The sequence below is a fragment of the Tenrec ecaudatus genome, chromosome 9 (genome assembly GCF_050624435.1).
Source record: "Tenrec ecaudatus isolate mTenEca1 chromosome 9, mTenEca1.hap1, whole genome shotgun sequence".
Taxonomy (NCBI): Eukaryota; Metazoa; Chordata; class Mammalia; order Afrosoricida; family Tenrecidae; genus Tenrec; species Tenrec ecaudatus.
The window spans coordinates 145,704,873-145,776,961 of record NC_134538.1 but is presented as its reverse complement, the minus strand read 5'-3'; the positions used below and the strand labels follow the sequence as shown (position 1 = coordinate 145,776,961).

General features: G+C 39.7%; 1 pseudogene; it reads left to right on the top strand.

Moving 5' to 3' along the window:
- Nucleotides 1-46,003: 46,003 nt before the first annotated feature.
- Nucleotides 46,004-46,535, top strand: LOC142456184 (ubiquitin-conjugating enzyme E2 E1 pseudogene; annotated as a pseudogene).
- The last annotated feature ends 25,554 nt before the right edge of the window (nt 46,536-72,089 follow it).

The window sequence follows — 72,089 nt, the reverse complement described above, 5'->3', positions numbered from 1 at the left end:
TTTGATCTAATTTATATATTATCCAGCTTTCACTTGTAGATTAGGTGATTGAAAGTACCGTGACTTGTACCTGGACCACTTTAGTTCGCAAAGTGCCATCTTTGTTGCTTAACATGTTAAAGGATTCTTGTGCAGCAGGTTTTTCCAATGCGAGATCTCATTTAATTCTTTACTGCTTTTCCCCATGAGCTTTGATCACAGATCCAAGTAAAATAAAACCCTGGACCAAGTCAGCCTTTTCTTTTTATATCATGATGTTGGCTGTTAATGCAGTTGTGATTTTTATATTGTTGTTTTTGTTGTCATTGAGTCCTGCAGGGCTTAGAGAAGAGAAATTTATTTCCTCTTGCTTATTGAGTCTCACTCTCAAAATCATTTATTTGGATCATATAAATTCCTTCTGTGGGTTTCTCTCCTAATTTATGGTAACTGCTGTCAATACTTGATGATCCCTGAGTTTTTGTAAGTGTGTGACCCCAATATGACCATTTCTATTTTTTACTCCACATAAATGAATGTTAAACTCACTAAGCCATAATTATGCCTTATTTCACTGGTTAGCATAAAATAAGGGGAAAATATTATTTCTAAATAGACTCCCACACAGTTAAAGAGTTCAGGATTTTAATACTTTTTTTTCTCTGAGGATTCATCTCAATCTATAATCATCCTTTATTTCTTTTTATTTCCTATTGCAAATTGAGTATGTCAACACATTCTGTTGACAACATCAATAATATTGTTATAGAATCAGCTGTCTTTTTTAGAAATCATTTTATTGGGGTGCTTAGAGCTCTCATAACATTCTATACATCAATTGTATCGAGCATATGTTGCCATTATTAATTCCAAACATTTTCTACTTAGGTCCTTTGTATAAGTTCCTCTTTTTCCACTCCCCACATCATCCCACCCGCATAAATCCTTCATCAATTATATATTGTTATTTTTATTTTGTATCATATCTCTTCTCACTTTACTGCTATAAACAAAGTCCAGTCCCTATAATTTCAAAAAAGATCACTACATTTCAACTGGATTCATAACATTCACCTTTGCCTTTTGCTTCCAAAGTCTATTTTCAGCTCAATAGCTAAAGTAACTTAGTTAAAACAGAAATCAAATCCTATGAGCCCTTCCTAAGTACTGACCATTTGCTATGCATTTCACCATGGCAAAGGCAAAAGTTGTACCCAGACCAACAGGATCCTAGTGTTCTGCTCTCCTTACACCCTACCCATCATGTTTCTTCTCTGACCTCATTTCTGTCTGTCTACTTCCTGCTGCCTTACATTCTTATCATTGAAACCTGCTTCTGCCTTCAAAATTTAAATCAGGTGGGACATCTGTCTCTCAAGTGATTTCCACAAAATTGTCCTCATCTCTTTCAAGTCTTTGAGAAAAAGGAAGCTTTTCAGGGAAACATACCCTAGTTGCCCTAATTAAAATCGCAAACCTCTACTCATGCCTTATCTACCTTTCATTTTATCCAAAAGCATTGATCACCTTTAACATACTATAACTATAACTTAACATACTCTAAGATAAAAGAGCTGCACAGAAAATGCCAAAGGGCAGCTCAAGAAGACAAAAGTCAAATATTAAAATGAAATGTTCAAAAATCTGGAGTTAAAAGAAACAAAAAGGAGGAACAGGCTCAGCATATCTTAAACAGAAAGAACTAAAATAAAAAAATTCAAGTTTAATATTGAAAGATTCTATGGGGAAATATTGAATGATGCAGAAAGCATAAAAAGAAAATGGAAAGAATACACAGACTCATAGGAGCAAAAGTAACTAGTGGATATTCAACTATTTCGAGAGGTAGTATGTAAACAAGATCCAGTGGTATTGAAGGAGGCAGTCCAAGATGCCCTGAACTCATTAATCCCAAAGAATACTATGGGAATAGATGGATCGCCATTGAAATGAGTTTTTGTTTTAACAAACTGATAAAGCACTGGAAGAACTCACTCATCTATACCAAGAAATTTGGAAGACAGCTATTGGCCAACTAACTGAAAAAGATCCATGTTTGTATACAGTCCAAACAAGAGTGACCCAATAGAATGCTCAAATTATATAACAATATGACTAATATCTTATGTAAATAAATATTACTGAATATCATCAAACAACAGTTGCAGCAGAACATTGAATGGGATCTGCCACAAGCAGAGGGCAAGTAAAAAGGCAGACGACCCTCAATGAGAGGAATGGACACAGTGATTACTTTGATGGGCTAACACATAAGAACAATTGTGAGGCTGGCACAGGACTGGGCAGTGTCCTGTTTCACACAGGGTTCCTGTGAGTTGGAATCAACTTGAAGGCATCTAACAACCATCACAATACAACCTACTATAAAATTACACTTATCTTTTAATCAGTCTACCCGGGTGTGCAGCTGTTTTGTACTCAACTATTAACTCACTATTGCAGTCCACCCCATGACCCTCTGGGTCACACTGTCGAGTAAGCATTGAACTGCTCAGAACTGTTCGGGTCCACAGCTGCTCCATGGGAGAACGACGTCAGCTGGCCTGGGAAAGAGTTCTAGTCTCAGAAATGTGTGGGCCACCACGAGATAGCATAAATTCAAGAGTAGTGGTTTGGGTTTTGGTTATTAACTCACAGCTTAATAGTTCAAATCCACTCAGCAACACAGTGAAAGGAAGGCCTGGTGACCATAAACATAGAGCCAGGAGAACCTCATGGAGGAGTGTGCCTCTTGCACAGGCGACACTATGATCTGTGTGATCTGGATCTGACTTAACACCAATGAGTGTGTGTGTGTGTTTGTGTGTCTGCGTGTTTTGATTAATTTTTCACATGCACAATAGAAATTGCACAAAGACAGAAAATTTGCCTTTTATGGATTAAAAACTTTTTCAAAAGTACCAGGTACTTTTTTGACATTCCACATATTTTTTTCTGAATAAATAAAATGAATGGCATGTAAGAGGTGCTCTTATATTCTTTTGGCATGTATCCAGTGATTTTCTTTTTGGTGGTAGAAACTTTTCAATATATTTTTCCCATAGTATAAATGGAGATATAGAACAAAGTCAGAGAGGGAGAAAGCGTCCTGTTCAAGCTGGCATCAGTGTTTTCCTTATTTAGGTTGAGCAGTGTCCGGGGCGGTGTGGTGTCATGGAATGTGGGAGCAGTCAAATGAAGCGGGGATGGGAGGATGAGCAGGAGTGGCAAGTGGTTTGGCCGCAGAGACTTACTATGAGAAGGAGGAGTTCTTTCCAAGGAACTAACCCGTGGAATTCACTGTGTGCTTCCCAAGGCTCGGAGTAGGAAGGAGAGTACATCAGAACAGTCCTTATTTTAGAGCGTAGGATGGGGAAAGGAAGAGAGTCTGAGTGATTTGAAGCAGCTACTATAAACCGGATGGCATGGACTTTGGGGTGTTAACCTGAAGGTCAGCAGGTCAAAAGCACCAGCTACTCTGCTGGAGAAAGACATCGCTGTCTGTACCCATAACATTTACAGCCTCAGAAACCCTACACAGTAGAACCCTGGACCTTGATGCTAATCCTCTGTAGGAGCATCGAGATGCAATGTGGTCGAGTCCTGAGTCAATTTCTCCCATAAGAAATAACGGAAAAAAGATTAATCGGTTCTCGACCACCAACTTTTTAACCTTGCCTTTTTATACAGAACATTACACAGAAATGTCAAAGTAAATAACTTCAGAGCTAAATAATATAATTTAAATAAGAAACACAACATTGAAACAATTTTTAGTGACTCCAATATACCTTGAGATGGATGAGGATCTGGATCTGTGGACGTGGATGTGGAGAGGAGGCATGGAGAGAGAGGCATTGTTTGGAAGGGGAATCCCCTTCCATAAAAATCAACCGGCAGCTGCTTTTCAGGAGTTTTTCTGCTTCTCTGCCTTCTTCCCACTAGGATCTGGCTGGCTTTCTCTAAAAAAAAAAAAAAGAAAGAAAATCTGTCTAATGTGGTCTATTGTTGGCATTTCCTTAACTGTTTTCTAAAAGAGTTTCATAAGTTGTCATCAACAATATTGCTAACATAGTTAACCAGTTCCTTATCATGATGATTCTTTTAAAAACTCTTTCTTAGGACCCATATTTTTAACCTAAAAACAGTACAAAATGTCCCCCCAAAGTTATAGAAAAACGCTTGGACACAGCTGCAAAAGGTTGAAACAACATGTACTAACAACACCAACCAATGCCTAATGACTGGAACACGAACTGCTTTTGTTTTAAAAAATCACGTGTGTTGGGTAGACTGATGTTTTGTTCCAGCTCTGATGCAAAATTTTCTTGATATTTCCAGTCGAAATCCGATTACGTCGAGTCCGGATGCAGTCGAGTACTGAGTTCTACTGTATAGGGTTGACACAAGATGTCCTCAACTCTAGGGCAATAATCACTACTGTCCATGGGAAACAGTTTGGAGTGGGAGCAATGCTTAAGGAAGACTTTTCAGAAATGTCCTTGTAAGTACAGATTACCAAGTTGAGAAAATCTACATTGAATATTTAAATGATTCTTCAAATAGGCAGAAGGATCCCAGAAGGCTCAGCACCTCCCTTTTCATTGGTGCAAAACTGCAAGACCCTTGTGCAGGAACGAATGAAATTTTTAGTTTACATTCACACAATCATAAGCTTATTTTATCTATGTCAAGTGTTTTTATTTCATTCATCTTGACTATTATTTCTCCAATGGTATGTTCTATGAAATACTAGTACTTTCATAAGAAGAAGCTTTAAGAAAATGCCTTAAGGATAGTATCTGATAAATATATTTTATATCATGGTGAAAATGAAAAACCTTGTAGATATAAATAACACAACATATTTGGTGTACTATGTACTCCTACTATCCACTTATCTGGAATATTTGGTTTATTTTTGAATAGTTCTAACCAACACAGTCAATTAGTATACTATCCCAATCTCTGGAGGGCAATGTATAGGCATGCCCACCTGAGAAACCTCTAAATTATGGGTCAACAGCCCACCTTGGAGAGTCCGTCTTTGAGAATTTTTATTTGAAGCATGGCTATTGTGCTTCCATGGTTTATATGAATGTCATTCTAGCTCAGAAGACACACCCTAATAACATATCTTCTATTCTCTAAACCACGATTGCTGTTCTTGGCAAGAGCTCCCCAGGATAACCTGCAACAGACTTTCAAGCACCCTGCATGACTTGTTCTGTAAAGACTCTTCATATTTGGTAATTATCTACACAGATGTTTCAAGTTGATCCAACCACAGACAATGGGACAGAAATCTTAAGCTTCTGTTTTCAGATGTAAGATATATGAAATCCAAAAATTGTTACTAATACATTTTAGGACTACCATTCCAGTTTGCTATTACCAGATAATAATGTACTACTGTGATCCCCCACATATATCCTATTTTATGTTTTCCCAGTGAACACACATGAAAGTGTTAACTCCTGGCAGAAGAGTGGAAAGACAGCAAGATCTGTCTATCATTGTAGGAAATCTGCCTCACCGAGAGGATGGGGTAGTTCCAAGAACATGGGGGATCAGAAACGTCTCTGACTTAACTGAAAATGGTTTGATGAAGCCTAATTAACTCTACCTCTTTGGCCAAACCTCCATAAAATGAACAGCTTCGTATGCCAGTTCCATTGTCTTAGCCTCCATTCTCATCCCATTGCCCCAGAACTGCCTGGTGTCTATATTTCTCTAACACCAATCAATGAGCAATACGTTCTTTACTTTTTGTTGAACTGCCTTGTGGCTAAGGATCCTAAGTAGTCCAAACTCTTTATTTAATCATTTTATTGGGAGCTCTTACAGATATCATAACATTTCATAGCTCAATCACCTCAAGCACTGTTGTACGATTGCTACCCAATCAGTTTAAAAACATTGTCTTTCTCCTTGAACCCCTTGAAATCAGCTCCCCTTTATACCCTCCCTTCCCTACCCTCCCCCTGCGGAATCTTTATTTATTTATTTGCCATATCTTACAACACCCGATATATCCATTCACATACAATTCTGTTGTTCACTCCCCTTGAGTGGGGTTATGCTGTCACCAATGCTCTCAGGTCCCCCTTCTGCTGCCCTTATCCCCTGCATCCGCAGGGAACCATTACTCCTGTTACTTTTTCTGAAGGGTCATCTATCTTGGCTTTCATGTATCAAAAATATTAATTATACAAATGAGCATATGAAATTCTAACATGATTAATGAGGTAAAACAAATGCCCCTTCACACTGATTTGGTTGGTTATTTTTGAACTTCACATACATCTTCCTGTTGATACTGCATGATCACACATGCTGATGTGCTTTTTCCAAGTGGGATTTTTGGCTTCCCTGCTAGACGGCCACTTGTTTAATTGTAAGCTTTTAAAACCCCATATGCTATATCTTTCAGTAGCCAGTCACCATCAGCTTTCCTCACTGCATTTGCTTATGTACCCATTTTGTGTTCAGCGATCATGTCAGGAAGGTATCATATAATATCACATGATTAGAACCAGCCATTCTTGTATTGAGTTAAGATTTAAGTAGAGCCCCAAAGTCCATCTACTTCCTCATTTCATTTGCATACATATACATATATAAACAAACACATCTATATTTATATCTTTACACATATACATTTATATATATTCGTGTATATAGATTTTTTTCTTTCTTCTTTCCTCTTTTTCTTTCTTCCTGCCCCACTAACTTTTTACCCATAATTCATCTCTCAGTAATTCCTCTTAGATACAATTTGATTGATTGAACATGACCAGAAAATTAACAATTTTAGAATTCTTTCTGTCTCCTGTCCCTGTTATTAAGGGTTCCATATACCGGGACCACTTGCCTAATAACAGATACACACTTTTAGTCTTCAGCAATCATGTCCGAAAAGCACATCTCCTAAAAGTCCTCATTGCCATCCCCACCCCTCAATTACTCCTTTGGACTTTCAATGTGGCCTCCTGGTGAGTAACCCCCAACCAATTCATATGGGGTGCCAAATGCTGGCCCTTGAGTTGGGAGTCTACAATCAGGATTCCTCAGTGACTTCGTGGCTCTGCTCACCATAAATAGATGAATTTGGTGGACAATTTTTCCATTTCTTAACAAAAGTGCTGGTATTTGTATCGGGATTGCATTGAATTTATATAGTGCCTTAGGTAGAATTAACATCTTTACAATATTGAGTCTTCCAATCAATGAGCATAGGATAGTCTTCCATTTGTGAAGGTTCCTTTTAGTTTAGTCTTACTACAAGAATGTTCTGTAGTTTTCCTTGTTCCAGATCTTTGGGTTTTTCTGTTTGGTTGGTTGGTTAAGCATAACCCTAGATATTTAAATTTATGCTTGGCTATTGTGAAGGGTACTACCTTCTTGACCTCTTTTTCTATTATCTCATCAGTTGTGTACAGTAAGCCAATTGACCTCTTCTTGTTGATCTTGTATGCTGCCACTCTACCATATTCCTCGGTTGCTTCCAGTACTCCTATTGTGGAGCCTTTGGGGTTCTCGACATATAAAATCATAATTTCACTTCTTTCCCCAGATGTACACCTTTGATATCCTCCCATTACCTTATATTACTAGCTAGAACTTCCATGACCATACTGAATAAAAGTAGGGACAAGGAGCATCCTTGGCTGGTCCCTTTTTCAGTGGGAATGTTTTTTTTTTCTTTTCTCCATTGATTTTTACACTGACTGTTGATTTTTCACATAGAGCTTTTGTTATATTAAGGTAATTTCCTTTCAACCCTTCTTGAGTGTCTTAATTAGGAATAGATATGGAATGTTATCAAATGCTTTTCCTGCATTTATTGATATTATAATGTGGGTCTTGTCCTTTGTCTTGTCAATGTGGTGGATAATTTTCATGGTTTTTTGGATGTGAAACCCTCCCTGTATCCCTGGTATGAATCCCACTTGGTCATGCTTATTCTTTTTATATACTTTCGTACTCTCTTGGTCAAGATTTTGTTAAGGAATTTTGCATGAATTTTCATTAGGGATATTGGCCTGTAATTCTCTATTTTTGTGAGATCGTTGCCTGGCTTTGTTATCAGTGTCACAATAACTTCATAGAATGTGTTTGGGAATTTACTGTCATTTTCTTTGTTGTGGAATTAGTCTTTTATTTCATTAGGGTCCGTTGTTTTTTCCTGTTTCATCCCTCATCCTAAATGTTGACTTCTGCTTCTTTCTATCTTTTGTCAGGTTTACTAATGGTTTGTTGATTCTGTTAATCCTGTCTAAGAAAAAGCTTTTCACTGAGTTTTTTTTCCTTTTTTTGTTTTGTTTAGTTTTCCTACTCATTTATCTCCACTCTGATTTATCTGCCATATGTCTTTTTTCCTTCTTCACTTGTGCATGTATCACTATCCAGCATCCTCTGAAAACATCCTTTACTGTATCCTATAGATTTTGGTATGTGGTATTCTCATTCTCATTAGTTTTTAGAAACTTCCTAATTTTAGTTCTAATGTGGGCCAATAACTACTCCTTTTGAAGAAGTAAATTATTTATTCCCTAGGATTTGCTCATTTTTTATCTTTCTTATGTTGATTTCCAGCTTTATGACACAGTGGTCATAGAAGGAAATCTCGGTGACCACTGTGTGTTTGAATTTACTCAATCTTGACTTCAGTTCCAGCATATGATCTATTTTCAAATATGTGCTATATGCACTTGAAAAGAAGGTGAACTGTTTTGCAGGTGGATGGAATCTCTGAATATGCCTATCAGATCAGTTATCTAGTTGTAGAGTTTACTTGTGTAGCCTCCTTTAGAGCTTCTTTCCTGCTGATCTGTTTTTTCTAGGAGACTGGTATATTGAAGTCTCCTACTATGATTGCCTATACTGTAATTTATTTTTCAATCTTTTGTAGGGTTTGATTGATGAATTTTGAGGGTCTCTAATTGGACAAGTACATATTTATAATGCGCACTGGCTCTTGGTCTACTGATCCCTTAAGTATTAGATAGTGCCCATACTTATCTCTTGTTATGTCCTGTACCTTGAGGCAGATTTTGTCAGAGATTAGAATTGTAACACTTGCTTTTTTTGAATTGTCATTTGGTTGATATACTTTTCTCTAGCCTTTGATACTCAACCTGTTTCTTTTCCTGTGAGTTTGAGATATGTCTCTTGTAGACAACAGATTGATGGGTTATGTTTCCTAGTTCAGTCTGATAGCCTTTGTCTTTTAATGGGTGAATTCAGACCATTTACATTCAGAGTTATTATACCCATCTGTGGATTCTTTGCTGTCATCTCATACATATTGCGTTAGATATTGTCCTGTTTCCCTCTCTAGCAGTGTGTTGTGTATGTGTTGGGGGATTCATTCTTTCCTACTTTCACTGTAGGGTCAAAGATGTCTTAGGTACTTGGGTATTACTTTCAGTATGTTTACTTGTGGATAGTGTTATATTATGCAGTGGTCTCATTTTTTGTGCTCTGTGAATTTTGGTCTTCTGTCAAAAGTAAGTAGGAAGGTAATTTCTGTAGAACTTTTTAAAAAAATGTATCTCTAAATTTTTCCTGACGTGGGAAAACTCTTAGTTCGTTCTCTATTTTGGTGGAATAGAGGATTCTTGTAATACCATTAATCTCCTTCCACTTTTGGAAGATGCTACTCAATTCTGTGCTCTTCTTCATGGTTTCTGCTGATAAGTCTAAGCATATACTTATCTGATTATCCTTATGGATTACTGCATTTTTTTTCTCTAGGTGCTCTTATGATTTTCTGCTTTTCCTCAAAGTTGGATAATTTTAAATACTATTTGCCTTGGTGTGTTCTTTTTTGGTTTCAATCTATTTGGTGTCCTCTCTGTTCCCTGGATGATTGTGTGATTCCTCCATTAAGTTAGGGAAGTTTTCTTCCAGGAATTACTTTGCTATTTTGTCTGATTTCTTTGTTATGTCTAGCTCTGGTATACCAATTATTCAATTTTTTTCCCACTTCATAGTGTTGCTCATTATTTTCAGGTTTTCTTCAGCTTCTTTGATTATCTTGTTTGATTGTCTTTTATGTTTTTAAATTCTGCTTGATTAACTTTGAATTCATTGATATGATTCTTTGAATCTTATAGTCTGTTGGTAAATTCTTTTACCTTTTTTTGGCTTTTGTTCCATTGTTCCTTAACACTTATTTTTCCCTTCAGTAAGTAGACTCCACTTTCTCTATTTTTTTTATCCATCTTCTGTGTTGATTGCTTCATATCCTGAATGACTCTCAGCAACATTCTATAGATTTCTTCTTGTGGTGTTTCAAAGTCTGATTCTTTATATACATCACTAAGTTCAGATCCTCTTCAGGCTTTGTGTTTCATTTCTCGTGCTTTCTTGTAGTTCCTGCTGATGTGAGTGGTATTTTATGGGGCATTTTGGTGTTGTTGGAGCTGGTACTTTATGTGTATACAGCACTGGGAAAGGAGTTGGCCAAGTCTGTGTGTAGCAGTGACTGCTCTGCGGTGGGCTTGTTAAGCTGGGCTCATGAGATGCAGGTGGTGCTGGTGCCCCAGGTGGACATGGTGGAGTGAGCTACAGGCAGAGTAGCCTGCTGCACCTGCTGCATGATCTGCTCAGGCATGGGTGGTTGGGTGTTCCAGCCACCGGCCTGCTCAGGGGTATGACTTGTCACAGACTCCAGTCCTGAACAGTGCCAGCAGCTTGATCTACTAGGATTGGGTCAGCCAGATCCATCAATCACACAGGGCCTGCAAACTGTGTGGGCACGGGGTAGAGTTGTTTCAAACCCTGTCTAATGGCCTCTCAGGCTCTCTGGCTTTCTCCCAAGGTGCTTCAGGGTGACAGGGTGGGACATGAGTCCATGAGAAGCTTGGGCTCTGCAGACTCAGCTGGATGGATCCCCAGACCACTCATAATCCACCAGCAGGATTGCAGCTCATGCTGTAACTGCAAATCAATGGACAGGCAGCACAAGCAGCACTGGGTAGTGTGGGTGGGGTATTAGGCTGCAAGCCATGCTGAGGCTTGGCAGCATGGTGGAGGGACAAGGCCGAACACAGCTACAGGGATTATTAGGCAAAGTGCCAAGACAGAGTGATGGTGTATCACAAGACTTGAATGTGCTTCCTTGACCCCCCTACTCAACTTTCCCATCACCCAATACAGTACTTACTCTTATAGCTCCCAACGTGATCTCCCTTATCTCTCAGCCAACTTCCCAGAAAACCAGGCATCCAAATTATTGTGCTTGGTTGCTAACATAAAATTTATAAGATGGAGTCCACCCAAAGGTACATTGGAAGAAATGGTTGACAATCAATTTCTGAAAAATAGCCATGGAAAAGCCTAACAAGTGTACATGGAATCTTTATGAGGAGTGTTGGTACAATAACAATGGTTTTGTTTTATTTTTAAACATATGGTCACTTTTCATCTTACTGATTTTAATGTGATATTTCGGGCAAAATAATAGGAAGAAAAAGAGTAGTCATGTTGAGGAAGTCACAAATTTCTAACTTGATATTTGGTTGCATCCTGATTAACCCTTGGGAAAACTACAGGTATCAGATATAATACCTTATATGGATTGAATTTTGTAATTTAGAAAATACAATACTCAGGGATTCTCCGTCACGGTACTGTCAGTCTCCACCTCAATATAATTTGAAAAGTAATGTGAGAAGATGGACATGTAAGGATGCCACTGGCTGAAATAACTTTATCTCACTGCCATCAAGTCACTGCTGACTCATAGCAATCCTATAGGAGAGGGTAGAATTGCCCCTGTGTGTTTCTTCAGACTGTTACTCTTTACAGAAGTAGAAAGTCCTGAATTTCTCCCTTCCTAAATCTCCTCTGTGTTACTTTGGCAAATTATTGAGTTCTTTTGGATATCAGTTCTTCTATGTACTAAGTAAAACTCTCACTCACTGCCATCAATTGATGCACAATCATTGTGTACTCAATATGAATATGGAAATGAGTCCACTCTAAATAGAGAGTGGCTTCTCAATAATTATGTTATTTCCTACTAAAAAGATGTAAATGTGAACTTTAATCTTTCTGCTCATTAAAATGTGGAATAAATAATAATAATGAGTAGCAGTTATGGAACACTTGTCCTGTTCCAGGCACTGAGCTAAGTGTTTCCCTACAATGACCCTTTGATTCTTATAACAACTCAATTCGTCAAGGACTATTATTATTCCTCATTTAATAGTCAATGAAAATGATACTTTCAGTAATTTGTGTGAGGTCACACACCAGCAGACTAGTTTTCTAATCTCACCTATGATGTAAATCACCACTATACATTTTTTCACTTAAGCTATTTCTTTTGAATTCACATTTAATGCAATTTTAGGGAAAGCTTTCATGTAAAATATTTTTAAAAGGAGTTACTTAAAGCTTCCTGTACAGAGAAACTATAGGTTGGGGAAAAATATTGAACAATGATATATCAGATAAAAGGCTAACTTAAAAAAATTTATCGAAAATCACAACATCTTAATAATAAAAATCCCAATCAAATAATTGTCACAAGTCATGAATAGTCAATTTACTCAAAATGACTTGTGAGTGGCCAACAATTAATTATATGAAGAAATGTCAGTCATTGACAGTAAGAGAAATAAAAATTAAAACAACAATGAGATAATCTCATATGACACTCAGTAAAATTTTAAAATATACAAAATAAAATAATAAATGCTGGAGAGCCTGTAGAGATATTGAAATCCTCATATATTACTGGTGGGATTGCAAAATTGTACAACCACTATGGAAATCCATATGTTTCCTTAAACAAAGGCAAATGCAAATGTCTTATGAACCTGTATTATCTCTACTTGGACTCCACCCTAAAGAAATAAAGAACACAACATGAACCAACATGTATGCATTCATGTTAATTGCAGCAATGTCTTTAATAGCAAAAGGATGGAAACAATCAAAACCCTAATTATAGATGAATGGATAAACATGCTCTGGTACATTCATATAATGAAATATTATACAACCTTAAAAAACAATGTCTATCAAACACCTAAAAACATGGGCAAAATTAAAGAACATTATGCTCAGCAAAGTTAGTCTATCTCATAAAGGGAAATACTTTATGACACTATTCCTATTGTCAAGAAAGAAAATTAAATATATTTTTCACACCAAAAGATAAGGCTTGAAAGTTGGGGTGAGAGGTGGGAGGGAGGGAGAGGGAAGGAAGGAAGACTAGGGAGGAGGGAGAACAACTGGGAAAAGGGAAAAAAGAGCACAAAAAGAACCACATATATGAAGGAGTTTAATGGGAGCCCTGGTGGTGTAGTGGTTACATATTGGGAGGTCATTTCCAAGGTCATCAATTCGAACCTAAGAGCCATTTTGCATGAGAGAAATAGGGCTTTCTACTCCCCTAAATATTTACAGTCTTGGGAACTCAGAGGGCAGTTCTACCCCATCCTATGGGATTGCAATGAGTTGGCCTCAATTTGATGGCAGTGAGTTTGGTTTTTTGGATTTGGGTCAATGATTTGAAGAAATAGGATGTGCAGTTACATTGAATTTATTAATTTTGGTATATATTATATCCTACAAACAATAGAGAAACATATATATGTATATGTATGTATATGTATATATATATATATATATATATATATATATATATATATATAACTAAAACAATAAATAAGTGAACCCATAAATAAAAGTTTTCAAATGAGCTGGAGAGAGAAGGGTCACAGTCTTAAAAATCCTGCAGCTTGCACCCTCATCTGACCTAAAGATCTTTCTGAGAAGCTATAGGAGTCAAAGTAAAATGGAAACTTCCTTGAATTAGTTTTTTTATGCACAAGTGAGTCTCAAACAAACAAAAATGAATAAAGAAGAAAGAAAACAAATCTGCAAATATTCTAATGAACTCTTTTTATGGATGAACCAGGAAACCTCAGAGTCAATTCCAACTCTTGGTGTCCTCCTGTGACCAACGTTGAACTAAGCACCATAGGGTTTTTAGTGGTTTTTTTTAATAGATTGCCTAGACTTTTTATGATGTTCTTGTGAGTGATTTTTGAACCACCAACATTTTATTCAGTGACCCAATGTGTGAATCACTTGCACCATGCAGGAACATCCCTGATGGGACCTAGGAGAAGGATAACTCAAGGCCAGCGGAAAATTCCAAGTTCACATGACAGTGACACACATGACTGGTCTTGAGACTATCAAATGTCCACCCATCTCAGCTGTGGCTCCTTCCTTTCCACTGGTCTGCAACATAGGTCACAGCTTGGAAACACAGAATTCAATGTGCCTGGTTTTTGAGTCCATCTCAATCTTCCCAAATTATTTTCATATGAATAAATGGGAGACTTGGATAGATTTTAAGCATATACTTATTTTATCACTACTTAAGCTTACTGTATAGACTAGTGTATAAGTCAAAGTTTTCAGCATGTTTTTAAGGCCATTTTTGTGGTGAAATTGGGTGCCTTGGCTGATAGTCGGGCCGGCTTATACTCGAGTATATATGGTACCTCTGTAAAGTGTGTAGGTAGAAGCAAAAACGCTTCTTAAAGATTCAAACTTTAAATATTCCAGCGGAAACAATAAACAGAAAGTAAAGATTCTAACATATCTAACAATTGTTTACTCTAAGTGGCCCACCCATCTTCCCACCAATTGAATTTGCACAGAGGGGGTGCTCCGGTCCTCTGCAGTGAATGTGACTGCTCAGACATGAGGCTGACAGCCCCAAAGTTCCCTAAGCCCTGCTAGGCTTTGTGTCTCTCATAAGACTTCTTCACCCTTTGGACTGAAAAACGTTCTCTGCGACCCAATGCTGCTGATTCTGATGACTGATTGCATTTCTGTCCAGCAAGCTTCGAGTGACAGATATGAGTTTATCGTTTTACACTCTGGATCTTGGCTTTATTTTTCGCACCAACATTGTACTTTGGTCCTTTGCTCATCACCCCCATTGTTACATTCAAGGCTCTTCCTGAAAGGTCCCAACATGTCGAAAAGATAAGGTCCAAACATGTAAAGAGGAAAAAGAACATCTTCAGGTTTATTTGTATTAGCTCTAATCCTGCCAGGAAAATGAGAGCTACATTCCTTTCTGCGGGGAAAACTACAACAGAGCAGTTTTCCACAAGGATGCTATTTTCCCCCGAAATAATAACACATTTACCTCTCTCTCTCTCTCTCTCTCTCTCTCTCTCTCTCTCTCTCTCTCTCTCTCTCTCTCTCTCTCTCTCTCGTGTGTGTGCATGTGTGTGTGTGTGAGAGAGAGAGAGAGAGAGATTAGGGAGAGTGTCAATGGCAAATCTTGATTGGAATAGAATGTAAGATGATTTGTTACCATAAGTTAATTAATATAGATTTGAATCCCAAAGAAGTATTAATTTTAACTCAAAATAGGTTTAATTTCACTACAAGACATGCATTTCTGTGTAAGATGTGTTGGTCAAAAACACTGAATATGCCATGAACGTCCAGAAGCAAGAACATATATGTCTTGAAAGATGTACAGCCAGAATGTCCTTAAGAGGTTAGAGAGACTATATCTCACATACTTTGGACCTGCTATCAGAAGGATATAATGTTTGATCAAGTGCAGGGTCAGCAAAATGATGAAGACCTTCAAGGAGATGAATTGACAAAATAGTTTCAAAAGCAGTCAAACATAACAATTGTGAGGAGGGCACAGAATCAGTCAGCGGCTTGTTCTGTTGTACACAGTATTACCGTGAGTGGCTATACAACTCAGTCCAATAGCCCTGACAACAATACTTTCAAACATTATAGCCCACCAGATGCTAAGCAACCTTGCTGTGAAACGAAAATACAACTGTATTAATTCAGGAGGACGTTGGCCTAAGCAATCTCCACAATATCTTCCTAAGACTGGTTGTTCCATTGCATGCATCAGCAACAAAATGAGTCAGAAGCTGGTGTGTTTTTTTCCCTTTTATTTCAGCCATTTCTCCTTCACAGGGGATGGTCATTCTTCAAGTTTCTAGGAGCCATGTTTACAGTAGGTTGGCAATGCCTTTCTGGGATCTTGCCCAGATTTTTTTGGGTTTTTTTTACACACACATATATGCAGATATAAATATATATCAACTTATCACATCTACATGATACATGTCACATGTGTCACATGTGACTACTGAGTCACACATATATCATGCATATAGAAATACTTCACATAAATGCGTGCCGTAGATAGATACATAGATGCACATCGGACATATATACCACATTTATCAAATCAATATTCACAGTTATGACACCTAAATATATCACATATATGTCAGAGATTTATTTATGTAAAGAAATAAATCACATAGATACACACCTGATGGTGTCTTCTTTACTATGTTGATGGCACCACCTCTGCTTCCATCATGCTTATCTCTCAAATACACCAAAATTGGCAGCATTGCGACAGAGTGGTGAGCTATGGATAAGGATTTTTATGCATGCTTTCCAAAGTTTCTGTCATGCTATCATACATTGTGTATACATTTTCAAAAGTCTACATCTCCCTCCTTTGTAACAGCTTCATGTTTGGTATGGGCTATTTCTTTTTTAAATCATTTTATTGGGGTTTCATACAGCTTTAAAAATTTATTATTGTAATCATTTCATTATGGCTTATGCAACTCTTATTACAAACCATTCATACAACCATTGTGTCAAGCACATTTGTACATTTGTTGCCAAATCAGTCTCAAAACATTTGCTTTCTGCTTGAGACTTTGGTACCATCAGCTCCTCATTTTTCCCTTCCCTCTCTGCCCCCCCCCCCAATGAACCCTTGGTAATTTATACATTATTATTTTATCATATCTTACCCGCTCCATTCACACACTTTTCTGTTGTTCATGATCCTTGGAATTGGTTCACAGTTTCCACCGCCCCCCTCCCTCTACCCTTCTGGTATCGCCACTCTCAGTACAGGTCCTGAAGGGATCATTCACTCTGGATTCCCTGCATTTCAAGTTCCTATATGTACCAGTGAACATCCTCTGGTCTAGCCATATTTGTAAGGTAGTATTCGGATCATGATAGTGGGGGTGGGGGGGTAGAAAGCATTAAAGAACTAGAGGAAAGTTGTATGTGTTATTGTTGCTATAATGCACCCTGACTGGCTCATCTCCTCCCCACAACTCTTCTGTAAGAGAATGTCCAGATGCCTATAGATGGGCTTTGGGTCTCCACTCCACACTCCTCCTCATTCACAATATATGATTTTTTGTTCTTTGATGCCTGATACCTGATTCCATCGACACCTCGTGATCACACAGGCTATTGTGCTTCTTCCATGTGGGCTTTGTTGTGTCTGAGCTAGATGGCTGCTTGTTTACCTTCAAGCCTTTAGGACCCCAGATGCTGTATCTTTTGATCGCCGGGCACCATCAGCTTTCTTCACCACTTTTGCTTATGCACCCATTTGTCTTCAGCGATCATATCATGGAGGTAAGCACACAATGATATGATCTATTGTTCTTTGATGTATGATATCTTATCTCTTCGACACTTCATATTCACACAGGCTGGTGTACTTCTTCCATGTGGGCTTTGTTGCTTCTGAGCTAGATGGCGGCTTGTTTACTTTGAAGGCTTTAAAACCCTAGACACTATATGTTTTGATAGCCCCTGACCCAGATTTTAAGCCCCATATCTTTGGTGCATATGAATAAAGACTTCCACACTCATAAACTCAGGCTTATACAACTTCACTTTCTTAGCAGCTTCACTCTCATTGCTACTTACTATAAGTCAGCTGAGCACAGAGCATCCCCCCTGCCCCGCCCCTTCAGCATTTAGTCCTTTTCTTAATTTGGCAGATTCAGCTTGTCACCGATCACCTTCATTGTGTCTCAGCTACCTGCCCTACTGTACCTGTAATGCATTCTCTCCCGCCTTCATGGGTCCCAGATGACCATCCATTAAGGTTTTGACAAGTTTTCACACTACTTTGTGGCAGGGCCTGTCACTCTGCACATCGGGGTTCCAGGAAAGGAGACTCTAATACACACATCATGCAAGGGGTGGGTGAGGAGTGATCTTGGAATCAGCAACAATGGGAGAAGGAACGGGAGCAGGATTGAGCAGAGCAGAAACTGGATTGTGACAGAATCCTTCCAAGGCCTCAGCGGATCCATGGAAACTGTGAAACGGAAGTAGCCCTTCAGACGTGTGCCATCTAGTACAAGGGGCCGTGCTTTCACATGGGGCAGTCAACAAGGAAACCTGCCCTCAAGAAGAGCTGTCTCTTTGGGTAAGGGGGCTCTCTTTGTTGTTGCTGGTGGGTACCCTTGAGCTGGTGCTGACTCATAGTGAGAACAGGAAGTAACACCCCCCAGCCCCATGCCATCGGCACGATTCTGTTCTTAGGCTTAGTCCATCAATGCAGTCCCCCTGTCAATCCATGTTGTTGAAGGTCTTCCTCCTTTTTCCTGCTCTGCTTTTTACCAAATATGGCGCCAGGGTTGGTCTCTCCTGATGACATGTTCAAAGTACGTGAAATGAAGTCTCACCATCCTTGTCTCCTGGGAGTATTCTGGTTGTATTTCTTCCACGAGAAATGTGTCTGTTCTTTTGGCAATCCATGGTACTTTCATCACTCTTCTCCCGCATCATCATTCAAATTCACCTATTTTCTGAAGTCTTCCTTACTCAATGTTCAATGTACCATCTTTGTCATGTGCAGCCGGTTTCCCCAATGCAATGGGTAGTTTGATATCTTGGCTACTGTTTCCATCAGCGTTCATGGTGGGTCCAAGCAAGACAAAATTCTTGGTGACTTCATCCTATTCTCTATTGACCTTGATGCTCCCCACTGGTCCAGTTGTGAGGATTTTAGTTTTCTATCAATTGAGTTGTCATCTATACTGAAAGCTGTAAGCTCCTTTTCATCAGCAGTGCTTCATGTCTTTAAAGATATCTTTAGTTGATGGCAATTAGCTGTAGGACTGACATCTAAACTCTATTGTGCGACTCTGGGAAGCCTCGAGTCAAAGTTCCCCATAGAAGAGTCTCAAATTGGGCAGACATTGGCCTGCACTGGTGACCTTGTCTGGGGCATCCAGTAGAACACATGCAGTAAGTGCAGCGATGGATCCACAGGGAAGCAGCTGGTGCAGCTCCCTACAGTGGATATAAATGGACCACTTTCATGACTCTCATCCAGATGCATTTTTCTGGATCCTCTGGAGTCACTAACAGGTACCTTGAGATGTTAATCACCAACATAATAGATGCATACAGTCAAGTAAATAAAGGTTACAAACACTCACCCAAAAGAATTGATTAGGTACAAATGTTCAACATATTTTAGTCGAACAAATGTGATCAGTATTGGTACTGATGTTAAAATATCTCAAATGTCAATCCTAACACGTCTGTTTATGTTGAAACATTTGCTATGACATGCAAATGCATGTGCACGTACAATATCAAAGATGCTCTGTAGCATTGACCCCGATAGCTTTATTTCTGAAAAGAAAGGCAATTCTTCAAATATGTGGAGGGTTTTTTCTATTTACTTTTGTTCATTTTCTTCTACCAACAGATTATTTGTTTTCATTTTTGTCAAACTTGTATGAAAGTGAAAATACACATTTGGAGTATATGATCTGCATGCAAATACAGACTTCTTTCAGATTTGTGAATATTTTCCCAGCTGCTTTGTGATAAGAAGCCAATTATACACAATATATGATAGAGAGGAAGCAATTATATTCATTTTCTTTGGCACTGGTAAATTTGATAAGGTTGACACTTGGCACATTGAGCTGTGATAACAGTTAATTTTTTAAAAGCCATAAAATATAGGCCAGTTGAATTGAAGTCATTTGTTTTTAAATTGTGGGAAATTGTGTTACCTTAGAAGCTTTGGGAGAGTGAAAAAATTAATTTAGACATCTATTCTACAAGCAGAATGAGTACTAGGCTCATTCAATTAAAGCAAGATATTTCATTTCAAGAAAATAAAGCACCAGTTCCTGGAGCCCATTAGCTGCGGGTCAGCCTGTACCTTTAGAACTCATGAAGCAGGTGAAGCCTCCTTCTGTGCTTAAAGTTGTTTTTACAAACTCTTTCCAATTTTCAAATGATGCTCTTTTATGGAACTCCCCCCACCTCCCAGTCCTCCAAGGCATTCAGTATCCACACTTCACCTCTTCAGTAAACTATTCTCTCAAGGAAGACAGATACATTTCTTCTAATTTTGAGATAAATGACTTGGAATCTTAATGAACAGGAATGAAAAATGAATGTTATTAATTTATTTCTTGGACATGTCTGAATGTACACTGGGCCACTAACCACAAGAGCAAAGGTTTAAATCCACCAGTTTCTCTGTAATAGGATGAGGCTTTCTACTCTGTAAAAAGTTAGAAGCATGTGGTAGCAGTACTCCCCTGTTTCGATGGGTCGAGATGAGTCAGAATTAGCTTGATGGATGTGAGGTGTGTTTTTTTCCTTTTAGTAAGAATGGGACCAATGTTTTACAAAGCACTCTCCAAACTATATGGCTATCGAGAGCTCTTAATCTGAATATTGTAATCAGAAAACAGTTGTCAGTGAGTGGGTTCCAAAGAGTGGCAACCTTGTGTGTGTCAATGAAGAACTAGAACTGTGCTCCATAAGGTGTTCAATGACTGATTTGTCCTCCACCCCCCCCACCCCCCATCCCCACCACCATAATTGCCAGTCTTCTCTGTCAAGTTGACTGCCTTTGGGTGGAATCGAACAGCAGATCTTTGCTGATCCCTTAAACAGCTTGAACTACTCGGGGATTTCCCTGGGCATACTAGTGGCCCATAATGAGCTTTGCTTTCATTTGGATTAAATGAAATTTACCAGACCGGTGTTGAAGTGCAGGTAAGGTTCAATTCAGTCACAGGGAATAGAACGATCAAAGAGAGGGAGATGGAAACAGCAGGACAGAGTTGTGAGATAAGTGATACAAGCAACTGGGGAGTCACTGTGACTTTATGTCCTGACTTTTCTGGGCTAGTCTTGTTTACACTTGTCCTGGGCTAGTGAATACCATGTTTCGCCAAAAATAAGACATGCCCATAAAATAAGTCGTAGCAGGATTTCTAAGCATTTGCGCAATATAAGCCATCCCCCGCCTAGTGACAGGCATGGCCATGCAGCGCACAGGCGCTGAGCGGTCGCGCAGAAGGGCAGCCCATCTCCTCTGCCCCCTAGGGACAGCTGCTCTCTCGGAGGGGACCGGAGAGGTGCGGCAGCCCGTCCACAGGGTCGGCTCCCGGGTCGTCCTGTGCGTGCTGCAAGCTGAGGCACAGAGGGACACATGGACAGTGAAAGCCCGAGTCTCCTTGGTGAATGAGGAGCAGGACGCTCTGCTCTAGGCATTGTGTGTCCTCAGGGGGAAGAGGGAAAGCTGGGGCTGGGTTTAACTCAGTAATGTGGTCGATGCTCCAGAAGAAGACGACTTAACTATATTTGAATCAGTGTACATCATTGCACCATACTTAATAAAAATAAGACAGCCCCTGAAAAGAAGCCAGTGTGCCTTCTTCAGGAGAAAGAAATATAAGACAGTGTCTTATTTTTGGGGGAAACACGGTAATAGTAATGGCCCCTCTTCCTCCAAGTATACTAATTTGGACAATATAATCTATGTTCGCAGTGAATGCAGAAAAATACCACAAGGGTGAATGATGAGGTTAAATAGTTAGGTTGACTAAATTATAGGCATAGCAATAAAAAGGTCCACAACCTGTTTGTCAAAGGCATTCGATTGTGTGAATCAAACCAAATCTGTATTACTTTGAAAAGCGTGGAACATTTCCTTGTGCGCCTGTGGGGCATTTACATGGATCAAGAGGCAGCTTTGTGAACAGAACAAGAGAATAGGACATAATTTTAAATCAGGAAAGGTGTGTGTCAAGGTTGTATCCTTTCACCATATTAGTCTATCTGTATGCTGAGCAAATCATCAGAGAATCATGGCGCTGTGAAGGAGAGTGTGGCAGTAGAATGGGAGGAAGGCTTATTTACTATCTGTGATGTGCAGATGATACAACCTTTCTTGCTGAAACCCAGGCAAACTTGAAGAATTTGTTGATGAAGAACAAGGTGTAGCCTACCGTATGGATTTTTGACTCAATGTCAAGAAGACCAAAATCCTCACAAAGACCAATAGGTAACACCATGATGAATGGAGAAAAAATTGAAATGGATAGTGATTTTTGCCTTTCCTGACTCCACAATAAATGCTCATGGAAGCAGCAGTCAGCTGCACAAGAAGGCTTTCGAATACTGAAAAGCAAGCATGTTACTATAAGAACTATGGGGGGCCTCACCCAAGCCCTGCATTTTGTATTGCTTCATATGCATGTGAAAGTTGGACATTGAATAGGGAAGACACAAATAGAATCCATACATTTAAATTATAGCATTGCAGAGAATATTAAAGTACCATGGTCGGACAAAAGGAAAAACCCATGTGTCTTGGAAGAAATATGGCTAGACTTTGACTTACATGCTTTGAGCATGTTGTCAAGACCGATCAGCCCTGGAGAAGGACATCATATTTAGTAAAGTACAAGGGAAGTGAAAAAGAGGAAGGGCCTAAAGGCGGTGATTGGCCCTGTGGCTGCGACAATGGCGTCAATCATAGGAACAATTATGAAGATGGTGCAGGGCCAGGCAGTGTTTTGTGCTGTTGTGCATGAGGTTGCTATGGGCTGGAACTGACTCTGGGGCACTTGGCGACACATTTTAAGAGGTAAAACTATTTGAAGGCAGCCTGCATTGTCTATTTTAAACTAAAATACAGAAATCTAAAAGTATACCATCAGGCATTAGTAAACTAGAAGAAGCATTTATTCCCATATTACTTCCTGAGACTATCAATTCAGGCCACACCAATGAGCTCTCATTTCAAAATCTCAGCTTTCTTATAGCTACGGCTATTTCACACACAAATATTGATGCCTTGCCGCTTGGCTTCCTGCTTTATTCTTTTACATGTTGATGTAAGATAAAGATAATCTTGGAATTAAACACCCCTTTTAACCTAACAAATATTCTCAATTAAAAACAATATTTTATTAAATAAAAAATGTTTCTCATATATTGCTTTTAGGCACAATAGCGCTTCAAAGATTTGTTGAGAAAGTAGAATGAAAAAATAATGGCTTTTCTCACAAATTTCAAAAACCCTCTTCTGTGTCAGAGGGGTATTCTGTGTCCATGGGTTGTTTAAAAGCATTATCAATTGATGGAAGTAGTCATAGATTATGCTGGGAAATTTGGCTAAGACAATGGACAGACTTAAAAGAAAGGAGAAATCTAAGATGCTATCCAAATGCCTTTTGTTTTCTTTGTAAAGAAGGTCTGCAGGTAACCTGCCAGGCAGCCTGTAGGCATCCTGAGATCAGGTGCCCTTGGCCATCTTCATGGTGGTCCCATTGCTTTGATAGATTTCATTCAAGTTCTATTGTGAAAATGTTCCTATGCTGGTGACTCCCGAGAGTGCATCACTGGTTGTAGAAGATGAACAGGATAAAAAGAAAGCAGTGCTGATCACTTTATACAGATGGTTCCAGGACTGTCCTCCAAAGGGCACAGAGTTGTTTAAGAAACATACTCTGCTGCTGCTGGTCGGAAATTCAGCAGCAAGCAGAAACCACACAGCGATCTAGACAAAAAGGTCAAGATACATACTTATAGCTACAGAAATCTACAGCTTATAATTAAATGAGTGGGTAGGACTGAGGCACACTTTGTTTCCCTGGGTGTACTTGCAATACTTCATTTGTTCTCCCAGACTTAAGTTTGATTTTTATTTGTCATATATATTACATAGAATTGTGTATGTGTGCATTTTGTATGAATTCTTTGTAATGACATGAGGAAGAATGTTGTTTTGAGGTAAGAATCTCTCCCTTAAGTTGAAAAACTGAAGTGGACAGGAGGCAGGATGACGGTGTTGTACGGATGAAATGGAGTTATGGTGGCCCAGTGGTTAAGCACCCTACTCCTAATCCAAGGTGATTGGAACCCACCGACACAATCCTGGGAAATGCAGTGAAAACCTCTTTACGTAAAGATGACAGCCTTGGAAATCCCATAGGGAAAGTGACCTGACTTGACAGCAACGAGTCTCCAATACATAGATCTGAGTTTCCCCACTGTGTTAGTCTGGGTACTTTAAAGAAACAAATCCACAGAAACTCATGTATAAGAGAGAGTTAAGTACACATCAAGAAAACATTCCAACCCAGTGCTGCCCAAGTCCACAAGTCCAACATTAACCTATATGTCAGGCATCAATCCACAAAGTCCTTCTCCATCTCACAATGATGCCCACTGCAGGAGGAACGCCCAGTCAGTGGACGCGTAAGCATCTCAGCACTGGTAGGGGTCTCCACACGGCTGTTCCAGCACCCAGGGCTGCATCAGTGTAGGTCCATGTGGTTTCTACTTGGGGATGTCTTGCAGGAAATAAGCCTTGACAGCTGAAGCAGGGAATTGTCTAAGGTAGCTGCACCCTGGTCCGACCATCACAAAGCAAGAGACCCGAGAACTCAAAAGGCGAGGCTCACCGAGCCATTTATCTATCCATAATTCAATTAACCCCACATGTGTTTATCGGCCAGGTTGGCACAATAAACTTTAACTACCTCACCCACTGAACATTCCTTGAGAAGATTGAACTGTCAGTATCAGCACATCAGTTGTGCCCCTGTCAAGCTGGATTCCTCCGCGGGCGATGCTGAGCATCCGATTTACATTATAGATCATGTGTCTATATTTTGTCTTGATGGGATTATGTCCAATGTACCGAAGATAGCACATATAGGATGGATTTCCTTCATCACAAGCACAAACACAAAACATACACACCAATTCACTACCATTGAGCCCATTTAGGCAAGCCTCCAGGAGAGAGTAGAACTGCCTCCTCTCTGGGTATCTGAGGCTGTACATCATTCTAGGAGCCTTATCTTTCTCCTGAAGAGTGACTGGTGAGTCAGAACTCCTGATCTTTTACGTAGTAACCCAACACATGCCCCACTATGTCACTACAGCCAACGCTACAGACAGAGGACTACAGAAATAAAAGCAAGTCCAATGAAAAGTGTCGACCAGTCCCACAAAATCACATCATAATGAATACCAATCTATATCCACGGATTGAACAGTTCTCAGAAGTTACCAGATGTTATTCATTCTACAAAGTTCAGAGTAAAGGAAGAGCCCTCTTTCCTTGGGGACAGACACACTAAAAACACAAGCAATTCAAATTAAACATAAATATCCCTAAAATGTTAAAACAAAATAATTATTAATACCATAGAAAAATCATATATTACTTAATATTATCAATTAAATTTTTTTAAGTTAGCAGAGTACTAACACCTCAGTGGGGAAGAAAAAAACCCAACATAGCTTGCAATAGGAAGAAAAACAAATCACTAATAAATATCTGAAAATGTGAGAAGTAAAAAAATTAATTAAATGCAATGTAAGACAAGTTTTGATTTATAAAGGCAGCAAGTAGAAAAATAAAATAGAAATCCTCAATGCTTAACAGGTGGTGTTATTGGTACCCTGAAGACACTTTTATTCTTCACAGGAAGAAACATGCAATTTTCGTATAATAAAAAATTAGATATTTTTAAAGGTGCATATTTTAAAATATTAGTTATATCTCAAAAAATCTATTCTAAAGAAATAATTAGTGAGGACCACAAATAATGATTAAAAACTGGTTACTCTTCCTCATTAGGGACATGAAAACTGTACTCAACTAAATAATACACTTAAAAATGTTAAAATAATTAATTTATATTTTATGGGAACCATTTGCTGTCACAACGTATGATGTTTGTGTGGATTTGTAGTAGGGAGAATTATTAAGAAACAATAATGTTAAAGTGAAAAAGTCAAAACATATAATCATACATGAAGTATAAACCAAGCATTGACTTAAATGACGGGAAAAATGCCAACATTCTGCCAGTCTTTTCATGGAGGTTAAAGAAATGAGTGGTTTTTATTTTCTACTTTAAACATTTCCAAACTTTTCATATTTCTTCAGTAATTATATATAGCTTTTAATAACTAAAAATGTTTTAAGTTCACCAAAAATATAGGTGAAGTTAGAAAATGCAACCTCAACAACCATTATAAGATATGCCGACATTAATACTAGAAGCAATAGTTGAAGGATGATTGCAAGTTTTAGTTAGACTTATTAATAGATGTTACTGGAAGCCTATAGGCTTCTGAAAATTGTATCTAAATTTAGAAGGGAGAAAAACTAATGATATATTTTCAATGTCCTTTGGCTTTCTCTGCTAGTTCATCCCATTCCTCTTAATGAAGCCACGTCCTCTCCTTGCCACAGGTCATCCATAACTTGACATGGAGTTTTGAGCTGTGATGAGTTCTTCACCTTGAGTTATTCTATTAAACAGATTTTCATACATTTTTCCTATGTAGTTTTATGTTCCTGTAATTTCTGTTGGTTACATTTTAAATAGATCACTAATAAATAACCAGTTTGCTTGTATCTAAGAATAACTTTTAATTTAGTCTTCCTATTCTGGATTTTCTGCATTTCATCCCAAATCTGCAGGATTAATCTGACTTTGTAAAGTTTAAGGGAGCATCACTTGAGTTTCGCATTACCCAAAGGGGAGTGAAGTATATCATACTCATTATTTTGTTATTAGACGTCCTATTGTCAGGCAGCCCTACAACTGATCATGACCCTGAACATGGCAGAAGAAACCCTGTCTGCCCCGGTGTCATCCTCACAGTTGTTGCCTGGGTGGAACCCATTGTTCCAAGCCACTGTGCCCATTCAACTTCGTGAGGAGTAATCTCTCTCTCTCTCTCTCTCTCTCAATCTCTCTCTCTAGTTTACCAGAGTGTTCTTTACTGATGAAGTACATAAGAGTATTGGCTATGCCCCTTTTAAGTAGCCTTCTGGCTCTACCTCTATCAGAACAGTTTTGTCCATTCTTCTATTAGTCCATATTCATTATTCTTCACCAATGGTGGTGATCTATGTATAGATTCTGTTGTCAAAAGTAGAAAGGTCTTAAACAAAGCAAAGACTCTCATTTAAAGAGAACAGAAGTGAAAAAAAGAGGAGCCTTGACAGGGTTGTGGATTATGAGTTGCGCTGCTAACCTCAAAGTCAAAAGTTCACAACCACCAACTGCCCCACTGCTGGAAGACAAGGCTTCCTGCTCTTTTAGAGGTTAACAGCCTGGAAAACCCACAGGGGCAGTTCTATTCTGTCTGAGTGGATCCCTGTGCATCAGAATTGACTCAAGGGCAGTGTGTGAGCAAAAAAGAAGTTACTAAGATGTATTGAAAAAGTGTATCACCCCAAAATATTTTTTGATGAATAGTAGAATTTATTTATTTATTTTCATTCTAACATTTACAAATGACCAAGATCTAAATATCTTTTAACGATACCCAAGCTCTCTTTCTGGTTCTATATCCATAGGATCATTGTGATTTTATTTCATTAAGAGTTTTGAGTCAAGCTCTCCAACAGAAAGAGCCATCGCAATATGCAGTTACCTAAATGTGCTAGTCAGTTAACACATCCTACTTTCAAACAGTGACAAATCACCTACGTTGGGGCTCTCCTTTATATGGATGCACTGATACCACGCAGTCTAGTGCAGGGGTGAAGAGAGTAACTCTTGACTCCCACTGTGTTGCGTCTTCCCACGGGTTAGGTGACCTTGAGCAAGTTAAGGGACCATTCCTTTCTATAGAACAGGGGATCTTAGCTATACTTCTAGGGCTTGTTCGAGAATGGAACAAGTGCTGATGTTAGGGGCCGTTGAGCTGAGTTGGTTCTGACTCAGATAGACCCTAAGCACGACAGAAGAAACACTGCTCGTGCCTGCACCACCCTCACAACTGTTCTCATGTTTGATCCCATGAAACAAGTTGTTACATGTAAATTTTTTTAAAAACATCTAGTAAGTGCTGATGATGTTTCAGTTGATCTGAACCCTGTGATCCTGGGAAAGAACCAGAGTTGAGAAATCTCCCCATTCTTTGGCATTCTAGAAAATAATTTGTCTTCTCTCATGTGACTTAGGTAGTACTCAGGAATATCCTTTGTTTATTAAAGACGAGATGCCCATTCCCCCAAACTCTATTGTTTGCATCTTATATCAGTAACTGAGTATTGTGTCCTTTCCTAGCCCTTGTGACGTAGAGGGAGGTGCACTGAGCTGTTAACAGCAAGCTCGGCAATTTGGAAGTGCCAGAACCTCCCCTGGCGAAAGGAGAGGCTTCCCATTCCTATCAAGTGTTACAGTCTCAAGCCCACAGGAGAAATTTTCCCCTTTCCTAGAGGGTTGCCAAGATTGGACTAGACTCTATGGCATAGAGCTTGGGGCTTGGATCTAACAGAACAAGCTGTTCGCCACATCAACTTACGTAGCTCTCCTTTCCTCAGGCCCCTGGATTTTACCCACTCTTTGTAGCTTAAGCCAGCTCCTTAATTCACATTTCTAGCCCCCTAAACTGTGAGAGGGTGAGTGTCTGTTTCTTAAAGGCACCCCCCACCGCCGCCTTGGGGTGCTTCTGTTATAGCCATGCTAGGTAACCAAGACCTGCATATACACTCGTCTCCCTCCCTGTGATTTAGGATAGCATTGGAAGAGGAACACACAACTGTGAACTCACTGTACTGCAATCTGGGGTCCTTTCTGGGAGGCTGGCACTTTCTGAGTATTTGGTCACAATAGAAATGCAGATAATTGGCTTTAATTTATGGCAATTAGGAGAGTATTATATATTTCAAACTCTAATTAAGGGTGTTTATCTCAATAAATACCCCAAATTTAATTTCAATTCTTTCCAAATTTAATTCATTCCGAGCCATAGTGGAAGGCTTAAATCTAAATGTCTCTAATTCCTTATTCCAGGTGTCCTAGTTATGAATCTATTTCTGCTCTTAAAACATTGAAGAAAGCGACGTGGCAAATCCTTTGCAACCTTGCGAAGCATCAGCTCCGTGATGACTGCAGCAATGCCATCGTCCCAGGAGACCCCGTCCCTGCCACCAGGCTGCTTAATCAGACCTTTATCCCATTGCTCTCCCATTGCCTGATAATGACATTGAGATGGCATTCACTTGTAGTATAAGGGTGGGAAGTAGAAAGGTGATTGATTGCCTGCCATGGCTTAGCCTTGACCCTTGCAAGAGCAACCTTAAAAAGAAAGGTGTTCTGAATTTTTCTTTGCACAGTGAATACCCTCTACTGGGAGGAAATTGATTGCTGTCCATCATGGACATATTGACCTTTATTTGATCTATGGGATTGGATTCGGTAAGGGATTCTGTAAGGGAATCACCTGTGCCCCAAGGGGCAACCTGGCCCTACATATTATTCATCACAAGGCTCATCAAGGAAAATGTGAAGGATCTTTCAAGATTATTCTTCAGTGTTTTCATGAATCCTAAAATATAGTTGAGGAAATTTACTACTTTTAGCCATATTTTTTGAGTTTGTTAACAGGTGAGTAGATAATATTAATTATCAGGAATAATGTAAATGTATATCATCATAATATTTCAAACTTATCACGGGGTTAGCTCTGTAATGGCAGGTACCAGAGGCATCAATGCAGAGTAAGCTTAGATTCCTATCACCTTTAGCTCTGTAACCAGGCTCACACTTAGCCAATTGGCAGACTTGGGGAAAATGAGGGAATCCTCCTTTCTCCTTCTCCACTTGGGCAAAATGAGCTTAATGACCATATTTATCTAATAGGGTTGTTATGATGATTAAATGAGTAGCAAATATCAATGCTTTAGCACAACAGCATTTATTGTATGCACAAAAGTAAACGCATTAACAATGTAATTTGGCACAACTCTGCTTAGCAGCTAGGAGGATATAATTGAAATCAAGAAAAACGAGCAGATGGGCACATTTATCTGAGGCAGGGTGAGGGCAGTTCGGGTGGATGACTTGATGTCACCATGGGACAGGAAACTAACTGTACATCATCAGGTTCTGAGTGTAAGTGGCAGGGCCTAGTGAGGGTGCAGCATTTCAAGATGTATCCTACATACTTAATTAGGGGCCTCCGAGGGTATCTACTAAATACATTTTAGCCGACAGGTAGTCTGGTCTCTTTAACGATAGGATGTTTTGCTTCTACACCGCTTTATTGTTGCTCTATCACTGGCATTTTCTCTGTGGATTTAGTGCTTCAACCTCAATATAAATATTGTACACACATGGAAAGAGGGGGTGGTGGCATAGGAGTTTTGAGATTCTCCCTTCACCCCAACACAGTAAGAAGCAACAGTGGCATGGTGTGGTAAGGCATTGCACTGCTACCCCTTAAGGTGAGCTGTTCAAAACCACTAGCTGGACCCATGGGGCAAAGATGAAGTTTTCTACTCCAGTGAACACTTGGTGTGTCAGAAACCCACAGGACCAGGTCTACTCTGTCCTATAAGGTCGCTTGAATTTGGAATCAACTCGATGGTAGTGAGTTCGGTTTGGGAAGCAACAGGAGCTTGTGTGGATAACTCAGAAGCATCTACTGAAGAGGAAATTTCCTCCACAGCTTCATTCTTTTCCAGGGACAGAACGAATCCAACTTCTTACCATGCAATTTGCTAAATGGACGGTCTTATGCATTTTCACTCAATTCGTTTAGTTTATATTTTTGTTTAAAGACACTGGAAGCGCAAAACGCTCTCCTGCCCCGATTCTTTTTAAGTCGTATCCTTGAGGTTGTACTGTATTTACCCTGAAGACATAAGCATTGACTAGTATATGGATTTGAGTCAACTGCCAGAAGCAGGAGACAGAAAATGCTCTTCTTTTACCTTCTAACCACAGGAAACAATCCATGTATTAAAAGGGGCATGATTTCATTTGTGAGAGAGGAGAGGAATTCTCTCTCTCAAGCAGATAAACAGAAACGACTGCTGTCTGGATTTCCTGGAGATACTGGGAAGGTGACAAGTTGGCTATCACCCACTTTAGAAGAGCAATGCTGAGTGAGGCAGAGGACATGGTAAGTGTAATTGCTTTTGTTCTAATGCAAAGGGAAGAGCCAGGGGTGAGGTTGAACAGTAAGCTTGTACATGTTAACGATGCTAATGACATTAGTTTGCCTGCGGCTGTCCTGGCAGCTGTCCACATGGTTTGAGTCCTTTGCCGCTTGGTGAGCAAAGACATGAGATGGTCGTGATAACATGGTTTTGTCGCTCTCCTTTGCCCCAGAACCACAACTCTCATTTTCTGCAAAGTTTAGATTGAGAAGTAAAATTGTTTTGGTTAGACACAAAGGCCATGACAATAGCTAACTGTGGATTAATTCATTTAGATTCTTATATAGCTAAGCCGTCAATAGACTGTGACGGTCCTGTCTCTAAAAGAGGACATCATGCATGGTGACGTGCAGAGCCGGTCTTCATTCTGGTTTGACAACTTGATGAGAGTTTACACCTTCACGCCAGATATACTGAATCCGAATTGAAATTTTAACAAGAACCCCAAATGATGGTTTTAAAACTTTTTTATTATTAATTGGGCGAATATTTACAGAGCATATCAGGTTTCCACAAGTTGTATTTTGCATCATGTCATTGCTTGCAAGGCTCAGAAAATAACATATAACCCACCTCCTTTATGTGTTTTGTGATGCCCATCCTTTCCCCTAACTCTTCTGAACTTTGGCTATAGGTAAATGATGCCTTTTGATCTCAGAAGTTTGAATGTTCTAAGATGTGTGGACCTCCTAGTGTTACTGCTTCTCCTATAGACCTATCGGTGAAACAGAGAGCTGAAAACTGAGCCATGGGTGAGTTCATTTCCAGAACTGAAGAGAGACTCAGAGTCATCCTCTTAGAAGTTCTTCCAGTCCCGATTCAACCAGTACGCCTATCTATTTTAGGATTTTATGTTTTGTTTCACATTATCGTCCCCATTATCCCCCTTCTTTTCCTGACTGTTAATGTAATCTCTGATGTGCAGATTCTAGTAGGTATATGTAGGCAACATTTGGTTCTTCTGCTCTCCGGGTTGTGGAGATTAAGGCTCACCTGAGGTTCATTATTCCACTAGACTATTTCTATGATTGTTTCTATGTATTTGATTTTCTTCAATTTTATTTCCTACTGATGGGGAGAGATCAATAGTTGCACCTTAGATGACTATTTATGAGATGTTAAGATCAGAGTCATTACTTGCCACAAAAGGTCAAGTTTTTGTGGACTCTGTTATGCCAATTGGCCTTAGTGTCTCCTGAGACCATGGTACTAGGTCCCTAGTCCTTTGACTCATTCTTAGAGGTAATTGGTCTAAGATGTCTAAGAGATTTTCATGACTGTGTCCCTGTATGCATCATCACCTTTATGGATATTTTGGGAGGTAAGATAAATACATGTCAAATGAATATCCATTGTCAAATATACCATAAAATACATACACACACACACACACACACACACACACACAGAACCCAAGAAACAAAAACCTGACTCATGGCCATAGAGTCCATTCTGACTCAGCACAAATCTATAGCACAGATTAGAATTTCCCTTTGAGTTCCTGAGGCTGGATATCTCTCTGGGAGCAGAAAGACTCATCTTTCTTGCACATAACAGCTGTCCATCTACTATGTCACTAGGAATCCCTGTTACACACACACACACACACACACACACACACACACACACAAGGGACTATGCCCTCCAAAACAATGCTCATTTGTTTCTTTGATGGGAGGGGGGTAGTGCATTTGGAGTTCATTCAACCAGGTCAGGCTGTTATCAAAGCTTTCTATTTAGAGGGTTTGCAAAAATTGCGTAGCAGTGTGCAACAAAAAGGTCTGATTTGTGGCAGATGAGGGACTGGTTTTGCCACCACGATAATGAACCTGTTCACACAGCCATCTAAGAGCACCAGGTTTTGGCAAAAAACAGCATACCTCTCTTGCCCCACACACTTTACTCACATGACCTCACTCTGTGCAACTTTTTTTTTTCACAAATGAAGAGGGACATGAAAGGACAGAGGTTTGATGCTGTAGAAGAGGTGAAGAAAAATATGAGGAGGGTGTTACTAGCCATCCAAACAGATGAGTTTGAAACATGTTTCCAAGAATGGAGTCTCAGAATTGATAAATGATTTAAGTGTAATGGACAGTAATTTGAAGGTGATAAGGCTTTTTTTGTTTCAAAAAACCAAAACAACTTAAATACATAGCTTTGACAAAAAAAAAATCTGGTTTATTTTGTCCAACCCCTTGTGTGTGTTTGTGTGTGTGTGTGTGTCCACATTTATACCAGAATGCTTCTTAGAGGCAAGGGTGGTGATACTTCATCTCATGTACTTTGGACATGGTCTCAGGAGAGGTCAGTTCCTGGGAAAGGACATTCTACTTGATAGGTAGAGGGAAAGAGAAAAAGAGGAAGGTGTTCAATAAGATAGAATGACACCTGGCTGCAACAATGGACTCCACCACGGCAATGATTATACAGATGATGTAACCCAGGCATGTTCTGTCCTGTTCTATGAGTTGGAACCAACTCGATGGCACCAACAAGAAAACACGTTCCATGTGCAATACCTGAGCTTGATTCCCAGCCAATGCACCTGCTGGTCAACCACCGCCCGTGCAGGATTACATGTTGCTCAGAAGCTGAGCAGGTTTCAGTGGAGTTTCTATTGAGGACACGTCAGGAAGAAAGGCCTGGTGACTTACTTCCAAAAATCGGCCTATGGCTCACAAGGATACAATCTGAAACGGATCACGGTGATGCCACAGGAAATTACAAGTATTTCATCATTGTACTAGTAAGTGTTGGTTTTATTTGCTTTGGGATTGGCTCTAACATAGCAATCTTACAACATTGCTTGGTCCAGCATCATTTTCATGATTATTGCTTTGTTTAAGTTCATTGTCAATATTGCATCAATTCATATCACCGAGGGTCTCCTTTGTTTTTATTAACATGACTTTTGCAGCCATGATATCCTTATCAAGAGATTGGTCTTATCTGACAATAGGATCAAAGTAAGCAAGGCAAAGTCTTATTTTCATTTATAAAGAGCACTCTGATTGCAATAATATAGTAATAATATAATATAGATGATATGGAGTCTCTAAGTCTTTCAAAAAGCTACAGGGAAGTATTGGAGCAGTGAACTATTATTCAAATGCTTGGAGGTTTGAATCCACCAAGAGGTATCTTGAAAAACAGAACTGACAATCTGTTGCTGAAAGGCTACATCCTTGAAACTCATATGGAGTTGAACATCTGTGATGTCCCATGGTGTCACTGTGAGTTGGAATCAACCTGACAGCACAACACACACACACACTCACACTCACTCACTCACTCACACACACACACACACACACGCACACTCACTCACACACATACACACACTGATATAAAATAAAATGAAATCATGTAGGTGGATGGCTGAAAAAATGACTTAAATGATATCTTCTCAGTCAAATTTATGTCTCACAAGAAAAAGTTTTTCATTCTTAACTGGCTATGTGAGCAGCATCTAGCTTGCAATCCTGTTATTAAAGTCCATGGGGGAGAGGTTTGTATCCAGGCCAAGATCCATCTGAGATCAGACATGGTACCACTTGTTCCATCTTCTTATAAATCCACTTTAACAGTCTGGCAGTTCCCTGAAGCTACATTTTGAATGATCTCCAATAAAATCTTTCTAGCATATGAAATTAATGATGATAACATTTGGTAATTTTTGCTTTCTGTTGGATCACCTTTCCTTGAAATTAGCCCAAATATCGATCTCTTTCAGTCGGCTAGCCAGGTAGCTATCGTTCACTAAAGGATTATGATGTATAGACATAACAGTGCTCCCTGGTTACAAAGTGCTTCTGAGAAAGCGCTTCTAGCATCGCATCTGCTGAAGCCCCTTCATTGACAACCTGTCAATTTTTAAAGCCTTGTTTTTTGGCAATGTCTTCCGTGCAGCTCAACTCTTCCCATCAGTGGCAGCAGCTCTTGATCAGATGCTACCTCCAACACTGTTAATTACTGACCAATTCATTCAGACCTAGAGAGAGCTTTTGAAAAACAGCTTTGATAATGCAATCTGTTATTTCAATGGATGTCATATTTGGATTTTTTCCACTTCCTGCATTTATTTGTATTTTTAAAGTTTCATGTATCAATTTTATCTGTATAGGCAATTATTTTGGTGCATAATTTGGTGTATTTAGAGCGCAGCATTTTTAAAATTATCCAGTGACTGCTGTAATGGTTATAATTAAAAATAATGTAATATAATCTCACTTTTCATCCCTCATAATTATATTGTGAGATGCTGTCATGTCAGAACCGATTCATAGCAGCCATGTGTACAGGAGAACCAAACACTCCCCAATCCTGCACTAGCCTCACAACTGTTGGTGTGTTGAGGTCATTGTTGGAGCCACTGTTTCAGTCTGTCTCACTGGGGATCTTCCTCTTTTTCAATGAGCTTCTGCTTTACCAAACATGGTGTCCTTCTACACGGACTCTACTGATAACACGCCCGCAGTATACGAGACAAGGTTTTGCCATCCTCATGTCCAAGGCGCATTCTGATGCACTTCTATGGCAGATTAGTTTGCATTTCTGGTAGTCCAGGGTATTTTCAATATTCTTTGATAGCCTCCTAATTCACACGCATTGACTCTTCTGTGATCTGCCTTATTCAGTGTCCGACCTTCACATGGATATGAAGAGATAGAAATTACCATGGCATCAGGTGCGCTGGGCATCAGGCTTGGCGGAAGGTTGATTTATAACTTGTGATTCGCAGATGATACAACCTTGTATACTCAAACTTTCTGTATATAAACTCTAGTGCATCCATAGCAAGGAGGATTTGCTGCATTTGGTGATGCCGATCAAGGGGGTCAGCCTTCAATATGGATTGCAAAGTGAAGAAAACCAAAGTCCTCACAACTAGTCCAGTAGATAACACCAAGATAAATGAGAAAAGATAGAAGTTGTCCAGGAATTCTTGCATAAATTCACAAGCAATGCTCATGGAAGCGGCAACCAGGAAATCAAATGATGCGCTGTATTGGGACAGTCTCCTGCACAGACCTCTTTAAAATGTGGAAAAGCAAGGATGTTATTCTAAGGACTAAAGTGTGCCTTGATAATGCTAAACTCACATTCTAGATTTTAAAATTCCCTTTAGTTGTTTCCTTTTTCAGTTGATTAAATTCTGTGTTAGGTTTTTTCTACTATATATTTTCCTTATTCCACATTTCTTTTGGTTTTTAAAAATACCATTTCTTTTCTTTTACTTTTCATGTTTGGTTTTTTGTTCTTCTACACTATCTTGAAGCTTGGATAATTAATTTTCATCGCTTGTTTCCTAATGGTGCATTCTTAACTCTATAATTTCCATTTTGCACCATTTATCTACTTTGATATGCACATCTTAATTAAGATTAAATCTAAATTATGCAGATTTAAATGATGATATCTTTCTGGAGAATTGTTTCTCTGTCTTCATTAAGTTCCCTGCCTCAAAATCTGTTTTGCCTGCTATTATGCAGTTACAGCAACCTTCTTTTGGTTAGCTCTTATTTAGTGCTTTTTAAATCCTTTCACTCTCAAAATTTCTGGTTCTGTATATTTTCAATGTTTTCCTTGAAACATATTTTTGGAACTTGATGACATTATAAAAACATCTATAGAAAACTGAAAATCTGACTTAATGATGTGCTATGAGCCAAATGATAATCAAGACAGGGATGTACATTTTTCAGTGCTTCTATTTTAGCTAGTCAATACCCTTAGTCATTTGAAAGTGCAAATTAAAACAAAAAGGGACAGTAGTACACAAGAACATATTGTCATTAAAATTAAATTGGTGTAAACAAGTATTAGTTTAGAAGACTCTTTCAAGCTGAATTTACACGTATGTAATTCTGGAATTCAAATCTCAACTACTTACCCATATATATGGAAATATATATCCACTTAAATGTGCACAGTACTGTTCACAGTAGCTTGAGACAGAGTAGATCAACACTGGAAATAGTGTAACTGTTGATCATGAAGTGACTGATTAAAGATATTGTAGTACATAAACACATATAATATAAATCAATATTATAAGGGAATAATATATCAAAGCAACATGGAGGGTTTTTTAATACTATGATCAAATAGACAAAAAAGTTCCTATTGTATTATTTTGTCCACAAGAAACCTCAGAAAAGACAAATTTATTTTATAGTGATATAAAAACAGATCAATAGAGGCAGGGGTGGATCAACATAGTAGAGTGAATGGATATTTTCATTGCTCCTGCACTTCTCAGCAACTAACATACTGTGAAACAAATAAAATAAAATAAAAACTGATGTCTTAGAACTTGGAATGGCAACTGAGGTGGAGAGTGGAGCTGAGACCAGAGCGGAGGAAATGAAGAGTAGAGATGGAACAGCACTGGTAGAAGCTAGATGCTGCCATCATGAGTAGGCATTTGGGGCAGGGCTTGGCAACATCCTAAACAGAAATCCCCAAAAGAAAATTAATCTAAAATATCTGTGGCCTAATTTTGTTTTTAAGGTGCAAATTGTTCATGGGATTCCAGAGGCAGTAAAATTGGGAGGGGGTAAGAGGAGAACATGGTACTGATCGAAAGGGCCGTTGACCCTCCATGAAGACTAATGGTAGGGGGTGTTCGTCTGGGTTGACTAGTGAAACAAATCCAGACACACTCATATATGTATAAGAAAGAGCTGTATTCCAAGGACTAATTGTGTATTGAGAAAACATCACAGCCCAGTCCACATCAAGTCCATAAGTCCGACATCAGTCCAGGACTTCTTCTTCAGACCCATGCAGTCGCATGCAGTGATGCAGAATGCAGGCCAGTGGGTGCAAAGCCTTGCGGATCCAGTGGCAGTGGAAGCATTTCAAAGCTGGCACGGGTCTCCATGTGGCTCCTCCAGCTCTCCAAGTGTTGCTCTGCCACAGAAAGGTGAAATAAAGCAAGAGTCTGGCCCTTCACCAGGGAGAAAGAGAGGAAGTTCCCAGAATGCTCATGAGCAGGCCACACCCACAAGGAGGTATCATCAGGCAGAGGCCTGACAACAGGCTACACACCATTTCTATGCTTCTTAATCAAGTTGACGTGAAATTACGTAACTACCACATAGGGCATTAAGGCTGAGAGGAAATTCAAGAGGAGCAGGATGCGGTTCATATTTCAGATGATAGGCAGCACAGAGGGAAAGGGAGTTTAGTCTCTGGAATGCCCACAATAAAGCACCCTAGGAGAGCCTGTGCAGAGTGCCCTGGAGGGACATACACTGAGAGATCCTACATTGCCCAGAGAAAAGTGGAGCGTCACTGCCTGTATCAACCAGTAAGTCAGCTGGAGCTCAGTCCACACATGCTAATTGAGTTCCAGAGACCAAGCACCCAGAACTTTTGAATCAGCACTGAACACAAAATAAAATATCTAAAGACAAAGCGCCTTCCAGGTGTTCTCAGAAGATAACAAGCTCCCTGTTTCTGAGTTGATTCTGATTCCTAACAAGCCTGTGGGGTGGAGTGGAGCTGCTCCCTGGGGTTCCCGGGCCTTTAGCTTTTAGGGAGGTGGGTTGCCACGCCTTTGCCCTCTGGAATGGCGAGAGGGCAGGCTCAGGCCTTTCAGTTGGCAATTGGCACTAGTCTATTGTGTCACCAGGGCACGGATCAAAAATGGTTTCCACAGAATACAAAATGTTTACAAAGATCATAAGATGGCTTAAGTTAAACAAAAAATAGCGAAAGACACAAGTTCACAACAAAAAATGGGCAATTCAAAATCAAGGCCTGAAGCAGAGGAAGTTTCTCTTATGGAGGTCAGACTAACACACATAATTGATCATTTTCAGGCTATGGTGCAAAATATCTTTAAAGATAGCAAAAGGCACACAAAACAAACTAGTAGCTATAAGGAAAGTAATGGAGGAAGGGAATGAGATACTTAACAAGGGCATTGAAATGATCAAAATTGAGAGAGAGAAAGGAACATATACGTACATATGTTAAAAGATGGGTAGATATGATTATTGGAGAATAAAGGAACACATATCTGATATGTTTAGTGAACAAACTCAATACTTAAATCTCACATATAACACAACATCAAGTTTGAAGACATAAGCACAAAGTTCACTTCTCAGCTATAGGCTGTATATTGAGGTTCATGGGGACACACCAACAGAAATGGAGGTAAGAAGAGCATAAGTGGAGTGGACCTGGTGTGATAGGTTTGTATGTTAAATGTTTCTCCTCTAGCAACTGTTTACATAGTTGTAACTTTTGGATGTAAAGTATGTTATAACCACTAAGAAATTACCAAGAAAAAATATTCAGAAGAAAAGAAGAAACCAAAAGGCTCATCATGAGAAAGGATCTTAAAGCAAACCAAAACAGAAGCATCAGGCTAAAGAAGAAGCTACGAAACACTCAAAATAACAAGGATCAAAATGAAGACACCTACCTTCAGTAATCACTTTACATTAAAATGGTCTAAATCCTTACGTGAAGGACAGCAAATGGCATAATGGATTTAAAAGAATGCACAATCTCAAAAAAAACCTTGAAAGTCCCCAATAAAATGATATTTAAGAAAAAAATAATATCCTTGACACATTCTTTCACTCTTTAGAAAAAACACACCTTATACATAAGGAAACAGACTGGAAATAAAAGGGTAGAAAAATAATCAATGTAAACAATGAAAAGAAAAAAAAGAGGCAGCTGTGGCCATACTGTTTTCAGCTAAAATAGACTTTAAATGAAAATTAATTACATGAGACAAGTAAGGATATTATATTATAATAAAATATCAATCCAGCAATGACATACATCAATCATAAATACATATGCATCTATAGCAATGATTCATAATAATGCAGGAACCAAATATTAATCTACATAAGAGGAGAAGTCAACATCTTCACAACAATAGTAGGTTCCTTCAACACACCACCTTCAGCTATAAGCAGATATCTTGAAGAAATCATTGAGAACAAAGATCACTGACATTAAAGTAGGACATTGAGAACCTAAATAAAACTATATGCAAGTTTGGCCTAACAAAGCACACATCCCTCTCATGCACATGTGGATTATTTTCTAGAAAAGATCATATGCTTGGACATAGAACGTATCTCAACAAAATTTTAAAGATTGAAATTATACAAAGCATCTCCTCTGGTTATAAGGTTCTAAAGAAGTCAGCAATGCAAATAAATCTACAAATTAAAAAGGAAAAATAAATATTTTGAAACTGAATAATACACTATGAACAAACTATTATGAAATAGAAGAAATCAAAAGTAAAAGATATTCCTACCATGAAGATCCAATGCATTTGAATTATGATGCTGGCTAAGTATATGGAAAATACCATGGACTTCCATAAGAATAAACAAATATATCTTAGAAGAAGTACAACCAGAATGCTCCTGTGATATAAATGTGGCAGGACTTTGTCTCGTGTACCTTGGACATGTTATCGGAGGAGAACAGTGCCTGGACAAGGATATCATGCTTGCTAGCGGGTCAGCAACAAAGAGCATGATCTTCAACAGGTGGTTAGATACAGTGGCTGCAGCAATGGGTTCAAACCTAAGAACAATTGTGAGGGTGGCCCAGGACTGGAGGGTGATTTGCATATTGGTACATTTTGAGAAGAGCTAGACATATCTTTGAATCCCAAACAACCCACCACCCTCCAGTCAATCAAGCACCATAGTGACTCTTTAAGACAAAATAGAACTGTCCTTTGGGACCTGCGAGGCTGTAAAATCTTCATGAGAGGAGTAACTCTCATCTCTCTTTCACAAAGTAGGTGGTTGTGTGTATAAATTCAAATATGTGTGTTCAGGCACATAAATTCATTGCAGACCGAAGTATGGAAACTCTGGAGACAACCAAATACCTTCCAAGATTGGTTTCTGAGTTTTAAAGCTTAGGTATATATTTTTATGGATTAACCTAGTCAATTGGCATAACATAATTCACAGAAACCGTGATCTGCATTCTGGTGAAGTTAGTAGGATCTAGGATCTTAAAAGCTTGTGAGAAGCCAGTTAAGGCACAGCTAAAGGTCTGTACATGCCAGGAGAAAACAGCAAAGAGATGACCAAAACCTCAGTGAAGAAACAAGCCCACATGGGCCACAACCCTCACCTGTCACGAGACCTGACGGCCTAGATGGCCCTTAGCTACTGCCAATGAACATCTGGTTAGGATAACACTGGTGTGGTAGTTACCTAATCTGGCGTCAGTTTGGGACTTGAGGGGATTAAGAGTGCAAGGGTGAAGTCTAGTCTGTCAATCTGATCATAGCCAATAAGGCCTCTGTGTGGGCATGGACTTCCCCAGAGGATTCTCAGAATTCCTGGATTTCCTCCTTGGAGGTGGGAGAGACTCTCTCTTTCAGTTGACTCCCTGAGAGATACTCTCCTGACAAGACGCATGGTCTACACTAATAGACTCCATGCGCTGGGAACTGGACAAGCCATGTAGAGACCTCTGCCAGTGCTGAGGTGTTTCTGCCACCACTGGATCCACAAGACTTTGCACCCACTGGCCTGGGATTATCCTCCATTCTGTGTCATTGCACATGTTATGTGAGTCTGAAGAGGACTTTATAGATTGGTACGGGACAGACATATGGGCTAACATCAGACATAAGGACTTGAGCTGGACTGGGCTGGGATGTTTCCTCAATATTCAACTGCTCTTGTATATAAAGCTCTCTCTTATACTCATAGAAGCATCTGTGAATTTGTTTCTCTAGTCTACCCAAACTAACACAGGTAGTTGTGCATATCGAATGGGTAGAAAATATGGTTCAGAACTCAAATTCTTATTGGAGAAAAAAAACGGAAAGGAAAGACAGAAAAGCAAGCTGGAACAGGAGAGAGCAAAATGTCTCTCTTGGACCATTAACACAAGACATTATTTAGAATCAGAACAAAGCATATTCCTCGAGATAACTTGTCAGTGAATAAAAATGATGGCAAACCAAACAAAGACTCTTGTCTCTAAGACTGGCACTCTATGTAACAGCCATCACCATGCGACCAAAAGTTCAACAATGACTGAAACACAAAAATGAAAAGAATTGGGGCATGGAACTAGAGTACTGGTGACGAAGCAAACAGGACACAGAGATAATGACGACGTACTGTAATATGAACCATTTGCTTGTAAATGTTCCAATGGGAAGCTAACTTGCTGTGTAAACATTCACCGAAACCCAGTAAAATGTAATTGTGAACAAAATAATAAATAAGAGCTTCTCAATGGTCTTTGGAGTCTAGTGTTGAGTTTGGGAGTTAATGTAGTGTATTTGTTTTAGAACCTCAAAATCAAAATTAAAATCATTATTGATACAATGATCTGTTTTTACTGCTCATTTCTCTATATTAGCCAAGTGCTTTACTACAAAGTCTTTTTACTTAATGAGATTGATTTAAACACTAGAGGTCTGACCTTTCCAATTTGGAAGATGTAAATTGCTCTTTTTCATAAGTTTATTGACTCAAGGCCAAAGGGTAGAGTTTTGTGTCTTCTTTAAACTATTTTTCCATGCATCCAACAATAGACATGTGACTTTACAGAAGTTAATATATGGTAAAAAACCATTTCTGTGTTCAGTTCTAATAGAGATGAGTCATATAATAAATACCTAACAGGGAATTCATGTTTCTGTTATCCCCAACTCTGAAACAGACTATCCACCTGTTTGTTGATTTCCTAATGCAGCAGTTCTGTCACGAGGGCATGCTGTATAACTGTGAGGTATGGTAGGATGTTCACTAGCCACATGGCGCTATTAAACACAAGAAATGAGTAGTGTGTCTAAATAACTGATTTTTTATGGTCATGCAGAGGCTTCTATACTTAATACTGGTTTTGTGCTTGAAAGGTCATTTATGAGTTCTAAATGACTAAAAAGCAATCTAAGCCCTTTTTCTCCAAACACTGTTTTCTGTTGTCGTTCCTTCATCTCTCTCATGACTGTGTCTCTTATTGTTATCAATTTGAACATGCTTAGTGCTTTTGTACTTTTGGAAAGAATGGGATTATGTCCTAGCACATCTACAGGAAACAGGCAGAAACCAGTGAGACCGAATACTCTGCAGGTCTTCAAAACGGGGCCTTCATCTCACATTGTACAAGAAAGGCATGCCTGTCAAAGTTACAAGAGAAAAACAAATAAGATACTGTATATACTCGAGTTTTATCTGACCTGAAGATAAGGGGAGGCACCTAATTTTACCACAAAAAAATACCTGGGAAAACTTACTGACTTAATTATAAGCTTAGGGTGGGAAATGCAGCAGCTACTGGTACATTTCAACATAAAAACAGATACACATACAATTACATTAATTGAGGCATCAGTAGGTTAAATGAGTTTGAATATTTATGTTAAAGAAAAACAGTAAACTAGCTCTGCAAGTGGAAAAGAGAGTCAACAAAAACAATACGGTATCAACAATAACTATACAATAACTGCATTACTACATACACTGCTTAAAGCATGTACACAACCCAGCGTGTACAGTGTGAGGTATGGCGCAGGCTGACGATATTCCAGAATGCAATGACATGACTGTTTGCATAGAGCAGTCTGTGTTAGGGCTCATAATAATCACGCAACATTGTGTACACTCTGCGTTACTGCATACAGAGCGTTACCTACAGAGCGTTACTGCATACAGAGCGTTACCTCAGATGCATGGGAAGTACTAATGCAACACATGCAGTAACGTGCACAATGTAACATGCATATGATGAGCCCTAACACAGGATGCTCTGTGCAAGCACAGTCAACACTGGTCCAGATAGGGGTTAATAAGAAAATAAAATATAGTAGACTAAGTACTGTAAATAAGCGTACTGTATATCCAAGACCAGAGATACACTTGTACTTGTGTTAAGCAATGCTTGAGCAGAGCAAGGAGGCATGGCCAAGCAGGGGTAAGACTGTACAGGTGACGTCATTGGTCACAGCCCTGGGGAAGGAGAAGAAGAGCGGCCGCAGTCTGACATTCATCTAACCAGGATGCGGTGCGCCCCAGGTTCCAGCCCACAGAAGCAGGCAGGTTCTTGCCCAGTGCAGCACGAACAACACAGAGGCCGCCGGCGTGCGGAGAAAAGAAGAGCGGTGATATCAGCAGTCTTGGACCATCATTGGAATATCGTCAGCCTGCGCTATACCTCAAACGATACACGCTGTGTTGTGTACATACGTTAAGCAGCGTATGTAGTAATGCAGTGCATGCAGTAACAGCCTGTATAGTTATTGTTGATACCATATTGCTTTTGTTGACACTCTTTTCCACTTACTGAGATAGTTTACTCTTTTTTCTTGACATAAATATTCACTCATTTAACCTACTGATGCCTCAATTAATGTAATTTTATTTGTATCTATTTTTATGTTGAAATTTACCAGTAGCTGCTGCATTTCCCACCCTAGGCTTATACTTGAGTCAGTTAAGTTTTCCCAGGGGTTTTTTTGTGGTAAAATTAGGTGCCTTGCCTTATATTCAGGTCAGCTGATACTTGAGTATATATGGTATCTTATTTGTTTCGCTGTTGTAGCTTTGACAGGAATGCCTTTCTTGTACATTGGTCCACCCACAGGGGTTGCAGGTGCCAGCAGATGAGAGACCGGAGAACACCTGCACTGCACCAGAGAACGAGTAAGTGGGACTCTCACTGAAGGGGGGATTTTTCAGCATAAAAATGTGCTGAAAAACTAGGCTTCCACAAGTATATATGGTAAATTGAGATTCTAAAGTATTAAATTTGAAAAATGATAATAATTAGCCTAATGATGAGAATGAGTTGCTAGGGAGTACAAGCCGACAATGCACTGAACTGCTTACTGAAAGGTTGGAGGTTTGGGGCCACTCAGAGGTACTTCATAAAAGAATAAAAGAAATGGCTCGACAAAGGGAAGTTAAAGACATCCAAATTGGTACCAAATAAATAAAACTTTCATTTGCAGATGATATGAAACTATAAGTAGAAAATCCCAAAGGATGGTAGGAACATTTTGGAATTAATTGAAAGATCCAGCAATGTGGCAGGGTTCAAGATCAACATATAAAATTAAGTATCAGTTGGATTCCTTTATCTAGCACAGTGATCTCTGAAAGGGACATCAATACTATTTATAATAACAATCTAAAAGATGAAATACTTAGGAATGAAATCAACCAGCAAAATAAAAGACTTATACAAAGAAAACTACAAACCCTACTATAAGAAACCACATAAATGGAAGAATATACCATGTTCACGGACAATGTCAATGCTACCAAAGCAATTTACACATGCAAAAGCAAATCTAATCTAGATTTCAAGATTTTTCTTTGAAGCTATGGAAAAACTGCTCATCAACTCCCTGGAAAGGAAAGAGACCCAGGATGAGCAAAGCACTATTAAAAAAGATGAACAAAGTAGGAGGCATTTCACATCTTGGTTCTAAGCTTTCCACATAACCATTGTAGTCAAAACATCCTCATATTAGTACATCAATAGCTACATTGACCGGTTGAACAGCATTGAGAACCTAAAAGTAAATCCATCTCCATAAGAGACTGCTAATCTTTGACAAAGGCCCCAAAACATAAAATGGGGAAGAGGTTCTGTCATAACGGGCGCAGGCAAAACTGGATATCAATTTGCAGAAGAATGAAGCAGGTCTCACGTCTCACACCATTTTGAAAAAGGACACTAAGATGCATCAAGTAAAACCTGGAAAATCCAAAGATTATTAATTACATGAGAAGGGCAGAGTGCCTGTTTCATAGTTGCTTTGCTACTTTGCTGCTTTCCCAGAGGTGAGAAAGGCACCATTGGCCAGGCCCAGGCACTGCGGCTGCACGGAGGAGGCAGGCACAAAAAGAGGGGCTTTTGGGGGTGGGGTTCGCTATGTGGGATGAGAATTCGAGGACCAGCACCAGCTCCTCCTGCTTGTCCTCCATCCAGCCAGCAGAGAAAGGAACAAACACCCTCAGAAGGAGAGTAAACATGAGTAAACTCTCCAAACTCCGTTCTCTCTGTACCGAGAGCATTCAGAAGGAACTGGCCAACATCCCTTTAGACCCACCACCTAACTGCAGTGCTGGTCGCAAAGGCGACAATGTCTATGAATGGAGATCCACCATTCTAGGGCCTCCAACCCTGGAATATCCCTTCAAGTCTCCAAAGGTGACATTTAAGAATCTATCACTGTAATATTAACAGTCGAGGAGTAATTTGCTTGGCCATGTTCAAAGATATTTGGAGTCCAGAGATAACCATTTCCAAGGTCCTCCTTTCTATCTGCTCACTCCTTACAGACTGTAATCCTGCTGACCCCTTGGTGAGCAGAATTGCCACTCATTATATGACCAACCGAGCAGAGCATGACAGAATGGCCAGGTAGTGGACGGAGAGATACAGTACATTAACTGGGTTGTGACCATTCATATATTATTTGTCTGTCACACAAGAGAGCTGCTTATGATTCTGAAGGGGTGAGGGAGGGTGGGAGTTGCTAAAGAGTAGGGCATTTCTATAACATAAATTATTCAGTCTTATTTCCTAAGATTTAGTGGTAACTTAAGGTAACCTGCTACAGTAGACAGAAACTTGGTAATAGCAACTTTTAAAACTGTCGTTTGTGCTACAAAATTAGCTGAAATGTCCTACAGAAGAAAATGTGCATCCAGACGCTTAGGCTCAGCTGTGTGTACCATGTACAGTCAAAGCCGCTTGCCTTCTGTGCAGGTTCTACCATGGCCACGATGGAAAGTCCTTCCCAGACTGAACACTTTGGTATTTATTTTTAAAAATGGGATTTTGTTATTTTTAGAGACTGTCATATCATGTCATCCTCTCTCTCTCTCTATATGCATACATATATACATATATATATATATACATATATATATATATAATCGGTGGCTATATGGCCCTGAGTAGTTAATGAATTTTAGTTTACATGCCAGTCTATTTTATTGTAAAAAGATGAAAGGTTTATATCTGGACCTTGTAGAAACCTGAAGTACAATACCTTAAGCCGTTAACTGTAAGGACCAGAAGTTGCTCAGTGGATTGGTTATACGTTGTGGGCTTACATAAGTCTGCATTTGTTACTGTGCTAATAAACAATATTAAATACCAAAAAAGGACAAACTTAGGGACCCTATGCATATCATAAATATTCTATTAAACATAATGAAAAACATGCAAACAGAAGAAGATGAACTATAAACTAGATGGCTGAGACTTCCTAAAAATTATGTGCATGTAAAGGAGCCCTGGTGGTGTAGTGGCTAAGCATTTGGGCTGTAGTCCACATGGCTGGCAGTTCAAAACCACCAGCTTCTCCGTGGGAGAACAACAGGGCTTTCCACTTATGGATCATTACAGTCTCAGAAACCCACAGGACAGCTCTACATTGACCTACAGGATTGCATGAGCTCGATTTCACCTGATGGCAGTGAGTTTGTTCTTGGTGTTTGGTAACAGATGGAGCAGAACTGCTCCACAGGACACCCAAGTGATGGCAACGAGTTTGGTTTGGTGCATAAAAAAATTTCATCAGAAGAATGAAATGAGAACCCATAGACTGGGAAAAATATTTTTTATAATACTATATGAGATAAGGGACTAATCTCTAATATTTATAGAAAAATGCTGCATTTCAGTAAGAAAAAAAACAATCAAATCAAAAGATAGGTAGAGGACAAGAATAGACACTTCACCAAAGATCACATTCAGGTGGTCGACACACATATGCAGAAGTGTTCACCATCATTTGCCATTGGAGAGATGCAAATTAAAACAACAATGAGATAGCTCCTCACTCCACTCTTAATAATGAAGCCTTAAAAGGAAACAAAATGAAACCAAAAGATGCTGGCAAGGAGGAAAGAGATTAGAACCCTCACCTACTGCCCATGGCACTGGAACACAGTCCAAACAACGTGGAAGGAGGCAGGAGGCTTCAGTATAACCCGAAAATTACTCGACTTCATACATATCCTGGAGAAATAAAAGTCAGGATATGAAGAGATAGATGCACCCTCACATTCATTGCAGCATTACTCACAATAGCAAAAGAGATGAAAGCAAACTAAATTCCCATCATTGGAAGGACAGATAAATAAACTTAGCACATATGCATGAACTGTGAAACTCCTCATAACATGGGTGAATCTAGAATAATTATGTTGAGTAACATTAGTAAATCACAGAAGGATACATATTGCATGCCACTACAATAAGAAAAGCTAAGGAAAGTTTTTCACACTAAAAGAAACACTCTGATAGCTTTAGGGATGGAACGGAGGGGTGGGGGAGGGGCAGTCATCTAAGAGGGTGGACTAGTCTTAACTTGAGTGATGATGGAGGCTTGGAGAAAAGTTGATGGAGGCAGGGGACATCCGTGGGAGGGTTTCAAGAGTTAACACATAACAGAGGCAAATATTGTTATATTCAGACCCCGGCAACAATGGTGTTCTAACAATACAAGGGTGACCCTCCCCAAACCCAGAAACTTTTTCAAAGTTGTGTATTTAGATAGTTTTACAAAACAATCAGATCACCTTAAAAAATACTCTCCATTACACTTAATGTATTTGTCAAATATGCAGTTCCATTCATGGCAACGTTTTTCAAACTCATCTTTTTGGATGGCTGATAGCACCTTCCTCATTTTTTTTTCCACCTCTTTTATGCCATCAAATTGCTGTCCTTTCATGACCCTTTTCATTCACAGAATTGAAAAAGAAGTCCCACAGAGTAAGGTCAGGTGAGTAAGGTGCATGGGGCAAGAGGGGCGTGCCCCAAACTGGTGAACTGAGATGCTGTGTGAGCAGGTGCATTACCAGGGTGGCAAAACCAGTCCCCTGTCTGCCACAAATCCAGCTTTTTTTGTTGCACACTGTTACACAATCTTTGCAGACCATCTAAATAGAAAGCTTGATTAACAGTCGGACCTGGTGGAGTGAACCCACATGCGCTATGAGTTGACATTTGCCTCTGTTCGGAAGTTGATGGACATCCAGAACAAGGTTCGTCATCAATCAACATTTCACCTTTTGTGAAATGAGAATAGCCCTTATACACTTGAGTTTCACCCCCCAGTGCTGTCCTTGTAAACTCTGTTCAGCATCACAACACTGTCTGTGGCATTTTTCTAGAGCAGGAAACAAAATTCACAGCCACAGGCTTTTCTCTTACATTGGCCATCACAGAAAATGAGGTTCAAGTAAAAATGCCTTTATGAAAAAATTCACTGTGACCAGAGAGAACCTTCCCAGGTGATGTCACTGGGTGCACTAACTCAGAGCGAGCTGCTGGAGGCTCACCTAGCAGGAAAAAAAGAAATGTGTACTACAGAAGCCCAGCTCCACCCAGTGTGATTCCGGTTTACTTCGGATCCCCTCATATATGCTTGCATTGACAGGTATAGGAGAGATAGAGTGTTAATATACCCACATATTTATTTCGATTAGACAGATGATATTTGTATATGTGTATTTATTTTTGCTGCAAATATATCCATGAATGTGGTGGATTGTTCAGGGGAAAAATTATGAAAACTCTTTTTCATGTAACCAAACACCTTGAGGGAATGAATCACTGAGTCTAGAGGTCAGAACCAGAGTATTCTGCGACAAGGTCAATTGACACAACATAGTTCACAAATACAACTGTTTACATTCAACTATGATGAGTAGCAATTGGGGCCTTAAAAGATCATGAGCAGCCACTGAAGATACAACTATTCATCTCTGTGTGTGTGAAAGAAAGAATAATTGTGGAAATTAAAAGATACATGGGAACAATGAGTCCAATGGACTAATGGACCATGCAAACATCAGTTTCCAGATGCCTGATACCAGAAGAACTAGATGTACCGTATACTAGAACATCCATTTCTCTAAAAAAGATCACATCAAATGGTTCTGGAGAAATAAGGGATGAAAATGTGAATAGAAGTCAAAATCATAGAAGAGACGAAGTTTACTGATGGGCCCCAAAACCATGGCCTGTAGGTTGCCTTCAGGCCTGGAACTGAACTCAGCCCATGCTAGAACAATCAGCCATTTATGTTCAAAGGGGCAGCAACTACCCAAGAATGAAGTTCAGAGGGTTAGGAAAGGAAGTGGGATGATGACAGGAAGCACAGGAAGAAAGTGGCTTAAATGATGATACACAGAGGGGATCGCAATCGATGAGGTAGAACACAATATGTACGATGTGTTAAATCTAAAAATGATTATTTGCTCTATAAGCTTCCAGGTAATCATCCACATTAAAACGCTAGAAGGAAAAAAAATCCTGGAAAGCTACATAGAAATCAATGCTCTTGAGAACCGTATGGAACACGTGTCCTCTAGCACACCTGGAGACTGTATGAGCTAAGAGGTCAGCGGGCAGCACCTGGTGCAGGTTTAATGATGGGGTAACATCCTGATCCACACTAGACATTTTTACTTTATTTTTGCCTACAAAATTAAAAAGAGGTACTAATCAAGTTATCTGCTAACAGATATTTAAAGTAAATTCTGATGAAATATGTGTAGTCTAATTTGGTCTACAACCTACTAATTCAAAGTGTGAATTTGCAAAACTTTTTCCAGACCCATCTACTTATTTCTGTAAATAAGCTCTCTCAGATCTCACATCTGAAGGTGAAAATTAGGGAGACATGATGCAGATGCTGAACCCTTTCCTCTTCTAGCTATGAATGATATAATTAGTGACACATAAATGAATTTTAAAGAAACCTCAATTATTATTTCAAGATTCATGTTCAATATTCTATTGTTATTTAATAATTATAATGTGTGATACAATTGTTTTTATTTATTTTTTTCTGGTCATCTTTATAATTATAACTCAAAATACAAAGAAATTTTGATATGCTTTCTTTTTTAATCCTTTGGCAGAGAATTTGGATTGGACACACACACACACACACACACAATGTTTTGGGGGCACATCTGATTTCCTCTGATTTACCAAACACATTATCAGCCCATGGACATTTTTTTCCCCAAAGCAATTTTACTGGGAGCTATTACAGATATCATATTGTTCCATGGTTCCATCACATCAAGCAGTGGTGTGAAATGGCTACCACAGTTTCAACACATTCTTTTCCGTCTTGAACTCCTTGGCAACCACTCCCTTTTAACATCCCCAGCAGTAGCCTCCTCAGCCCCATGTTCTTCTTTACTTGCTACCTCCTCTATAGCTCCTTCAATTCTGGGTTTCATATACTGGAGAACAGAGAAACACACTTAGCCTAAATTCAAGAGGGTGACCCCCACTGATAAAATGCATCTGAGATAAACCCCAAAAGGAATAGAAATGAAAAGCAAAGAAAATGCTGGAACCCAGATCAAGCCCAACTAGCATCGAGGTTGCACGTGCCTTTTCTGTCCAAGCTTCGTTACCGGTTCTGACCCCAATCATCCCTTTCACAACCTTCTCCACTGCTTTGCTGCCTTCAAGGATTGATAGCAATGGCTACAGAGAACTCATGTCGTGTATTCGTGATTCTGCGGTTTATTAGAGAAGTTCGCAGTTTCAAATTCTGGATTAGGTGTTAAAAAAGGGAATCTGTATAATCTTTCCGTGATCCTTGGATGCTGCCTGTATCATTCGATATGCGTCCACGAGGTGAGCCTGACTCATGGTGCTCCCGTGTAAAGTAGAACGGAACACTGCTTAGCTCTTCTCTCTGCCCACAATTGTTCTATTTGGGCCCGTTGTTACAGCCACTGGGCAGCCCATCCCCTCCTGGTTTTACTTGCCCCTTTACCAAGTATGAGGTCCTTTTCCAGGAACTGGAATCTATTAAAAAATGTCCCAAACACATGAGATGAAGTCTTACCATCTCAGTTTTTGAAGAGCATTCTGGCTGAAGGTCTTCCAAGCCAGATTTGTTTGTGATTTTGGCCATCTGCCTGGCTTCCAACATCCTTTGTCAGCACCGTAATTCAAACGCAATGACTCTTCAAAAATCTTCTTTTTTCAATGTCAAACTTTCCGATGCGGCAATAGAAAGTACCATAGGCTGGGGCAGGGACACCTTCGTTCTCAAAGTCGCATCCTTGGCTTTTCAATACGTTAAACAGGTCTGTGCTGCAGTTTTACCCAGGGAAATGTGTTGGGTGATTTCTTGACTGCTGTGTCCTTCCATGAGCATTGCTTGTGGATCCATGCCAGTTGGAATCCTTGTCATCTTGAATCTTTTCTACTTCTGATTTCTTTTTTCCTCTTAGCAGTCTGTTCTTAGAAAGCACTACTAAAATATGGCCATTTGGGCCATCCACCAATGATACTTCTAGCGTCACAGATACATTCCACATGCAAGCATCATAGCTACATGCTACCTGCATGCCACCACAATACGACAAAATGACACATAAATGATGGGCTTTGTCCTTAGAATCTTTCACAGTTTCATCTTGAGGTTTGCTTTCCCCTCACTTCTTTCAGTTTGAGAAATGCTGAGTGTATTCTTTCCTATTCCAGAGTTATGTATAATATATATATATATATATATATATATATATATATATATATATATATATATATATATATATATATAAAATGCCAGGCAGCCCTCCCTGATATCCGATTCACAACGTGAACGCCTACATTAACCCATTTGTTACAGACTAGTGCTTAGAAAAGGCCCGATGTATTGTGGCATGCACGAATATTTTTGAATAAATAACATTTTGTTGTTGAGGGTAGATTTAACATGTTTTCAACTGTAGAAACAGAGAGCCTTCTACTTTATCGTTTCTGTACCATAAAGCACTCAAACACTTAGGGTTATGCTTCACTCAAATGTACTCATATCTATGGACATATGCTTATGTGTAATTAGTAAAGATTGCATTTCTTCCTTTCTTTTTCCATAATAGTAGGCAGATTCCTGTTCTTTCTCAGACTTGATACCTTCTCCCTATGAGTCCTGTATGTTCTTTGTAAGAGAGTCAGGTTTTGAGGAAGAATTTTGCCTTGTGGTTTTCCTGACAGTGGATGTCCTAATCATGTGTGTGTATTGTTTCTTTGAATCAGCTCATGGTTGTAATGAAACTGACCCAATTTAGAGATCATGTTACTCATGCCAATTTAGTGGAGAAAATATTTGATGAGTGGGAATTACCTAAATTCTATTGATGTGTTTGCATCTAGAATAAATGGAGATTTTGAATGCTATTTTTATTATATTTTGCTGCTGTTATTTTTAATGTGCTACCATTGTCACTAGATATTGCTTTAAAATGCTATATGAAGCAGTCGATTTTCGTTATCCCAAACCTTTGTAGAAGATAGTCCTGGCTAAGTGACAATTTATTTTTTCCTGTCTCTTCCAGATGAATCCCAAGCATTCCCACCATGGTTTGCACCATCTGCCTTAACGGCTCTGATGCTTGTTCCTTCCTTTGCCTTTATTTACATTTCAACATAAATATTTATAAATGTGTAAAATTTTTAAACAGAAAGCTGTGCAGACAGAGAATTGTATTTTTTAATTTAATTTAATTATGTGAGCACAATGGATCTATGGCGTTTTATCCCAGACACCATAGTAGAGGCTCATTTGCAATTCAGTAGGATGATGAAAGTGAAGCTCATCGTGATAACCCTGAGCTACTGGGACTGTTGGTCCAACAAAGAGAAATCATCTATTTTGGGACTTATAAGTTGAATGTCAAAGGTATTTACTTTAATTATAATGTTTTGAAATTCAATTTTCTGCAACACATGTCTAGTTAGAATTAATCAGAACAGCTGATTAAACTGAACACTGATTAACACCCTCTGATCATACTTGACAAGAGAGAATAACGTGGAAATGGGCATCAGAAGGTACTCACAGGTGGCTTCAAGCCATCTTTGTGTGAGCTGGCATCTCAAGAACCATCTATTTGTGAGGTGGCATGTCATGAGCACTTGCAAGGCTCCAAAAGAAATGAACCCAATTCCATCAAGTCAATTCGACTCCTACAGGGCAGGGTGGGACTGCCTTTCGGGATTTCTAAGACTGTAACTGTCTATCGGAGTAGAAAGTCTAGTCCTTCCCCAATGGAGTGGCTGGTAGGTTGAAGAACTACTGACCTTGTGGGTACCAGCCTAACACATAACCATGATGCCACCAGGACTCCTTAGCAATGCCCAGCATTGCCAGCGCTAGCTCTATTACTTTCAACAATTTGCCAATCAAAATCCCTGGTACTCAATCTCCTCAAATAAAAGCATGTTTGCCTACATTAGATGATGGTTTAAATTTTTACAAAGCAATTGTATTCCTCAAAGAACATTTAATAATGGTAATGGGTGTAAGAGTGTAGTGTACATTTTATTAATGTACCCTACAGAAAAATTTTCTGGGTTAAGTAATATCTGAAGTCTAAAATCCTGTCCTCTCAGCAAAACTTGAGGCACATGTGTGAATTATAAAAACATGTCTTGAAAACAACTTGCTGTTATCTTCTCTAAGTTTTCTTCCAATTTTAGGATATTACAATTTTAGACAAGATGTACATCAGTAATTCAGAACTTTCAAAGCAATGCCATTGAAGTTAATCAACATTGGATTTTCCGACAACCCCCTGGTTATTCCAGGTATTGTTCCAATTTTTTACTTTTGCCCTGTTCACGTTTCTGAAAGCATACAGTGAAGCGGGTTGTTTGTTGGTAACTGTCATTGAGTCAGCCCCAGGCTTTGGGGCACCATAGACAAAGGAGCCACACCTTGTCCAGGACTATCTTCCCCAAAGTGGGTGTGCTGTGTCCTTCGCTGCAGCCGCTGTGGCTTCTGAGTGCTTTCCAGTCTAGATGCTCATCTTGCAGCGCCAGGCTTTCTGTGTTTGTTGTGCTCCGTATGATTTTCACTGGCTAATTTTTGAAAATTAATTGGTAGGCCTTTTTTTTTTAGCCTGGGTTAGTCGTCATTATCGTTAGTGCTGGCATTCCTTGTTCTATGCCAATGTTCTTTATAATACACTAAAGGATATTCCTTTATCACCAACGATTGTAGTTACTGAATACATCTATTATTTAGTTGTAAATGGAATGTCCTGTTTTCTCACATGTGAAGTGAGGGGCGAGTTAGATGACATTAAAGACTTAAAAATAGATATGCAAGGCTGCTCAGAATCCATGATACCATTGGCTCAGCTTAAATATCGATCGACTAGAGCTCAGCTACTAACCCAAAGGTCAGTGGATCAAAGTCACCGGTTACTTCATGGAGGAAGTACGTGGCGGTCTGTTTCAATAAATACCACATTCTTGGAAATCCTATGAGACAACTGTATTCTGCCTATAGAATTGATAGGAGATGAAATCATTTCACTAGCCATGATATAAAAAATGTACCTAACATGAATTTTAATTTGATCCTTTCTTTTCCAGTAACCAACTGCTGATTCAGAGTTATACATTTATTTCTTTTACATTGTCTTTTTTGAAAACTAAATTTATTTTAACACACTGCTTGTGTGAATCACACTTTAGCTATTTTGCTACTCTCACACCCTAGACTCTTTCACTGATCATCCGTTACCTGGCCTTGCCCTGCTATTCTTCCTACTGCTGTCCTACTCCACCATCTCTGATGGGTTACAAAAGCGGCGACCACTCTTCTCTTCTCTGGAGACGTGCCTCTTGCCATGTGACTTCATAATCATTTCCATCAGGGGTAGAATCCCTTTACCAACGCCTTCATTCTTGGATGACCTTGTGACGTACTTGCTACTCCAGACTACAGCATGAAAAACATCAGAGGTGGAAGTTGGACATTGAATAAGAAAGACTGAAGAACAAATGATGCATTTGGGCTATGATGATGGTGTAAGTGTCATGGGATGCCAGATGTGTAACTAGATCTCTCTTGGAAGAAGGATTGCCAGGAAGGCAAGACGTCATCTCATGTACTTTGTACATGTTATCCGGAGAGATCAGTACTTGGAGAAAGACATCATGCTTGGTAAACTGGAGGGGCCACGGGAAAGAGGAAGACTTTGGTCAGCTGGATCGCCACAGTGACTGCAACAATGAACTTCCATACAGGAACAATTGTGAGGATGGCACAGGACTGTGCAGTGTTTCCTTCTATTGGACAAAGGGCTGCTATGAGAGGGATGAACTTGAAGGGATTTAACAGAAACCACAGACTATAGCAGATGGGATATATGCCAATTCTAAGCCTAGACTTTAGACCCCCTCTTTGTTTGTTTTTATTTGTCTTGGAATTGCTATCACTGTATGTTCCATCCTGGGAAAGCTTGGTTAAGGACAGGCCTCTGATAACTGAGAATGAGGCCTCACTAGATCGGCAAATTCTAGCCAATCCTCTCCCACCCTGCAGATCTAGCAGTGGGGTAAGCAAAGACTGCCCATCTCAGCTCAGTAAACAGAACTTCCTAGATAATTCCAGGGCAATTGCAAAGCCTGTTATTTTTAAGCCAATATGAAGATTTGGAGTGATTATTTATGCAGCCCCAACAGAAACTCAGGTTCAGGGTTCCGATTTCATTCCTAACAAAAAATGTGTTCTTCCGTTTCCCTGTCTCCAGTCTTCCTGTTCTCCTTTGTATTGTTCCCTGGAAGTTTTCACAATATCGCATCCTTCACCTTCGAGGAGATGAAGTTTGCTGAGAAATAAAAGGGATCCGATCATTTTAATGGGATCATTTTCCAGAGCTTCCTCTCCCATGGGTGCCCCTTTGATCCACCTGTCACAATGGTGTTTCTGTCTCACTTTATTTTCACAAGAGTTCAATTCAAACTATTGTTATGTTGTGTGTATAAATATCATTTATAAATGAGCTTGCATACTCCAACATTTTTCTGCAATTTTAGGAAATATACGAGCAAAAATGTTTGAAACCACCGTTGCCAAGTTCAAAAGGTTTGAAACAATCATTGCCAAGATAATGTCCTAATATGCAAATCCAGTCACTTTATCTCCAGTTTAAATACTTCACCAGCTTCTCATTATTCATAGGATACAATCCAAACCCCTTAGCATGGTGCTCAAGACCATCTCTCTAAGACCTAGATCTGGCCGATGCTTTTGCTTTTATTTCCTTTAAAGAAAGTTCCCAAGGAGACAGCAATGGGACCGATGGTCGGGGGATGGGGGAGAGTGGGTGAGGAGGAGATGGGGAGAAGGGAGCAGTGAGCCAGTCAGGAACAGGGAAATAGCAAGGGATCTAAAATGACAGTGAGGAGGGAGCAGTGTCCCTGGGGCTGTTTAATCAATTATAATGTGTCTCAGAGGAATTACTAAGAGATAAATGAGCAGTAAGCATGATAGTGGGGCAGGAAGAAAACAAAAAAGAAATACAGGAAACAACTAGGAAGTAAAATTACATAGATGGGTATAAATATAGATATGTATATATGTACAGATATAAATATATAAAGATGATGTATTTATCTAGGTATGTATATATAATTAAGCATAACAGTAACGCAGATGAATTTTGGGCCTCTACTTAACTCCCACCACAGTACAAGAGTAGATTGCTCTGATAATGTAGCAATGTAGGATACTCATCTTCCCAACACAATCACTGAAGAAAAAATGGCTGCATAAGCAAATGTGGCAAAGAAAGCTGGCTATTAAGATAATATGTCTGGGGTCTTCAAGGCTTGAAGTCAAACAAACGGCCATCTAGCAAGGAAGTAATGAAGCACACATGGAGGAAGCACTTGAGCCTGTGTGATCATGAGGTGTTGACCGGAAAAAGTATCAGAAGTTCAACAACAAGCAATCAAACTGATGTGAAGGAACATGGGCAAGGTGGAGACCCAAAGCCCATCGTAAGACAATTGGACAGTCCCTCCCCGAAGGGCCACACAGAAGGGATGATATATCCAGGGTGCAGGATAGCACTGATGAAACATACAACTATCCTCTAGTTCTTTAAAATTTCCTCCTTCTACTATTATGTCTCTAGGTCTAGCGCATTGATCTTGGCAGTCCTGTGTATGTACATGGGTACAACCAGGATCTTTAGATGATTGAAACTCAAGATTGATTATTCCCTCAGAAAGAGTAAGGGGAGTATTGACCTCCTTCGGATACAGGAAGAAAGGGGAAGGAGAGAGGGGGACACCACCACTCTACTAGCACCACCCAGACACCCTTATTCTACTTGCTGGGCCTATAAACGCATCAGTCCTGGGCTTTCCTCTACTGAAAACCAGAAAAACATATAGCACAATTTCAAGACGTTGACCCCAATTACATAACAATTCTGAGATAAACCCCAATATGAAAAAATGAAACAAAACAAAATTACAGAAAATGTTGAAAACTAGATCAAGTCCATCATGCACCAGAGATGTGTGTGTGTGGTGGGGAGGGGAATCAATTGACAAAGTTTTAATTATTCAAGTCAGGTTCAGTCATTTGATCTTCCATTCTTATCTCTCCAATTAACTCTGTTTAGTAACCACTGTCCTACTATCCCTCAGTATGGATACAGGGAGATCACTGGAGGCCTAATTTCTATGTAGTTCCCACTGATATACTTGGGTCCCCACTGTCATCCATAGCTTGTGAACGTAATCCTCACAGTTTAAGCTCTAATACTATTCCCTCATTCGACTTTGGATTATATGATTTACACTCCTTTGGTGATGGATGATGGTGTCTTTCTTCAATGTGGATTTAGTGGACATCTCACTTAGATGGCTGTTTGTCTGGAGACAAGCCTTTTAGACCCCAGATGCTAATTTAGCTCGTAGCCGGTCACCATCTAATCTCTTCACCACATTTTGCTGTAGCACCCGTATTGAGAAGGGCTGTGGTGTAAAAACTAATTGTTCTTAAGTAGGAACTAGGATTTAGTGGGAGCCCAGAACCCATGCCTTGATCTATGATTTTGTTATTGTTTTTTTTTTTCTGTTAGTTTTTTTTATCTGCCTTTGGTTCCCTTTCAATCCTCCTTGTTAATTTATGTCAATCATCCGCATGGGGCATCACAATCTTCTGCTACTATTGTCTTTGATTAGCCTCTAGTATTAAGTTTTTATAACTCTGCTGAGAGAGGGATATTGGGCCAATCTTGTCTATCTCTGTATCACAGTACCTGAATTATTCACTTTTAATGAATCAATCCTTTTGTGTCTAGACTCTATTTACAAAAACAATGAGGTTGGCAGGGATTTTTTCCAGTAATAATCACTGAGTCAGTTACAGGTTTTCAGGAATAATACGTATCTTAATATTGCACATAAGACACTCATGTAGCAAGACCATGTTTGTGCACATACTAAGAGGTCAACAATCTTGGTTCAGGTGTCTTCTGCACACAGTGTGTTTTCTGACTGAAGTCCTCAGGTTATAAGTGTGTCTGAGGTAGAGTTCAGCTCACACAGTGAAGTTTCCACTTAGGATCCAACTGATGCATCTTTTGGAGCATGCTGTGCACCCTAAAGACCTAGGAGTCAGTGACTCAGCGTTCCACACTACCTGGCCTGGGTCCCCAGGATGCACCCAGAAGCCTGGATCAATGTGATCCATTTGGTATACCACCAAAGACACTGGCTGCCCACCCAGTCTCCCCCATAGCATTTTCAATTATCTCCCTGTCCCTCCACCATGACCAACTGGAGGTCGGTTCTTCGTCTTTCCTACCAACAGACATGCATTTGTGTTCACTCAGACATGTTTGCTCTCTTTCCCCTCTCCTGACTTGTTTTCCCCATCAGTATCCCTCATCCCTCTGAGAGGGCTGCCTCCCTGTCCAGGATACTTCATCAGACATTTATATGGCAGCCGCCCAATCAACAACACACAATGGAGAAAAGCTCAGAACATTTCACTTTATTTTTACCTTTCTTATGTTTTGTATTGTTTCCATTTCTTTATCTACTTTTCCTGACTAACTGTGATTTCCGTGAGGAGAGAAATCATGTTCATTCAATACTTAATCCCTTTACTTTCTTCAAAAAGGAAGCGTTGAGTGAATTTTTTTGTTGGTGGTTGAGTGAGTGATTACAACTTTGGTTTAAAAGAAACTTTATGGAGAGGATGGTTGATATATGTTTTGTCTGTGAAAAGTTTTCTTTCTAAGATAAAAGAAATGACTTATGGAGATTATGGCAGAACTGTGTTTGTGATTTTATTAATTGAGAATCAATTGATCACCTTCCTGACATGATCACTGAAGACAAACATGTGCATAAGCAAATGTGGTGAAGAAAACTGATGGTACCCGGCTATCAAAAGATATAACGTCTGGGGTCTTAAAGGCTTGAAGATAAACAAGCAGCCATCTAGCTCAGAAGCAACAAAGCCCACATGGAAGAAGCACACCAGCCTGTGTGACCATGAGGTGTCGAAGGGATCAGGTATCAAGCATGAAAGAACAAAAATCATATCATTGTAAATGTGGGTGAGTGCAGAGTGGAGACTCAAAGCCCATTGGTAGGCAACTGGACACCCCCTTACTGAATGGTTGTGGGGAAGAGATGAGCCATTCAGGTTGCAGTGTAGCAATGATGAAGCATATAACTTTCCTCTAGTCCTTAAATGCTTCCTCCCCCCACTATCATGATCCCAATTCTACCTTACAAATCTGACTAGATCAGAGGATGTACAACTGGAAACACAGAGAATCCAGGACAGATGACCCCTTCAGGACCAGTGGTGAGAGTGGTGATGCCTGGGGGTGGGGGGTGGAGGGAATTTAGGGTGGAATGAGGGAACCGATTATAAGAATCTATGTATGGTCTCCTCCCTGGGGGATGGACAGCAGAGAAGAGGGTGGGGGAGACGTCAGACAGTATAACATATGACAAAATAATAATTTATGAATTATGAAGAGCTCATGAGGGAGGGGAGTGTGGGGATGGAGGGTGAAAATGAGGAGCCGATATTAAGGGCTCAAGTAGACGGCAAAGGTTTGGAGAATGATGATGGCAACAAATGTACATATGTGCTGGACAAAATGGATGGATGGATGGATTGTGATAAGAATTGTATGAGCCCCCAATAAAATGATTTTAAAAAAATCAACTGACATTTACTATTCACTGTATATGGGTAAAATTTTGTTTTATACTCCAGAAAGCCAAGCTAATTATTCATGTCGTCATATTTTTAACAACACGATGAGTCCTGTTCCTTCATAGTAAGTGAACCAGCCTTTTGAAGTGGAGTGTCAGACCAAGATATCTAGAAAGGTTTCAGAAAGATTTCTTATATAGTTATCTGTGGGAAAGTTTTAGAATTTTAAATACTATCTAAGTCATCCCTTCTCTCAATGTAAGAATCCTCTTTTAATTGATGCTGAGAGTCAGTCATTCACAGAATCTTATATCAATTCTACTGACAATTAAAATCATTATCTCACAAAGCAGTTATTCTATCTTTGCACAGTTCTAATTAAGATAAAAGATCATTTTAGTATTGCTTTCTAACTTTAATATAAAGGCTTATAATTAGAGCCTCCTAGGTTGAACACTCCATGGGAAATTATGCCAAATTAATGAAGAGAAGTAAACCAGGATTTCATTTTCAGAATAAAATAAATATATTATTAATTACTATATTTTTAAATAGCAGGAGCACATATACAGGGTTTATTTTTGTGAGAATACAGTCTGGTCATACAGATTCTAGATGCTCATAAAGTAACTCTGGGTAAAACTTATATAATGCTGAAAATATTTTTGGTGTCCTATTGTGCAGTTAATGCATAAAAGACCCAAGCAGTCAACGTCAAAGTACCAAAGTAATTTATAGAGCTGTGGGGTCATTATAAACATCAGTAAAACATCTTACTGATTTCCTTCTTAAGTGACATGGGCACCAAGCACGGAAACCTAGAGAAATGTACACGGCCATCAAAATATATTATTGCTGTTTCAATGGGGTTGAAAATTCTGTTTTAAATACAGTAGGTTTATCTATGGAAGACCTATTCTCCTTACTTCTATTTACTCTAACCTTTGTAAAGATTTAGTGCTGGGTTCAAATTTTTAAGGACACGGCTCCTCCTTACGTACCCCAAGACCAGAACTTGCAAGCCACCGTCTGCTGTGGTTCCAGTCTTCTCTTCACCACGTCAGGAGTTCACTGGCCACCATACAAGGTGAAAACGTACATACTTAAATCACCTTTGTAAATCCCCTGAAACTTCTAGGATATTTCCATTTCCTCAATTAAGAATCATATGAAGCAATTTATTACTTGAACTTAGGAGTAATATGAACACTGCTTTACGTGGGTGCCTCCTAATTTCAGCATTCAGATTTGAAATAATGGCAAGAAAATCAGAATCATTTTTGTATTTCAAGACCTGTTAGGTACAATCAGGGGATCGGTAGCTGTCCATATTCATACATTATAATTTCTCTCTTAATTTTCTTTTCTCCATCTTTCAGTCTATCTCTCTCTCACACAGTACCAGTTTAAGTCAGTCCATCTGCACTATAGGAACAGAACCCAGAATACGTTTTTGTCCTTGTGTTCAACTGGGCTAAACCCAAGCAAGAATAATTCCTCTGCCTGCTCCAGGAGATAGCTGCTTTTAGTAGATAAGAGTATGAACCAACTAAACGGATTACTTATCGGACTAACAGCTTGCTGATCAAGACTTGCTTCAAGACCTTTGCCTCTATGTGCCCACCAATCCAATCTTACTCTGCTTAAATACCACCAAATTCTGGCTAATTTCTAGATTTGTGAAACCCATCCTAATATTACCCAACTCTTCCTCAAAATTCCTCTATATCCTTTGCCCTAATTTCCCATTTTGAGAGTGCAAGTTGTATAAAGGTTTTGGTAACTCTCACATTAATAAATGTAATCAGTCTAACTTTTATTAATGAGTTTTTTTCTGGTGAATTTCTGGGGTCAATTGTTGAGAGCTGCCTGTACAACATACGTGTATCTGTAATTCTGTACTCGCTCATACAAGGTGCCCCCCTCACAAAAAAAGGATAGTTTTTCAAAGCTATGTATTTGAATACTTTTACAAAAGAACCGTATCACCTTCAAAGTACCCTCCATTACACTAACAATTGTCAAATCTGTGATTCCATTCTTGGAAACGGTTTTCAAGTTCATCTCTTTGGATGGCTGGCAGCACCTCCCTCGTTTTTCCTTGACCTCTCCTAAGCCATCAAATTGCTGTCCTTCCATGTCCTCTTCATTCACAGAACCAAAAAGAAGTTACACGAAGTGAGGTCAGGTGTGTCAGGTGTGTGGGGGAAGAGAAGCATGTGCTTTATTTTTTTACCTAAAACTGGCACACTGAGCTGGCTGCATGAGCGTGCGCATGGCTGTGGTGGCAGAGCCAGTCCCTTGTCTGCCACAAATCAGGCCTTTTTTGCCACACGCTGTTACACTGTCACTTAAGCACCTCTAAATAGGAAGCTTGATTAACAGACCTGGTGGAACAAACTCCAAGTCAACATTTCCTCTGCTCAGGAAGTTGATGGATGTCCAGGAGGAGGTGTGTCACCACCTGACATTTCACACTTTTGTGAAAGGAGAAAACCACTCACACACTGGATTTTTCGCTCTAGCGCTGTCCTTATAAGCTGTGTTCAACATCACAACGGTTTCTGTGGCATTTTTCCTAAGCAAGGAACAAAATTTCACAGCTGCATTCTGTTCTCTTAAATCTCCCTTCACAAAAAACAAGGTTCCAGTGAAACTACTTTTATGAAAAAATTCACGTGACCAGAGAGAACCTTCCCACGTAATGTCACTCGGTGCATGAACTCAGAGTGAATTGCTTGATGCTCACCTGGGGGTGGGTGGGAAATGTATATTACCAAAGCTCCGCTCTGCCCAGAAAAATTCTGGTTGGGGGCTACCCCTCTTAAACCTGCAATTCATACCCTAAGCTTGAGGACAACCTTCTCCTACTTCTCCTGTCAATGAAAAGTTTTCATACTAACATCAAATCAGTTTAGTCTAAAGCTTGTCTTTGCCCCAGCATCCATACCCTTATCACTCCAAGCCTCAGAGAGATGATTTAGCTGCACCCTCTTTTACAGAGGTTGATAATTTTCCCACAATACTTTTAGCCACTATACCCTAATGATGCACATTTCCAATGAATTCTAGTTGCCAGCCTCTGTATAAGAGACCAGAACTAGGAACGTCCGTCTCTTTGTCATGTTTTTAAAGTGCCACCTGTGTTAAGTAGGGTGGGCTAGAGAAACAAATCCAATGGCTCATATATATTTATATGAAGACGTAATTATATATCAATCAAACACCCCAGCTCAGTCCAGATCAAGTCCGTAAGTCTGACACTCATTCATAAATCCCTCTTCAGACTCACAAAGCCACACACAATGATGTAGAATTCAGGAACATCACCAGCTGGTGGGTGCAGGGTTGCATGGATCCAGTGGAGGGGCCTGCATCACAGGGTGTGTGCATGTCTCCATATGGTCCACCAGCAGGAAGGGGAAAACAGAGGGGGCTGGCAGTTCCCTGAATCCTCCTCCTGAGGAGGCCATGTTCACAAGGAGCCACCATTAGGCTGTGACCTGATTGACAGGCTTGACTCCACCCCACAGTTCAAGTGGACATGAAATTATGTAGCACACCATCCTATATTCAGTTCCCAACCCATTCATCTCTGATACTTTCCTTTGTTAGTGCCTGCACTACCAAAAACCTAATGTTCACCACTGTTGTTTAAATGGTTATTTTATATGTATGTAATTATTATAAATGGTGTTGAAGATGCATTTTGGAAACAATAAGCTGAAACTTATCATCTCTGCACAATTTAGAAACAAAGGATTGCTCAGTGCTTTGGTTTCCTCAGTCATTAATGGAAACAGTAAAATATAAAATACAATGTATAAATTAATTCCATAAAATCTCATGTAAATATATTTTACATGTGTGAAGTATCTGAAATGTTTGCTTCATATAGTAGTGTCATTATCAGGTTAGATGGCTTTGTTCACGACAAAAACCCTAAAATGATTCATTGTCTTCTGAACTAGTATTAATATTTCCTTGTTGACTTGAGCTGTGTTCTTCACTAAAGGAAGAAGATGGATGTGTTTTTCGACAGCTATCTGAAAGAAGCACCGGAGTGTTCGAGAACCACTTACAGAAGTGTTTCCATCACCTAGAATCCTAGTTTCTAACTTCTCTGCCTTTTGCTGTTGGCCTTTCAGCCACTGCGGTGCTTCTTAGCATCAGGGTGTGAGTCAGAGATGCGAATGGAGATTAAACTCTACTCTGTTCGGCTGCTTGTCAGCCATCCTGGAAAGTATTAGTTAGGATAAAGACTTCCTTTGTATCTGTTCCTTCATGCCAGGAATAGATCAGAAACATTTGATGGTCTGTGTACTGTGGCTTCAACTGACTTTGAGAGGACAGCTATACGAACATATGCCAAAACTAATGTCTGCCACTGGTAGCTAACCTTTTGCCTGTTAACTTTGGCTGTGTCTTTTTTCTTGTCTTGACACCTGAACCTATACTCATACCTATATTTTTGTTGTTAGGTCCTGTCAAGTTGATTCTGATTCATAATGACCCTCATGGATAGCAAGAAACAGGGACAGGGGGTTGTCCCTTCTGTGCCTGAGGGCCCTACAGGAGGTTGAAGGAGAATCAGGTGAGCCCTTACCAGCCACAGAGACTTAATGGACATGCGCCAATTCAAGCCAGAACCAGGTGGGCTGTATACCCAATCTAGGCCCAGGTGGACTGAAGTCAGCCAATGGGGTCAACCAATACCTTCAACCACACTTCCCAGCCAGAGACCTCAAATACATTGACCACGGGACTGCCGCCCCCACCCTATCACACCCTGTCCCCCTTCTTCGTCCTTCTAGTTCTGTCCTGTGTCGGCCTAGCTGTGCCACGGTCTCTCTGGCCTCAGGCTACCATGTGTGGGTGTGCAGTCCCACAAGATTGCCTGTGTTCAATGACTGTAAAACCTGAAACTTCTCCTGTCCTTTATAAAAACCCACTTGGATCACAAACCAGGCTGCGGTGTAAATTCTTTTTTGTTTGAAGCCAAGAACCGAGATATTTCCCATTCCAGAAATCTAACAGCCCCATGTGACAAACTTAAACGACCCCGTAAAATTCCTCACCTGTAACCTTCAAAGAGTCAGGAAACTAGGTCTTTATCTTTCAGAACTGCAGAGTGGGTTTGAAATTCTAATCTTATAGTTAGTAGGCTGGAAATTAACCATTGCTCCATGGGTCACCTTGACTATATACCTATGCCTATACCTAAACATATACCTAGAGTTAGACCTTAAGCTGGGCCTAGTCCCAGCCCTACACCCACACCCACACCCACACCCACACCAGGACTGGGAGCCTTGAGGGCTAAGTGCAGTGGTTCTCAACCTTCCTAATGCCGGGACAATTGGAAGTTCCTCATGTTATGGTGACCCCCAACCATAAAATTATTTTCCTTGCTAGTTAATAACAGTAATTTTACTACTGTTATGAATCATAATATAAATATTTGATACCCAGGATGTGTTTTCATTGTTACAGATTGAACATAAAGCATAGTGATAAATCACAAAATCATGTGTACTTATATATTGTGAAATATTTCTAATGAAAAATCAATGAAATTTTGTCTTGAAGCATGGTGTAGCTTGGGTAACAGTCTTCATGCTAGCTACTCATATGTGGGCGTCTCTGAATGTGGGCGGACCCGCCTGGAAACAGATTAGAGGAGCAGTATCTCAGTTACTAAGGACCATTGGAAATGCGTGTTTTCCGATGGTCTTAAGTGACCCCCGTTTAAGGATCTTTTGAACCCAAAGGGGTCTCGACCCACAGGTTGAGAATCGCTGGCTTGGTGGTTTATTCATTGGCATGCTAACTGAAAGGTCAGCAGTTTGAATTCATCAGTTTTACTTGGTACTCCTAGAAAGAAAGATGAGGCTTTTTGCTCCCAGAAAGAGTAGCCCTGGAAATCCCCATGCATAGTTCTACCCCGCTCTGTCTGGTCCTAAGAGTTGGAATCTACTTGATGCCAGTAGGTTTGGTTTTAGTTTGGATATATCATATCTGAATTCCTATCTATGTCTACATGCACAGTGTTAGACACACGAGTCAAGAAGTTTTCACAAAGTTGATAGAAACATTCCAATATCCTTGAACTCCATTCTTCTAAGTAGTTTTGAAGCATCCACATGTAAGCAGACGCTGTGAAGAGATGGATATGTAAGGTTAAGTGGACTCAGCGTATACCTATTTTGAAGTTTTTAGAGTACACATATAAATTTAACATTTTAAAGGTTTTAAAAAAAAATTTTTGAAAGACATATCATTGATAGAAATGGGTGGTTTTATCTTTGTCTTCCCAGGCTAACATAACCTTGACTTTCCAGACAGATGAGGTAGAAAAGGGAACCAGGGAGAGCCACCAGATATGCGAGAGGCTTTACATAAAGTTTTGACATTCTCCCTTCTGAAGTGGCTGAAACAGGAGTTTTCAGCACAGAAGAGTCTGGATTCAGCCATCAGTATCAGATGGATCTCCTCGGGAGGTTCCATGGCTGGAGGCCTGATTCAGAGACAAGGGCTGCTGGCTTCCCTCTGGGCACTCATTATTCACCATCAGAGCTGGTTAACAAGCTCTCTGCTGTGTTCTCCCTGGAAGCTCAGGAGCAGCTCTTCAGAAGCCCTTGATTAGAATTCCTCACAGGAGTCCATCTTGGAGGACACAAAGAGCACATTCAGCGGTGACCAGAGCTGTGTATAAGAAAAAGTTTATAAGAGCCCCCAGTGAAATGATTTATTAATTAAAAAAAGAGAAAGTTTAGTGATTACAAAAAAAAATCCTGCTGCTGTTGCTAACAGGATTATTAGCATCACCTGGCAACTTACTATGCACACCAACCATCTCTTTATTCTTTTGGGGTCCTTGAAAGGAAGGAATTAGTTTACGGAAAAACTAGCCTCCAGATCACTTTTATTATTTTGATAAAACCTGCTTATAATAAATCATTAGCAGGCATGTTTGTAAGCATTCAGAAAAAGCATTTCACCACAGGCTAAGTTTCATTTAGGATCTACGCAGAGGGCATAAACCGTCTTTATTTCTCTGTCCTGCCGAGGGTCTCCTGGGCAGTTCTAGGTGGTCACTCTGGTCTGCAGGGCCAGGCAGCAAGGATGTAAGTGATCCTACATTTCCTGGATCAATCAGGAGTGAACTCAGGCAACTGCTGCCCTCATCTATGTTTTCCTTTGTACTGAGAAATCCCTAGGATCTTTGTACTCCACAGTCCTCCCTGGGAGAAATTGAAGTCAGGCAGCCAGAAGTAAAAGAAGCCCTGGAATTAGATGACATCAATATTCCATGGGAGGAAGATGAAACTTTTTGTTCCTATAAAGATTTAAGCCCTGTGGGCCTAAAGGAACCCACCCGGGCAGTTCTAACCTGTGTTATTGGGTTGCTTGGGCATGCCAGGAGAGATCAGTTTCTGGAGACGGACATCATGCTTCGTAAAGCAGAGGGCAACACAGAAGAGGAAGACCTTTGACCTGATGAATTGGCATATTGGCTGCAGCCATTGGGTCAAACATAAGCCCAATTGTGGTGATGGTGCAGAAACAGATGGGTTTTTTTTTTAGAATCGATTTGAAGGCACTGAACAACCACAATCACATGAGTCAGAATCAACTGGATCTTAGTGAATTTTTGAGTATTATGTAAACAATAGAGAAGCATAAACTTGAAGGCAAACCCACATTCTGATTTCTCTGAGAAGGAATTGTTCTTAGTTTAGAATGCTGTACTCCCACAGATATGTAATAAGAAGAAATTTACCCAATTAAAATGGGCAACATTTGTGTAGGCATTTTTAAAGTAGACATAATGCAAACGCCACTCAAAATCTTTCTCTTTGCTTTTAGAGAAATGTAAAATTAAATATATGAAAATGGCTAAAATCAAGAGAAGCAGTATGCCATGCTGACAAAAGCAGGGGGTAGCTGGAATAGCCACACTCTGCTGGCTCATAGTGACCTTGAATAGGGTCTCTGAGCCTGTAACTCTTTATGGGAGCAGACAACCTCATTTTTCTTCTGCTGAGTAGCTGGTGGTTTTGAACTGTCAACCTTGTGTTTAGTAGATCAACCCCTAAAACACAGCACTTGCAGGGCTCCCTAGTTTCTGCTAGAGGGAATGTGAAATAGGGCAACTCTTTTAAAAAATGGCAATTTTTTCTAAATTAAATACACATCTATGTGATGACTTTTCCTACATCACCCAATTTCAAACTTACATTCATACAAGAGATAGGTTAACTTAAGACCTCAAAAAAATCTTAGAAAAGAATTCCATAGGAGCCTTTTTTATAGTATCCCCAAATGGAAAAGAACACAAATACTCTATGATTGGGAGGTCATAACAGACTGTGTTTTATTCCTATAATGAAATGTTACTCTGACATGAAAAGCTTCAAATTACCACAACACACAAAAACACAGATGGATTTCAACAGCATTATCCTGATTGAAAACGAAGGGATTATTAATTCAAACATTATTCAAAAACCATTTGAAAGCGGGTTTCCTCTAGAGGTAGGTAATTTTTTATGAAGGGCCATGAGAGAAATATTCAGTGTGTCCGAAATGCTTTACGTTTTGTTTTGGATCAGAATGCTGTGATTGCGAATCGGTGCCACCAAGTGAGTCCTGGGTCACAGTGACCCTGTCCTCTGAAGAATAAAACACTGCCTGGTCCTGCACCATCCTCACACTTGTACCCACGCTTGAGCTCACGTTGCAGCCTCTGTGTCAATCCATCTTGCGGTGGGCCTTCCTCCCTTTGCTGCCCCTTTGCCGGACAGGATGTCTTCTAGAAACTGAATTCTCCTGATAACATGTCCAGCTTACATACCACATCTGAAAGTACCTGCCTCTCAGGAGTGCTCTGGTTGTACTTCTGCCAAGACACACTCGTCTGCTCTCCTGACAGCTAAGGGAACTTATGATACTTGTTGCCAGCACATGAGTCAAAGGCATTGCTTTTTCTTCGATCCTGTTTGCTCAGTTTCCAGCTTTCACAAGCATACGAGGCAGTGAAAATGGCATGATTTGGGTCAGGTGCCCCCGAGTCCTCAAAGAACATCTTAGCTTTTCAACACTTTAAAGAGTTCTTGACTACTGGATTTACACATCTTTTGATCTCTCGACTTTTGTCTCCATGAGCATGGATAGTGGATCCAAAAAAGACAAATCCATGAAAACTTCCATCTTTTCTCAAATCTCATGAAGTTACTTTTTGGTCCAGGTGTGAGGATCTGGGCCTTCTTTACATTGAGCTGTCATCCACACTGAAGGCTGCCATCCTTGATCTTCATCAGCAATTGCTTCAATTCCTCCTCATTTTCAGCAGGCAAGGTGGTGTCCTCTGCATCTCACTGGTTGTTCATAAATTTTCCTCCAATAGTTATGCCATATTCTTCTTCATATAAACCTGTTTTTATGATTATTTGCTCACCATACAGATTTAATAAGTATGGTGGGAGAAAACAACCCTATTGCATGCATTTTCTGACTTTATGCAGTATTCCATTCTTCTGTTCCCACAACTGCTTCTTGACTCATGAACAAGTTCGGCATGAGCACAATGAAGTGTTCTGGAATCTCCATTCAACTCAAGCTTTCCATAGTGTGTTATGATCCACACAGTTGAGTGCCTGGACTTAATCAGTAAAACACAAGTAAAAATATTTCTGGTATTCTCGTCTTTGAGCCAACATCCAGCTGACATTAACAAGGATATTCCTTTTGCCTCTTCTCTGGAAGCCCCCTGTCAGTGTGCCACTGTGACCCTGTTGGATCACCTTCAGCAACATTTTACCCCATGCTATATCGATGACATTGTTGTATAAATTGAATATTCTGTTGAGTCACTTTTCTTTGGAAAGAGTACAGATATATCATTAAAAAGCTTATCAAAATACGTAAAACACCAAAAAACCCTGTGAATTTAATCACACATATTTTCCATCCAAATAAAAGTGATTTAAAATGAAAAATGATAATGTAATGGAAACGAGTAAAAGACGGCAGACAGGATTATTTGACATACCAACTGAACAACGAGGTATTTTCTGTAAAGTCACACCTCCAACATGAAAGAGCAGACATCCGTGAGTTAGGAGCTGAGCTCTACAGGGGTACATTTGGTCTGTGGAAGAAGAGGGTCTTCCGTCAGAGAAATACTCCCTCTAGGCCTTGATCTAAATCCAGGCCCATCTTGTGTTCTTCAGACCATAGAACTCACAAAGGGAACATGAGCGTCCCGAGAAAGCAGGGAGAGACGGTGATGATAGTAAATGGAAAGTGAAGAGGGACAGTCTGCTTCCAGGAAGCGTAGATTAACCCATGTTTACACAAAAGAGTAGGGTACTTGGCTTAAGCAGGCCTGCTTTTCAATAGTAGTGTACAACTCCTTGGGTTGCTAACTGCAAGGCTGCTAGTGCAGTCAGATGAACTGCTCAGCAGGAGAAAGACTTGGCTTTTTGCTCCGATAAAGACTCACAGCCTCTGAAATCCATGGAGACAACTCTACTGTCCTAGAGTCACTGTGACTCAGACTCTACTCGGTGGTGGTGAGTTTGGTAGGAGTTGGATCCCTTCAGAACAAAGACATGGAGTTGAAGGGCAATGGTCACTGTGGTCTTCTCCTTTGTAGTCTGTTGGACAATTGAACACAATTGGCACAGATTATTGTCACTGTAATCTGTGCCAAAGATCATTTGAAAAATAATCACTATAATTTGCTAGTTTTTAGCATACCTATCGAAGGATGCAGATTCTACAGATTTCAATTTTGTTCTGTACAATGATTGCTTTGTAATGCTCTTTGCATCCAGGCTGTCATCGTTATGCTGACATGTCTCAATTTGTTGCCTTCCTTTTAGCTTTGCTGCATATATCAATTAAAATCTCTGTTTCCTTCACTACTAGCACACCCAGAATGCCCCTTAGAAGCAAGGATGG